General features: G+C 43.2%; 1 protein-coding gene across 1 annotated transcript; it reads right to left on the bottom strand.

The window, feature by feature from the left end:
- Nucleotides 1–17,266: 17,266 nt before the first annotated feature.
- metrn (meteorin, glial cell differentiation regulator) lies at nucleotides 17,267–66,971 on the bottom strand. The gene is made up of 4 exons (XM_060840913.1): nucleotides 66,636–66,971; nucleotides 63,124–63,563; nucleotides 35,443–35,502; nucleotides 17,267–20,005 (listed from the first exon to the last, which is right to left on the bottom strand). The coding sequence occupies exons 1-4, from the start codon at nucleotides 66,734–66,736 to the stop codon at nucleotides 19,689–19,691; spliced, it is 918 nt and encodes a 305-aa protein (XP_060696896.1). The 5' UTR covers nucleotides 66,737–66,971; the 3' UTR covers nucleotides 17,267–19,688.
- Nucleotides 66,972–72,089: the final 5,118 nt, after the last annotated feature.

The following is a 72,089-nucleotide window of genomic DNA, read 5'->3' as shown; positions in this document are numbered from 1 at the left end:
ATGGATAGAAGGAGACACGGCTAGCAGATTGGCAACTTCCAGCACATCAGCGGCTGAACGGTTGCAAGAGGAGCTACCTCCTTTGGGGGCTGACCTTTCTGCCATTGTAGCCAATCCCTGACACTAGGTTACATCCCTACTTTCAATCTCCCATCTCAAAAACTCCTCTCACTCACTCGCTGGGCCATCTGAGACCTGACCTCCATAAAAATCTCTGGACTTATCTGACATCCAGGATTCTTCAGGGAATGCCTGCATTGCCAGCAGTGGCTATTCCTCTGACTTGGTGCCACTGAGGCTACAGATGTGCCAACTAAACAGACCGGCCAATGCCCTCGAAGGCAGGAAATTGTTTGCAGGATAGGTGTCCATGTTACCCATTTCATTCAGGTGTATTGTCTCAGTGGGAAGGCAGATTTCTTGTCAATGTGATGTTGATAGGCTTTTCTTTCCAGGTTGGAATGAGAACCCTGCTATCTATAAAATCCACCTCCTAGATCAACGATTCCTCAAATGTCCCACCAAAGTAAGAGCTGGGCAATATCCAGGCTTGTACCATTGATGCCACACAAATGCCAGGCAATTACCATCTCAAAAATGACAGGATCCAACCATAGCTCCTTGACATTGTATGACATGATCATTGCTGAATCCTCCACTCTCACCATCCTAGGGGTTGGGAATGACATCAAGTCCTTCCTGACAAGGTAGCCTAATTGATTGACATCACATCCATAAACCTCCACTCATAGCTTCATAGAACCATGGAATCTTTACAGTGCACAAAGACGCCATTGGCCTTTTGAGTCTGCACTGGCCCTCTGAAGAGCATCCCATCCAGACCCATCACGCCACACCCCAAAGCCTCCACGGCTGAGATTAGCAGCACTGAGTACAATCTACAGGATGCAGAAATTCAGCAAAGCTCCTTAGATGGCAAAATGATTAAATATTTTGAAGGCAAAAGGAGATAGATTCATGATTACCAAGGGGATGGAAGGTTATCAGATGCATGCAAGAATGTAGAGTTGGCATGAAAATCAGATCAGCTTTGATTGCACTGAACGTCAGATGTAGTGGCTGTTCCGTGGTCAGCTAGGTAGTCCTAGCTGATAGAATACTCACAGAATATGTGTTCCCTGACTGGGGCTGTTAACCTGGTCCAATCAGGGAGCCCTGGCTGACAGATATAACCAGGAGTCTCAGAGAGTCTGGTCACTCTGACAGCTGGCTCTGAGGAAGCTGGAGCAGAGTCAAATACATTGCAAATGATGACTTGGTGCTGGCTTACCAGCCTCTATGGAGTTATTTCAGCAGAGGCTCACACTTGTTCCTTGTATGTTTTTTCATAAGGAAAGCATTTACCATGGCAAGAAAAGTGTTATACAGTAGTGTCATGCTGCATGGGGAAGCTCAATGATTTTCCTTCAACATTCTCCGAATCACACTCATCCCAACATTCAAGAGGTTGCCCAGTGGGATGAGCCAGCTCATTGTCTGGGAATTCCCAACGGACAGAAGTCAGAAATATGTACACCGCACATTACTGTAAAACATGATGGAATTGTGAGTTTGTCACATCTCAAAACTCTCAAATTGCGTCTGCTTTCATTTTGCTGGAGGATCCATCAAATATAATTCTTTTCTTTGTTACAGCAAGTTCACCAGTTTCAGGAACTAACTCCACAAAGGGAAGATTTCTATAAATCAGCAGCTGAGCTGACATTTTTTATTCTGCAACAGATTTGGACATTAGTGCTGCATAACCGGAATTTCACAGCCAGCCCATGCAGAGTCATAGTCGAGAAGAGTCAAAACATACAACTATTTTTTCCGATGCAGTACTCTTTTCAATTAAATCACTGCATTCGTTATGGTTCTCATGCTGTGTTACCAGGTGTTATATTTCAGCAACAGTAAGGCTTTCTAAAACTTATTGCCGTGCTGACACATTACTTTTGCTCCCTTTTGCTCTCTCACACACATGCACACACTCACACAAACACAGACACGCACACACATAAACACACAGAAACGCACACATGCATGCATGCAAGACACACAACGCACACACACACACACACACATGCATGCAGACATACATCCACACAGAGTTGCATGTGCACACTCACACTGACGCACACCTATGCACACACACAAAGATACACGCACACGCATACACATCAGAGACGTACATGCACACATACGCAGAGTCATGTGCAAACACACACTCACAGACAAACATACCAGAGACACACAAAAGAGATATGTACACACATACACAAGCACCCACACGCACATACATACGTGCACACATGCATAAACAGACATGCGTGTACATACACAAACACACATAAATGAACATGCATACCTAGAGAGCTCCAGTACCTTGAATTGAAAAGGACTTCAAGCAGTAGATGGGGAAAACAGAGGAGAAGAAAAGCCAGAAGAGAATCAGGGGTTGAGGAGGTGTAGGGAATAAAATTGAAGAAGATGGCTGGAGCAAATACTGGAATGGGAAGATCGAAAATAGGGGAGGGGAGGGGAAAGGGTAAGCAAATCTATTGACGAGGGCAGAGGATTGGTAGCACTGCACCAGGCGATTTTCTTTGCAGTCAATGAGGGTCAGAAAATGAGGATCAAAGCAAAATACTCCCACTGAAAGGGAGCTTGATTACTTTGCATTTAATAAAGGGGGCCAATTCTCTCTCGATCATGCTTTAATTTACATTCATTTTACATCTTATTTTTCTCCACCATTTAACAATCCCTTTGTTTTTCGCACTGGGCCTCCTCCTTTCAAAAGAATGAAGAAACGGTTTTCCAACACCTTTCAGTTCTGGAGAAGAGTCATACTGGACCCAAGGTATCAGTTCTATTTCTGTCTCCACAGATGCTGCCAGACTTGCTGAGTTTCTCCAGCACTTTCTGTGTTTGTATCAGAGAGTTAGGAAGTTGAAGGTTGACCTCTTGGTCTTAGTAAGGAAGGAGAAGAAGATCGAGGTGTTGTTCAACTAGGGCAAGCTGCAGAAAGTACCAAAACAGCCCCTTTGACACGGCAAGTTCAGAAGCAGAAATACTTGCAACTTAGAATAGCATCTCTACAATGTGGCTACTTGGCCCATCAAGTCCATACCAATCCTCCAAAGACCATCCCACCCAAACCCTTCACCTATAACCCTGCATTTCCAATGCCTAATTCACCTAGCCTGCACACCCCTGGACAATTTAGCATGGCCATTCCACTAATCCTGCCCATCCCACTAATTCTGCCCATCTTTGAACTGTGGAAGAAAACCGGAGCAAACCGGCACAGACGGGGGAGAATGTGCAAACTTCACACAGACAGTCTCCCAAGGCTGGAATCGAACCCATTTCCCTGGTGCTGTGAGGCAACAGTGCTAACCACCTGAGTCACCATGCTGCTTATCTGCAGAGGGATTAACATCATGTCACACTAGAGGGTAGGATTGTGCCATAGGGAGGTAAAATTCAACATAGATATGTGTGTGGGGGTGCGCAAATAGGCAAAAATGAATTATCTCTGTGTCACATTTGATTGGATGGTGCCCATCATCCCATGAGAAGGGGCATTGATTGATGTTTACCTTGACCTCATGGTTCAGGTCATGGGGATCTTACTCTACCAGTTCCATCATTCCGGTTTTAAATCACCTTACAGCGATCCCATTCCTCTCTGTAAGTTTGTGGTTCATCGGCCCTGACTCAGTCATTCCAGCAGTAATTCCGAATTATAACTTGCAGCCAGAGGTGAGTCATGCTCCAAAGCCATCAAAAACCACTCAGAGCAATGTACAGAAACAGGTGCGTGTCAAATTCAAACCCTTTCCGTGTTTGAACTCAAATTATTTTAAAACTGGAAAGTCTGCTTGGCAGGATTCAGACTCCAGCCTTTGACTGGAGTATTTTTACTGCACATAAAAGGCATTTTTGAGAGAGGTGGAAAATTGAAAGCCCCACTCTTGAAGTACAAAGTACTTCAGAATAAAATGCCGCAGCTTTAAGACTGAGGTAACAAGCATTTTTTCTCTCTCTCAGTGAGCTGTGAGTCTTTGGAACTCCTTGCCTCAGACATCTGTGGGGGCAGGGTGTACATTTAAGACTGAGAAAGAGAGATTCTTGATCAGTGAAGAAATCATGGAATATAGGGAAAAAGGCAGGGATGTGGACGTGAGGAATGTTGGGTCAGTCATGATCCTATTCGATCCTCGGCTCAAGGGGCTTAATGATCTACTCCTGTTCCTATCTCTGATGGCCTTACAGTGCAACATGGTCACACTGTAGCTCAGCGGATTTATCCAGCGGTAGACTATCCCTTCAATCTGTGCTGTGTTAGCTGCTCTAAGACAGAGGGCCATTGGAGCATTCCGAATGGTGTCATCACCTATCGCAACAGGCAGGAGAATACCAACATGACTTACTGCTTCCAAGGGTGAACAAATTAATCAGGAATAAAAAAACTAATTAAGAACTAATTAATCCCTGATCTGTCCAATGAGGGAGAGATGATGAGACAAATTTGGACAATCTCACATCACCCAGTGCAAGTTCCCTCTGATCCAGACAGCACACCAACTCTGTGGTGCCCTATCATGTCAATAGTAACCTTGGTGCTAGCTGGGTGCATTTATCAGCAGAAGATCTGAAATTGCTTTGTATCTCAGGCTGTAGGCAAAGTGAATATTCTGTCCCTCCTGGTACGATTAGCTGAGATCCTAAACGATGAAATATAGCTTATGGTGACACAAAATCGCTGTTAGAGAGGGGCCAGAGATTTCACATTGCCTCTCAATCTTGTCTATGATGTGATGCTAGTATTCTCTTTCCTCTTCTATGTCCTTTTCCTTTTTCCCTTCATTTAATCTTTCCTTCTCTCTTCTTTATCCCCATCCACTTGCCCCATCAATTCCATTCATTGTTGCTACTATTGTCCACCATGTATCTTTGACCTGACTCTGGTTGTTGATGGATTGACCAAAACCCTGTCTCTCGACTAGCAGGAGCTCCGGTTTTCAGAAGAGGTCGCTCTTATGTAGAGAGTGAAAAAGTGAGGACTGCAGATGCTGGAGATCAGCATCTTCCTGAAGAAGGGCCCGTGCCCGAAACGTCAATTCTCCTGCTCTTTGGATGCTGCCTGACCTGCTGCGCTTTTCCAGCAACACATTTTCAGCTTATGTAAAGAGTGTCAGGATACTCCAACCATAGCAGGGTCTCCATTGAGGAGAGCGGGACAATAAACTGGTCCCTTGGCAGTCAGATGTGGAGAGTCTTGTGTGTGGTAATATTTGTGTTAAAAGTTGATAAGGGATTGCATGGGGACAGGCTGCATTGAAGCACTATTATTTATTGAGCAACTGTCTCAAGGAAAGGCTTTGTACAAGACACCTTGATAGAAACAGTTCCTTGTAGTCATATGATCTTACGTCGCTGATGATCTAAACTAATCTAATTGCATATTTAACATACATTTACAGTCAGGGAGAAGGAAGGGCACAAAACAAAGGAGGGGTAGTGGCAATTCAAGTAACCCTAACAATTGGTTTGTCAGTAAATAAGCAGAATTTTATAATATGCTAATTAATCAACTGCATATTTGAGCAGTTAATTTAGAATTACCAAATAAATTAGACATCTGGAAATGTACACTTCCAGAAATATATTTATCAATGTGAGTAGATGTATGCGAGATATCCTATAAGTTTGCTCAGCTCAAATTGGTGACTGTTCTTATAGTCTGTGTTTACCAATGTGGCAGGGTCATGGATAATGTTGCTCTCTTGGTAAACAGACATAAACTGATGACATACTTGACTGATTTGGGCAAGAAGGCTCTCAGTTGAGAGTTAATCGTAAAACGTTGCCCCCACCCCGAGCTGATCAACATCCATTCTGTATGGCTGGATTTTGAATGTTTGGGCTATTCGCTGCCAAAGTTCCAAAATACACTTGCTTGAATTTGCAAAGTGGAAGAGGCACAGGAGAAAGTGAGCACTGCAGATGCTGGTGATCAGAGTCAAAGAGTGTGGTGCTGGAAAAGCAGCATCTGGGGAGCAGCATCTGAGGCAGCATCTGAGGAGCAGGCGAGTCGATCGTTCAGGCATGAGCTCTTCATCAGGAACAAGGGGGTGCCCGGGGGGCTGTGAGAGAAATGGGAGGGGAGTGGTGCTGGGAGGGAAGATAGCTTGGAATGTGATAGGTAAATGAAGGTGGGGGAGAAGATGATAGGTTGGAGAGGAGGTGAAGGAGATAGATGGGAAGAAGATAGACAGGTAGGGCAGTTTGAGAGGGCGGTGCCGAGTTGGAAGGTTGGATCTGGGATAAGGTGGGGGGATGGGAAATGAGGAAACTGGTGAAATCCACATTGATCCCATGTGGTTGGAGGGTCCCAAGGTGGAAGATGAGGCATTCTTCTTCCAGGCGTCAGGTGGCTAGAGTTTGATGGTGGAAGAGGCCCAGGACTGGCATGTCCTTGGCAAGTGGGAGGGGGAGTTAAAGTGTTTGGCCACAGGTCGGTGGGGTTATTTAGTGCATGTGTCCCAGAAATGTTCTCTGAAACGTTCTACGAGTTGGAGTCCTGTCTCCCCAATGTATAGGAGACCATATCAAGAACAACGGACACAGTGGATGACATGTGTGGAAGTATAGATTTGGATAAGGTTGAATTTTATCATCACTGGCAGAAGGCTCCCAAGATACAAGATTTGATCCACATTGTCCAGTGACTCCCCATGGGACAATATTGCAGGATGGGAGTGGATTGGTAGAGGACCATTACCTTCAGGATGTTTTGGTCTAAACTCTGTTCCTTCATAAATCCCTCCCCCTCATGCAAATTCATCAACAATAATTAAGAACTCAGCCTCCATGTGTGAGCACATTAATGTATCTTCCACTTACTACAGCTTGATGACAGATGTTAGGGTGATCTTGGTTCTGGACTGGAGGAGATGGAAATTGAACAGTTCTCCACTCACCCCATTCTCTTCAGCAGGAAGCTCCATGGAGATGAGGTGGAGTGTCGTGGCCTCTGCTATGGAGAAGTGCATATATGTGGTGATTCGACCTCGTTCAGCAGCTGACAGAAATTGCCTGGGAAACTCAGCAGGTCTGGCAGCATCTATGGAGAGAAAGCACACTGCTTTCAGGTGTTGTCAGACCAGTTAAGCTTCTCCAGCAATTCCTGTGTTTGTGTCAGATCTCCAGCATCCATGGTTCTGTTTTATTACATCTCTGTTTGACCCCAGTTTGTACACAAATAAACCATGACAAACTAACATTGAGTTAAAAACAAACATGGATATTGCAACTTAAGAAACACATGTTTTTGTCGATCAACAAATTAATGGTTAAGAGTAAACCTGTAGCAAAGTGTCTGAATTAACCAAGTAAAAGAGGAGAACAATGAAATTCATGGCTTTTGGAGCAGGATCAGAAAGGACTGATTTATCTGAGTGTGATTGGAATATGTGTGAATGTTAACACCTCAACTTGAGGGGGCATACAACCGAATCAAAGTAAGATGCAAAACTCGTTCCTCTCCCAATGTTAGATACGTGTGCTAAAAAAGAAACAGGAGCAGTTTATAATCGACTGTAAAATGGGCACCACTGTGATCCAACTGTTTGTACATTTCCCCTTCATGTCCCTTCTTCTGCTTCACAGTGTTAGGTCCTGGAAAGAACCGCAAATGTCAAACTTGAGAGAATGCCTCAGCGAAGACATCTGGGATTGGATGGGGAGACGGAGTTCAGGGGAAAGAGGTAAAATTAACGGTGACAATCCATTTTGTCAATGCCGATATTTGCTCAGTGTCTGAACAAACAGTGCTGTCAGTGCCATGACATTTACCAAGTCACAGCCGTTCTTTTTTAACAGAACAATATGGTAAATGTTACAAATGATACAAAACAGATACTTTGACAGAGTGAAAGTTTGGGCCAGCAATTCTGGAAAGCATTCCCCCTCTCTATCTACTGTGATTGAGAAGCTGTATTAATCAAGCAGCTACTGAAGAACAAATGCCAGCAGGCTCAATGGACTTCTGGCTGCTGCAATGTTGTTTTTGTAAATGTCACAATGAGGTAATACTGTGCCTGTATTTTCATTGGGATCAAACATAAAGGGCTGATTTATGGTGGATTCATGAAAACTCTGTACCTTATCCAAAATGGCAGTGGGATCCTGATTGGCAGTCCAAATCCCATTTCCAATAGACCCCATTATCACCAATTGGAGAAAGAGAGTGGAATATGACTCACACATGGGGAAATCTCAAATCTAGCAGAGCTATTGAACCGAGTATTTCTTACTGGAGAAATCACTATTCACCACATTATGCTTTTTAAAGATAGATGTGAATTTGAGTAGTAGGCAAGGCTTTGTGTTGAGAAAATATGGTGCTCACCATTGCTACAGCTGTTTGTTGACATACCCCTAAGTTGATAGTATTATTACTGCTTTAGCAGATAACATTAATAGCCAGTGCTTACCATTTCAATAGCTGTTTGTTGATGTGATCTGAAGCATTATTACTGTTTTCACAGTCTGTGATTACAACAGTGGGTGGAGGTGAGGAGAGGGAGGGGAAAGAGGTGAGGGTGAGACAGCTGTTAGTTCAGTTTGATTGCTAGCTTCAAGAGGTTATTAAAAGATTAGTTGTCTTTAATGTAAGCTTGCTAATAACTGTTTTTGATGAGCCAGCAACCCTGTGCCTCTTGCAAATCAACCTGATAAAGTCTGACTGAGTAACTGTGTTCTGGTCAGACAAGAACCATCTTAACAGATCCCATGAAGAGAGAACTGCTTTCCTGGCTTTCCCTCCATTCACTCTTACGTTTCCTCATGTGTACATGAGTGTGTGTGAGAAAGGATAGTTCATAACGGATTAAAATTGTAATAAATGGAGTTATATGCCAAGGGTTCATAATTTTCTACCTGCAGCTACAGTCCAATTAATTATAAGAGGAATTTTTGTTAAGTAATCTGATCCATGCCCTTCATCAGCTTGAAATTAAGAAGACAAGCAAGTTGAGGAATCCTGCGTACTTTTAAAAACCTTTAACTTTTACAGTGACTCCGGGAATAATGGGGTTTTAATTCTGGTGAGCTACCCCAGTGAGGTCACAGAGTCCTACAGCATGGAGACAGGCCCTTCAGCCCAAACTGGTCTATGCTGACCCAAATGTCCAGTCACGCTAACCCCATTTCCCTGCACTTGGCCCATATCCTTCTAAACCTTTCCTATCCATGTATTTTTCCAAATGTCTTTTAAATGTTAATTACCTGCCTCAACCACTTCAGCTGGCAGCTCATGCTATATGCCTACCACCCTCTGTGTAAAGAAGTTGCCCTTCAGGTTCCCTTTTATTCTTTCCACTACAACCTTAAACTGATGCCCTCTAGTTCTTGATTCCCTGAGAAAAAGATTGAGTGCATTCACCCTATCGTTGCCTCTCACCACCTTATACACTTCTATAAGATCCCCCCTCAGTTTTCTATGCCCTAAACAAAAGGTCCTAGCTTGTCCAGCCCCCCACTATAACTCAGAACCTTGACCCCTGACAACATCCTTATAAATCCCTACTGCACTCTTTCCAGTTTAATAACATCCTTCTTATCGCAAGATGACCAAAACTGAACACAATACTCCAAGTGTTGCCTCACCAACATCCTGTACAACTGCAACATAACTTTTCAACTTCTACACTCAATGCCCTGACTGATGAAGGCCAGTGTGCCAAAAGCCTTCTTCATTGTCCTGTATGACAAAGTTTGGGGGCTCTTGGCCAGGAGTGATAGAGTGAAAGAGGCAACAAGGGTTTGAGTAGAGTAGAGAGTAAATTTTTATTTGTCATTTCTACCATGTACAAGTGATATGGTAAAAAAAAAGAGACAGTGTTCTCCAGGATCAAGGTGCTACATGGACCTCACAAACTGGGTGGCATGGTGGCACAATGGTTAGCACTGCTACCTCACAGCGCCAGAGACCCTGGTTCAATTCCCAACTCAGGCGACTGACTGTGTGGAGTTTGCACATTCTCCCCGTGTCTGCGTGGGTTTCCTCTGGGTGCTCCGGTTTCCTCTCACAGTCCAAAGTTGTGCAGGTCAGGTGAATGGGTGGGTTGCGCTTTGGCGGGTCGGTGTGGACTTGTTGGGCCGAAGGGCCTGTTTCTACACTTGTAAGTAATCTAATCTAATCAAACTACACAATCATGCAAAGGGTGACATAAAGTGTATAAGAAGTGCAAAACATGTAAATTACAGTGGAATAGACATTATTCTAGCAGCAATTCAAAGTCGTGTAAAGAATATCAGGTGGAAAGAGTCTGATCAAACAGTGTTAAGGAGCCTGATGGCTTGGGGGAAGAAACTGTTGCACAGTCTGGCTGTGAGAGACCGAACACTCCAGTATCTTCTGCCAGATGGCAGGAGGGAGAAGAGTTTGAGTGAGGGGTGTGAGGGGTGTGTGGGTCTTCCACAATGCTTTTAACCTTTTGGATGCAGCGTGTGGTGTAAATGTCTGTAACGGAGGGAAAAGAGGCACCGATGATCCTCTCAGCTGTCCTCACTATCTATTGTATGGTCTTACGATCCAAGACAGTGCAATTCCCGAACCAGACAGTGATGCAGCAGCTCAGAGTACTCTCAATGAACCTCTGTAGGATGTGGTGAGGATGGGGGTGTGGGAGATGGGCTTTCCTCAGTCTGCACAGAAAGTAGTGATGCTACTGGGCTTTCTTGGCTATGGAATAAGTGTTGAGAGCCCAGGTGAGATCCTCCACCAGGTCGACACCAGGAAATTTGGTACTTTTCACAGTCTCCACGGGGGAGCCATCAATATCCAGCAGAGAGTAGTTGCTCCATGCCCTCCTGAAGTCAACGACCACCTTTTTCATTTTGTCCACGTTCAGAGACTTTTTTTAATTTCAAAAATATACTTTATTCATAAAATATTTTAATGATCTGTACAATTGATCATACCATACATACGTAAATATTCCATTTCTTTGCATACAGAGATCGAGTACACATTCAAATATACAGGCCTGTACGTTTACCATTCATATATTTATCTGTAGCATCAGCGGATCCCCCTTATTGCATTGGCCCCCTGTTCTTAGGCAGGCAGATGTTACACGGTGATCTTTCCCCACCACACCTTGGCGGCAGCTGCCCCAGGCTTCAACGCGTCCCTCAGCACGTAGTCCTGGACCTTGGAATGTGCCAGTCCACAACACTCAGTTGGGATCAGCTCCTTCAGCTGGAAGATCAACAGGTTTTGGACCACCCAGAGAGCATCTTTCATCGAGTTGATGATCCTCCAGGCACAGTTGATGTTCGTCTCAGTGTGCGTCCCGGGGAACAGACCATAGAGCAAGGAGTCATTCAGAGACAGGTTGTTGGCTCTGCACCAGCCCATTAGCCACTGCACCTCCTCTCTGTAGGCTGACTCATTGTTCCTGCTGATGAGACCTATTACTGTCGTATCATTAGCGAACTTGATGATGTGATAGAACCTGTGCATTGCTGCACAGTCGTGTGTCAGCAGGATGAACAGCAGTGGACTGAGCGCACAGCTCTGTGGGAGACCCCCATGCTCAGTGTGATAATGTTGGAGATGCTGTTCCCAATCCTCACTGACTGAGGTGTCCCAGTCAGGAAGTCCAGGATCCAGTTACAGAGGGAGGTGTTTAGGCCCAGCAGGCTCAGCTTTCCAATCAGGTGTTAAGGAATGATAGTGTTAAATGCTGAACTGAAGTCTATGAATAGCAATCTGACGTAGTAAGATCTGACGTAGTAAGTCCAGGTGGGTGAGGGCCGGATGGAGGGTGGTGGAAGTGTAATATTAATAAATAAAACAGATGAAGAAGAAGCACCAGGCCTTCTGCTGAGTTTTAGGGCATGACATGGAAAATGGTAAAGTATTTTCTTTGGGTGGTGGACTTGTCTCTGGCAGTCTTAAGAGAAACTTCAAAAGCTATGTTGATTGACTTGGCAGGTAAACTTTAAGTTATTTTAAGAACTCACATTGAGAGACAAAGGATTGCAACTTTTGGACAGACAACAATTAACAGCTGATGATTATGAGGTAATCCATAAACTTAGAAATCCATAAAATAAGATTAAAATTCCATCATCCTGAAAAATTCAAAAGGGATAGAAATTGGAGAGTGAAGGAAAGCAAGCAGCCAGGATAAGGAATGGCGAGCTGGGAATGCCCCAAGGTTACCTTCACAGATCAGGAGGGAACGTACTGAGGGTGGAAGTGAGAATTAGAAGCCGAGAGGTCTCCTTCACAATAAAATGGGACACAATCATTCCATATAAATACATAACGGGGTATTCCAACAATGGAGAAAGTAAGGACTGGGAATCAGAGTCGAGTGTGTGGTACTGGAAAAGAACAGCAGGTCAGGCAGCACCTGGGGAGCAGGAGAGTTGACATTTTGGACATTCCTGATGAAGAGCTTATGCCTGAAACGTCAATTCCTGTGGTCCTTAGATGCTGCCTGTCTACTGTGCTTTGCTAGTGCCACACTTTTCAATTCCAACAATGGTCCACTGAAAATATTTGCTAAAATGTGGGTCAACTTTGTTAATACAAAGTATAAGACTTTGGTACAAAGGCTGTTTTGGCACAAACCCACCCAAAATAACCATTAGAACAACACACTGGAACCAGTATTTCAAGGGAGGTTCCTTGAGCATTTTAGCACAAGAAATACAAACTGCTCTCTCCTTTTTCATTTCTCTGGAGAAGTTGGTCCTCAGTTTCCACAGAAAATGCAAGGATCTGAGAATCAAAATCACAGCAGTGTTTACTACAACTGACTGCACCTAAGAAACCAGCTAATCAACACTGGTCTCAGGTTAAAACCTTAAATGCCTTTTAAAATTCCTTTGTATTGGAGACTTCTCCCCCTGACATTTTACCACTGAGTGTGAGTATGTTCATGCAGGGGCTCCAGTGACTGTCAAAGGGGTATATACTTGATACTGCATTTTCAAATTCACACTCTCTGCTGTAAGCAGTAAGGATCCAATGGATAAAGTTTTCTTGAGTTATAAGCAGTTAACTGCATTCATAATGGAGAGAGGGATAGCCTTGCATAAAAACCAACTTCAAACATTGATGTAACCAGCTGAGAAGCTTGAACAGAGGGATCTAGCTCACCCCTTCTCAGTGTTTGTAACTGTATTTGTTAATTTCTATAACAATGGCACTTGAACCTTATTACTGCGGTTACCCTCTGCTGTTTGCCTAAGTGCTTCAACCACTTTGACCGTCATGCATTTCCTCTGTAATCAGTTCCCGTTTAGCATTACAAAACCACTGTTCCTGCTCTAATCAATGCCGGTCAGGCAGCATCCGAGGAGCAGGAGAGTCGACGGTTTGAGATAAGCTCTTCTTGATGCTTAGTTCAAACCGTTGACTCTCCTGCTCCTCAGATGCTGCCTGACCAGCTGTGCTTTTCCAGCACCACTGTCTTCAATTCTGATCTCCAGCATCTGCAGTCCTGATCTAATCAAGTCCCACTTTGCTTTAGCAATGCAAAACTGCTCCTCTTTGCGCTCTAAGTATCTACTAAGAATTCATCCCTGACTCATCAAGTCCAATTATGTTTTCCCTGATCCGATTAAGTCCAATTTAACTCTTTCTTGTTCTGTCAGTCATGAACTACTTCATAATTATTACTTCCTTATCTTATATCACAACATCCAGACCATCAAACCATTAACTAAGATGGCAGCAGTGGAGTAGGCAGCATCCAGGCTCTTGTCCATTCTGTGCTTTCCTTTTTTCTCTCTCTCCTTTTCTTGTTTTTCTTCTCTCTTTTAGATTATTACTTAACTTCTGGAGAGGGCTGGGTCACGAATGCAGCAGCAGCAACAGAGTGTATCTGTGGTATTCAGTGGAAACCGACAGAACAAGAAAGGGTTAAATTGGACTTAATCGGATCGGGAAAATGTAATAGGACTTGATGAGTCAGGGATGGATTCTCAGCCGATACTTAAGAGCGCAAAGAGTAGCAGTTTTGCATTGCTAAAACAAAGTGGGACTTGATTAAATCAGGACTGCAGATGCTGGAGATTAGAATTGAAGACAGTGGTGCTGGAAAAGCACAGCTGGCCAGGCAGCATCTGAGGAGCAGGAGAGTCAACGGTTTGAACTAAGCATCAAGAAGAGCTTATCTCAAACTGTCGACTCTCCTGCTCCTCGGATGCTGCCTGACCGGCATTGATTAGAGCAGGAACAGTGGTTTTGTAATGCTAAACAGGGAACTGATTACAGAAGAAATGCATGACAGTCAAAGTGGTTGAAGCACTTAGGCAAACAGCAGAGGGTAACCGCAGTAATAAGGTTCAAGTGCCATTGTTATAGAAATTAACAAATACAGTTACACCCTAAACTAGAAAACATACGGGCATAAGAATGTGAGCTGTGATCGGAGAGGGAGAACTGCCTTTTAACATTTGTGCAGCTAACACCTAAAAACAAAGGCGGCCTTTGTGTGGAGCCATAGAAAATGGGGGAGATACTAAATGAATATTTTGCATCAGTATTTACTGTGGAAAAGGATATGGAAGATATAGACTGTAGGGAAATTGATGGTGACATCTTGCAAAATGTCCAGATTACAGAGGAGGAAGTGCTGGATGTCTTGAAACAGTTGAAGATTGATAAATTCCCAGGACGTGATCAGGTGTGCCTGAGAACTCTGTGGGAAGCTAGAAAAATGATTGCTGGGCCTCTTGCTGAGATATTTGTATCATCGATAGTCACAGGTGAGGTGCCGGAAGACTGGAGTTTGGCAAACGTGGTGCCGCTGTTTAAGAAGGGTGGTAAGGACAAGCCAGGGAACTATAGACCAGTGAGCCTGACCTCGGTGGTGGGCAAGTTGTTGGAGGAAATCCTGAGGGTCAGGATGTACATGTATTTGGAAAGACAAGGTTTGATTCGGGATAGTCAACATGGCTTTGTGCGTGGGAAATCATGTCTCACAAACTTGATTGAGTTTTCTGAAGAAGTAACAAAGAATATTGATGAGGACAGAGTAGTAGATGTGATCTATATGGACTTCAGTAAGGCGTTCGCAAGGTTCCCCATGGGAGACTGATTAGCAAGGTTAGATCTCATGGAATACAGGGAGAACTAGCCATTTGGATACAGAACTGGCCCAAAGGTAGAAGACAGAGGTTGGTGGTGGAGGGTTGTTTTTCAGACTGGAGGCCTGTGACCAGTGGAGTGTCACAAGGATCAGTGCTGGGCCCTCTACTTTTTGTCATTTACATAAATGATTTGGATGTGAGCAGAAGAGGTACAGTTAGTAAGTTTGCAGATGACACCAAAATTGGAGGTGTAGTGGACAGCGAAGAGGATGACCTCAGATTACAACAGGATCTGGACCAGATGGGCCAGTGGCCTGAGAATTGGCAGATGGAGTTTAATTCAGATAAATGCGAGGTGCTGCATTTTGGGAAAGCAAATCTTAGCAGGACTTATGCACTTAATGGTGAGGTCCTAGGGAGAGTTGCTAAACAAAGAGACCTTGGAGTGCAGGTCCATAGCACCTTGAAAGTGGAGTCGCAGGTAGATAGGATAGTGAAGAAGGCGTTTGGTATGCTTTCCTTTATTGGTCGGAGTATTGAGTACAGGAGTTGGGAGGTCATGTTGTGGCTGTACAGGACATTGGTTAGGCCACTGTTGGAATATTGCATGTAATTCTGGTCTCCTTCCTATCAGAAAGATGTTGTGAAACTTGAAAGGGTTCAGAAAAGATTTACAAGGATGTTGCCAGGGTTGGAGGATTTGAGCTATAGGGAGAGGCTGAACAGGTTAGGGCTGTTTTCCCTGGAGCGTCAGAGGCTGAGGGGTGACCTTATAGAGGTTAACAAAATTATGAGGTGCATGGATAGGATAAATAGACAAGGTTTTTTTCCCTGGGGTCGGGGAGTCCTGAAATAGAGGGCTAGGTTTAGGGTGAAAGGGGAAAAATATAAAAGAGACTTAAGGGGCAACATTTTCACGCAGAGGGTGGTACATGTATGGAATGAGCTGCCAGAGGATGGGGTGGAGGCTGGTACAATTGCAACATTTAAGAGGCATTTGGATGGGTATATGAATAGGAAGGGTTTGGAGGGATATGGGCCAAGTGCTGGCAGGTGGGACTAGATTGGGAAGGGATATCTGGTAGGCATGGACAGGTTGGACCAAAGGGTCTGTTTCCATGCTTCTACCATCTATGAAGCTGTCATATCTTTGCAGAAGTTGTGCCATCTATGTGCCTGCCACACTTCTGCAATAAAGACATGGGTGGGACCCAGCCAGTGTAGGGGGAGCACGAGCCCTGGTGGGGAAAGCCCAGAATGGAGCGACTGCAGGCCTAAGGCTTAAGAAAAGAGTGTCATGAGCACACCAACCACCCCCTCCCCCCCAAAATATATTAAGGGGATAGCCCTGACCTTAACTTGTTATTTGATTTAAAGGCAAATGCAAGTTATTCCAGCTGTGATTCGATTGGCCCACACTGGGTTTTAAGCAAAACACACTGACAGACACAGAGATGTACAGTGAGGAAAAAGACCCTTCAGTCCAACTCGTCCATGCTGACTAGATATCCGTAATTAGTCCAGTCCCATTTGCCAACACTTGGCCCATATTCCTCTAAAGGAGAAAGTGAGGACTGCAGATTCTGGAGATTAGGGTCTAAGAGTGTGGTGCTGGAAAAGCACAGCCGGTCAGGCAGCATCCGAGGAGCAGGAGAGTCAGGAATGAAGAGCTTACGCTTGAAACGTGAATTCTCCTTCTCCTCGGATGCTGCTTGACCAGTTGTGCTTTACCAGCACCTCACTCTTTGACCCATAGCCCCCCAAATCCTTCCTGTTCATATACCCATCCAGATGCCTTTTAAATGTTGTAATTGTACCAGCCTTCACCACTCCCTCTGGCAGCTCATTCCATACACGCACCACCCTCTGTGTGAAGAAATTGCTCGTTAGGTCCCTTTTAAACTTCATTGTTTTATTTTTTGACTTTATACTAAGAAGAACTGTAGTGGTGGACTTTTTAAGACCTACTTCTTTATTTTTCTATTTTTACGCCTACGATTTTGTACTTTTGAACTGAATGGTGACATTGCACAATTTTCACTGTCCATGTGACAGTCAAACCGAAATCTAAATGAAGCACAGGAAGCGATCAGTCTACTGTGATATGATATAATATAAACAATTCACTTGGACATTATTGTGAATGGCAACTTGTTTCAGGTTTAATAAACTTTTCAAATGTGAAAACATTTTTTTAAAAAAACAGGAGGTACATTCTTAAAGAACAAAACTATAGCCGTATTTTTACATGGAGACTCAGAAGGCCTCAATTGTTCCATCCACTGAATTTAGGATTGTTTTTAAGCATAAATATTTACACCACGTACACCCTAGTTAGCTGCAGACACACAAACACAATGAAGAACATAGAAAATAACATTACTGTAAATATTTTACAGGAATATGCAGTTGACAGCACCATGTTGCTTCAGTACAATGTTTGGAAAGTCTAAGAAAATTCTAATCTTTAACAAATGCGCAGTAAAGGTGTCAGTCAATTTTAATCAGTTGTTCCAGGTTTAATTCAGGATTGGATAAACGTACAACTTGAAGTCCCTTTAAATTAAACTGTTCAATTTTAAGAGTTGCTAAAGTCTTTGAATATCGCGGATTGGTTTTCTGTTCAGTGGTAGGCGTTTTGTAAACTTCAGATATTCACTAGTCTGTGCCACATTTTCCACTTCAAATCAGAATACAGGTACTAGTCAGAGTTAAACAGCACGGAAACAGACCCTTTGGTTTAAACTAGTCCACGTCGACCGTGTTCTCAAACTAAACTAGTGCCACCAGCCTGCGTTAGCCCGTATCTCTCCAAACCTTTCTTATTCATGTACTTGTCCAAAATGTCTTTTAAATGTTGCAACTATATCTGCATCCACCACTTCTTGCAGTTCATTCCATACATGAAACACTACATAAAAATCTTGCCCCTCGTGTTCTTTTTAAATCTTTCTCCTCTCACCTTAAAACCATGTCCCCCAATTTTGAACTCCCTCACCCTAGGGCAAAGACTCTTGCTATTTACCCTATCTAGGCCTCATGATTGTATAAATCTCTAAGGTCACCCCTCAACCCCCAACGCTCTAATGAAAGAAATCCAAGCTTATGCAGCTTCTATTCATAACTCAAACTCTTCACCTCTGGCAGCATTGTGGTAAATGTCTTCTGAACCCTCTCCAATTTATTCATATTCTTTCTTTAACAGAGCAACCAGAACTCTACACAGTATTCCAGAAGAGGCCTCATCAATATCCTGTACAACCTCAACATGTCACAACTCCTATACTCAAAGGTCTGAGCAACGAAGGCAGGTATGCTAAAAGCCTGATCAACCACCATATCCATATGTGATACAAACATCAAAGAACTATGTACTTGAACCCCTAGGTCTCTCTGTTCTACAATATTATCCAGAGCCCTACCATTAATTGTATAAGTCCTGCCCTTAGCCTTTCCCTGCTCCCAACCCATTCCAAATTCCCAAATCCCAAACACTCCTAGTTCTTCAGGTTTACTGAGAACATGAATTTGTCAATGTTGTAAGTGTTTGGTGCAATATTTACTACTTTATTCACAAAAGAGAATGTGAGGACAAGAGCTCAGCTTTCTGTTAGGGATCATAAAAAAAAGGCAATAAACTCCACAGCCTTGAATGAGATGAATGGGGATCCTATAGTTTGAGAGGCAGGATCATGTGGTGCAAAGGGAATGCGTGAATAGATGTCAGGGATCCATAAAAACATTAACTGGAAGAGATAAAACTATCGATATTGCAGAACTCAATTTCTTGTTACCAGTATTGATGTGTTCAGTATTTGACCTGTTATATCTGACATAGCGTTTCCAATTTTGTCGATTGCAGTTTTCGCCTGTTAACTCTGCATCAAATAAAAATTATAAATATAACAAAAATATACAAAGTAAACATTCTCTTCTTGAATCAGGGAAGGTTTGCTCAGGCTGTCCTTCAGGCACACAATTAGAAATGCACTGGCCACATGCAAAAACTGCCGTCATTGACAGGTCAACATTGTCTGTGTTACTGGCTAATTCGTTTAGGTTAAAGGATCTTTATTATGCAACTACAGGATCATGCAGCCTGTATACTTTATACATGGAAAGTTCTATCAGGATGCAAAACCGTTTGTTTTCAAGCCATGGAGTGTCCCACAAGTGTGTTTGAACATGAAAGTATTTTACAACTTTAATCTTCGACCAGAATCGACTCCCTCACAAAGCCTGGCTGATTGCACATTTTCAACTGTTTGCCTTGGACAACGAATCATCTCTTCCATCCTCTCCGAGGGACATTCGGGGTTGGGCTGTGCAATAACAATTGTTCCCATCGGGCAATAAATCAACCCCACAGTGTCCTTTGCACAGTGAGAGGTTACCAGCACAGTCACAGTCACTCTCGCTGAACAATGAAGCAACCGTCTCCAAAGCCTTCTCTTCAGGGATTCTCTTCACAGTGCGATTCTCAATGGACCATGGTGGCATATGTTTTACACCCCTTTCCTGCCGGTTTAAAATTCAGCATCATTATCTAAGCAGCATCAGTCTGACTCAATCTCGCACTGATTCTCATGTGCTTCTTTGGCCACTTTGGAGATCCTCTTGAAGTCTTTGTAGCGAGGTGCACACCCAAGCCATGCTTCCCCAAAGTGGACATGACCTGTGAAAATGAAGGTCCCGACTCCTTGCTTCACCCCACACTTCAAAAATGTCCTGACTTCTCCAAACGATTTTCCATATTTTCCTATCGGGTGAAAGAGGGTATACTTCTGTCTATAAATTTTGGTGGTGCTCACGCTAACGATAGACTCCTGTCGCTCTGCATCATGGAACACCGATCGAATGTGACCCCGCACCACTGGGAAAGAAAACAGAGAGAAAAGATCTTAGCGTCTTGCGAGTACTGCATGATAATATCTTAAAGACACCAGCAAAACCATTTCTTTGATCCAGCAAAGTGGATCTTTGACTTTGAGAGAATGCATACCCAGCAAACGAGTCAGTGGCCTGTTCAATGTTTCATAGAATCATAGAATCCCGACAGTGTGGAAGCAGCCCATTGAGTCCCCCAACCATATTGGCAATTTAGCATGGCCAATCCACCTAATCTGCACACCTTTGGATTGTGGGAGGAAACTGGAGCACCCAGAGGAAACCCACACAGACCTAGGGAGAATGTGCAAACTGTGCACAGACATTCGCCCGAGGGTGGAATCTAATCAGGGACTTTGGCACTGTGAGGCAGCAGTGCCAACCACTGAGCCACCATGACACCTTTAATTCCATTAGTCAATGGAAATAAAAATAGTTTTATTCTGTCTCACTACGTCAAGATCCACACTGTCCCAGTATCATCCTGGTAAAGCTTTTCTGCACACTCTCCAATTAAAGGAAGATCCTTCCTACAGCAAGGGGACCAGAACTGTACAAAATACTCCAAAGGTGACCAAACCAACATCTTGTACAACCTCTAATTCCAACTCCTGTACTCAATAGTCTGAGCAATGAAGGCAAGCTGCTAAAGGCCTTCTTAACCACCCTGTCTACCTGTGACGCAACTTTTAAGGAACTCTGCATCTGAATGTCCAAGTCTTTGTTTGACAAGACTCCACTGTACCTTACCATTAAATTGTGTATAGTGAGAAATTAACTGGTTAAAAATAATGGCAATGGCTACTACCATTGCTGCTAACTGCACTTTTATTGCTCACTGGCTGGCTATCTGGAAGTAAATATTGTTCTGAATGTTAATAAGGAGAGACCTCCGTGCTGGCCCCTACTTTCCAAGGCCAGCACGTATTAAGATTTGTGACTGAAGGAAACTTCATACAAATTTCAAGTATTAAGTGACAGTCTAATATGTTACAACAGTACCAGTCTTTTCAAATTATAATTGTGTTGTTTGGTGAAAGTTACATCTGCAAGTTAAACTGTCAAAGTTGTGTCTGTAATGAGAGTACAGATTACAGAAAACTACACAAGATGCACCATTAAAATTCAAAAATTTTCATCCCAATTGTGATAAGTGATTTTATCTTGCGATGGTCTTATTCTGTACAGTGTAGTGGACATCATTCCATCTAATTTCCAAATATGGAACACATCTGCATAATGTAGAACAGGATCGGTGAGCCTGTCCCGATCAATAGCAGGAAGAGACCTCAAAATATGCTGGCCCTTGAAGTGAGTCCTCATTATAACTCATTGGAAAACCACCAGAATAGTCCAAAATTTGGCATACTGGCTACCTGGCCCCAAGTGGGAGTCTCCAGTCATTTTTTGCAGTTTGGCAGACAAAGCTTTGCCCCCACCTCCTCCCCATCCCAACCAAGTGGGTCATTATGGAGAGGGTACATCCTCAACTCATTGAGGACCTTCTGTACAGTTAATGATCAGTATCAGACAAGATACAGCAGGTTTGAACAGGAGAACAAATGGGGCGTTAGCAAGAGGGTAGAGGTTGCCAATGAGGTTCCCAAACCATACAGTAAAACCACTTTCCCATCATTTCAGTCGACTCCTGACACACGGGACAGCTTTGGCTGTGGTCTCCCATTTGCTGACAAAGTCCAGGCAAGTCCCTGGGTTCCATCCTGTACCCAAGCCGGAGCACAGTGCAGCAAAACAGAAAGTGGCTGTTCAGAAACAGGAAATGTTTGCATGCCGGATTTTTAAAATTGGGTTGAAATCCTGGAATTTCCTCCCTGATGGCATTGTGGGTCAAGCCACAGCAGCAGCAACCCACAGCACATGGACTGCAGCGGTTGATAAAAGGCAGCTGACCACCATCTTCTAAAGGGGCAACTAGGAACGGGCAATAAATGCTGGCCCAGTCAGCGATGCCCACAATAAATGCTGGCCCAGTCAGCTATGCCCACATCACACAAATGAATAAGTGAGAAAAGAATTACACTCCTGTGTGGGATTGCAGGCTTGTGGAGATAGGGCTGGAGACTGGGACTAGCTGGGTAGCTCTTTCAGGAGCTGGTACAGACACAATGGGTTGAACTGCCTCCTTCTGTGCTATAAAATTCAATGATTCTTAAGCACGAGCGATCGTAAAGTGGATGCTTGTGAAAATCGGGGACCATCTATACTTCACAAGGGTTTCCTATTTTGCAGTTGAAAATGTGTTGCTGGAAAAGCGCAGCAGGTCAGGCAGCATCCAAGGAACAGGAGAGATTCGATGTTTCAGGCATAAGCCCTTCTTCAGGAATCTTTCTGAAGAAGGGCTTATGCCCGAAACATCGAATCTCCTGTTCCTTGGATGCTGCCTGACCTGCTGCGCTTTTCCAGCAACACATTTTCAGCTCTGATCTCCAGCTTCTGCAGATCTCACTTTCTCCTTTCCTATTTTGCATCCACATATCTATGACATTTCTCTGCTGCTTGCGTGGTTATGTCCCAGTACCACCAAAAAAGTGCTTCACTACATCAGGACACAGCAGTTTTGACAGGGTCACCAGTGAAAACAATATTCCAGTTTCGTAGATTTTAAAAATCAGTACTTCATGCAATTAAGATTAAAAACTAAAAAAAAAAGAAATTTTAAAAATGAAATTGCATTAAAAGTGTATATAAGGCAACAATGATATCTGGCTCAGAGTTTCTCTAACCTCCCCCAATGTAAAAAGTCACATTTACTCCCCTCTTCATCACTCAGTTGAAACTTACAGTACGTTATATTAGAGATTGCACTCAAGTATGAAATTAATCAACTCCTAAAAGTATTAACATGTGGCATCATATAATTCCACATTTACTTTTAGTCCATTGACTGACAAATGCTTTAAATTGTAGACTTGTAAACCAAGATTTTTGGAAATGGAATTCAATTATCCCAAACTGCAGAGGACCCAAATCCTTGCAAACATTGGAAACCAGGAATTTCAGTCATTTTGTATGTGCCTGTTGACATGGATGAGGCAATTAACCATTGACATTTTTGAAAGCTGCTTGAAAAAAAATCACATTAAATAAGAATACAAAAGAAAAAAAATGATAAGAAGTGCCAGTAAACTGACAAAGGCGGTCTTGAATTGATTTTGTGAGCATGGACAAGATTAAAATTATGGTTTATGCGGAGTCTTTTGCCCCACTTTTATCTGTCAGGTTAACCCTAGACCACACAACCTCTGATTAATGATAATCCTCTGCAATGCTAATGCATTTAAACAGGATATTTATTCTAGATAAAGACCGTTGTGTGCTCATGCCTCCAATAAAAGCTAAATAAATCATTACTCATTACGCAAGCTACAATAATCTGTACTGCAAAATGGTGTTAAAATGAATGGAAATTCATTCATTCTGTAGGGGATCTTACCATTGTACAGCCAACATTCGATGGAATTTCAAACTCAGATTCCTCGGTGTTTCAGTTATCTCCCCCAACTCCCCACAGATCATCAGCCCCCAATTTCCTACTTCATTCTTCTCCTTTTCCAATGTAAGAGTGGCTATTATATTTGTTACATTGGCACCAATGACTCGTTGTGTCTATCTCATTAAAGGCGAGAATCGAGTCAGTGTACATGAATTTGGTCACTTATGATATCACAGTAAAACACAAACTTGTTCAAACCACACACACGCACATATATTTTCTCAACTTAATCATTCGCAGGAACCTTGACTAATTTCCTCCCTTGCTGTCTAGCCTCAGATGCTATCATACTCCTCATTACCATCATCTAGCAGAACAGGAATTAAGTTTGGGGTCTCCGAATTGCGCAGCTTAGTTAGATATTATCGGGTCCATGAACTCACTGAATAGTGAGAAAAAGCCACATTACTTTATTAATTTAAAATAAAAAGGAAGTACTAACAGAATTTACTGATAGATTTCAAAAATCTTTCTTCAATCAAATGGGACAATTGTCAGAGAAATGTTCACATTACAATGTGATCAATAAATGGAGCAGGACACAATATAGATGGAAGATAAGGGCTGAAGGCACCTTTTCACATGTAAAAACATTTTATGTTTTCAACAAATCAAATGTTGATCCATATTTTTCAGCAAATCTGCAGACATATCATAACTGGTGCATATATAACTATATAAATGAGACAAAATAGTTCATCTTATGAACCTGATAAAGTAAAAATACAGGTCCTCCTGCTACAACACGCGTTTTGTCAATGTGAATTCACTGTAACTCAATTGACGAATTGGGGGAAATGTTGTTTCCACAGTATGAACATTTAAAAAGTGTGTTGGCTGTAATGTGATTACATCGCCAACACTTTAAGCACCATTTCTTAAGCGTGATTTTTCTATAACATGGGTTGTACAAGAACGCAACCATCGTGTTATATAAGAACCGACGTTACGTGCCAATTTATAAAACATTAATAGCCATGTGCTTCCATCAATATATTTATAATATGTCACTGTAAATATGCCAACAAAATTGAGTTTTGATGTCTTTAAGGTTCATGAAGTAGATGATTTACAGATTAGATCTTTGATAGAATTCAGACTAATTGACAAGTCATCCAAAATCCCAACTATTAACAAAGGTGAAGCGAGCCAATTAACCAATCCAAATGTCATCTCACGAAACTCTAAAGTAGCATTTTCCCATTAAATCCATAGCCCCTGCCAATGATTGTCTTTGCAGCCATCACTGCCGCCTTCAATCAGTGGAACATACCCCAGGAGGAGGCTGAGCTAAACTCTAGGCCAGGGCTAGGCTCGGGGAGAATAGATTTTAAAATCTGGACTTTTTCCTTTCCTTAGGGTAAGGATTTTAAGATCTGGAAAATTTTCTTTTACTTTTGGCTCCGTTTCTTTAATTTCTTGGTTTTTTTTTAAACCCAGTTTTGTCTTTTATACAATGGAGAATAGCGACTTTGTACACTTTTCACTGTACTCCTGTTCCTGAGTCCATGTGACAAGAAAATCTAATACAAAGGAGAATCCAACTTTCCTCACGGATTACTTACAGGATTAATCAGTTTCCAAATCAATATCTTCACAACAAACGGAGATGCTTTAAGACTGGGTGGAGAAACCATGGCAATGAGCCCCCTTATTGTATTTATTTGGAAGACCATAGGCTACTGCTCATGAACGGGAAGTGCATCAGCAATTTTTTTTTTAAAAGTTCATCTCTCTGCAAAGAGTTGGCATCTATTTTCTAACATGCTTAGCAAAATTGCAGCTAATCTATTGTCAAGATGATGTGATGCAATTTTGTTACTTGTTTGACGGTTTCAGGAACTGGCAAACTACCACATTTGCGCAGAGAGTTTAGAGAGAGGGAAGGTGAATCAGAGAGGCTGGGAGAGGTGGGGACAGTGGGACAGTGTGGGGTTTGTTAGCAGGGTGTGGTCGACAAGTCCCCTTTAACCTGACATATATTTAAACTCGCAAATCAGGGCTTTATTCGACCCAGGCAGGATAAATTACTCATTGGCCATTTACTTTCAGTAGACCGTAAGAGCTTAAGGCAGAGCAGCAGAGGTTTGAGATCACTAATTATAGTTGGTGCTCCCAGTGTGTGTGCAACCTATCATTAACCCATCCACTGCCAGCAGCCTATTTTCAGTTACACCCCAATGCTGTGCAAATGTGAGAAACAAATTTGGAAATAGCACAAGTTTATTTTTCATCCTTATTTATTTCCTGGGACATGGGCAGTATTGGCTGGGCCAGCATTTATTGCCTGTCCCTAGTTGCCCTTGGGAAAGTGGTGATGAGCTGCTTTCTTGAACCACTGCAGTCTGCATGCTGTGGGTAGACCCACAATACAGTTAGAGGGAATTCTAGGATTTTGTCCCAGTGAAGGACTGGTGATACATTTCCAAATCAGGACGATTGGAGGGGAACTTGCAGGTGGTGGCCCCAGGTATTTACTGCTCTCGTTTTTCTGGATGGAAGTGGTTGTGGGGGTTCAGAAGGAGCTGTTGGAGGAGCCTTGGTGAGTACATCTTGTACATGATACACATTGCGGCTCTTGAGTATTGGCAATAGAGGGAGTGAATGGTGAAGGTGGTGCCAATCAAGTGGGTTGTTTTGTCCTGAATAGTGTTAGTTTCTTGCACGCCGTTTGAACTATAGCCTCCTGATAAGTTTGGAGCATTCCTGACATGAGGTCCTAAGAGAAAGCGAGGGCTGCAGATATTGGAGAATCGGAGTTGAAAAGCATGGTGCTGGAAAAGCACAGCATGTCAGGCAGCATCCAAGGAGCAGAAGAATTGACGTTACAGGCATAAGCCCTTCATCAGGAATGTTGGGGGGGGGGGGGGGGGGGGGGCGGGGGGGGTGGAGAAACAGAGATAAATTTGGGGATGGGGATGGGGTGGACCTGAGGGGAAGGTAGCTGGGAAGGCAATAGATGGATGTAGGTGGGGGATAATTGTGATAGGTTGGTGGGGAGGTGCAGAAGATAGGTGGGAAAGAAGGTGGACAGGTGGCACAGGTTAAAAGAGTAGTGCCAAGTTGGTAGATTGAATCTGGGATGAGGTGGGGGTGGGGTGGAGGTGGGGGTGGAGGAAGGAAAATTTGGAAACTGGTGAAGTCGATGTTGATGCCATGTGGCTGTAGCGTCCTGAGGCAGAAGATGAGGTGTTCTTCCTCCAGTTGGTGGATGGTTTTGATTGGGCAGTGGAGGAGACCCAGGACCTGCATATCCTTGGGGGAGTGCGAAGGGGAGTTAAAGTAGTTGGCCATAGAGTGGTGAGATTGTTTGACGAGTGCCTCCCAGAGATGTTCGTGAAACGCTCTGCAAGTTGGCGTCCAGTCTCCCCAATGTAGAGGAGACCACATTGAGAGCAATGGACACAGTAGATGAGGTAGGTGGATGTGCAGAAAAACCTCTGCAGGATTTGAAATGATTAGATTAAATTAAATTGCTTACAGTGTGGAAACAGGCCCTTTGGCCCAACAAGTCCACACTGATCCTCCGAAGAGCAACCCACCCAGACCCATTCTTCTACATTTACCCCTTCACCTAACACTACGGGCAATTTAGCATGGCCAATTTACCTTGCCTGCACATTTTTGTACTGTGGGAGGAAACCGGAGCACCCGGAGGAAACCCACGCGGACAGTCGCCAGAGGCAGGAATTGAACCTAGGTCTCTGGTGCTGTGAGGCAGCAGTGCTAACCACTGTGCCACCGTGCTGCCCATTAGGGTCTTGGACGGAGGTGAAGGTGGCAGGGGAGGTGTGAGCTGATGTGATTAACCAATGCTGCATTTTCTTGGACATCAGATGCTGTTAATGGATACTGGATGCCTTAGAATGTGGACATGGAATGTGGAAGTGCCTCTGACACTGCAGCACTCTCGCAGCAGCACACAGTATCCTTACATACAGATAAGGAAGGATTCCACTTCAACTGGGACAATACATCCATCTTAGGAAAGGAGACCACGAAAACTCCTAGAAGCATGGCATTCCAACCAGAACCAAGTCACACTGACTTGGATCCCATTTATCACCCCCGATAAAAAGAATGGGAAATGACGTCGCCACAGGAAATGACATCACCCACCCAAGGAAACCAAACACAAATAGAAAGCGGGCCATGCCAGCAGTGCTTCATCTGGAGGCTCAATGATGTTATCTAGTATGATGACGATACGTCTGAAAATGAACCTTTCAGCTCAGCGAGCAAACCTACATCCAGAACCTCAACCTGAGCAACAAATCTTCACAAATTCGCTAACTGAATAGTATTCTGAGAAGATGCCCTCTGCAAAAATAAGCCAACTGAGAGCTAAACTACTCGACACACAGCTGACTACACCTGTTACTGGGCCTGGGCTAATGAGTTAAGGTCACAACACTCAACCAAAATCTCCGTGCCATGAGATGGTCGGCAAAGATCCAGAAGATAGCTCACCTTCGGATCCCTTGAAGGAGAGGCGAGAAGCTGTGCCAATGGCCTGCTCATCAACATTGCCTCATCGATGAACGTAGCTGTTAGTAACAGAATGTGGTGTGAAAGGGAATTTCATGTAGTTCATGTCATCGGAAGCAGTTGTTGACACTAACAAGTTGTTAAAGTTTTCTGTAAAATTGTGTCCAGATTAAAATCCAGCTCCAATAAAGTCACTGAGAAGACACGTTGTTAATGTTCTACTTTCTTTCCACCACTACTTCATAGAGACACAGTTACACAGAAAATAAGAGAAATTGGCTGGAGAGTGTGGAGATTGTATGGAATTAGCTGCCAGAGGAAGTGGTGGAGGCTGGTACAATTACGGCATTTAAAAGGCATCGGGATAGGTATATGAATAGGAAGGATTTAGAAGGATATGGGCCAGGTGCTGGCAAATATGACTAGGTCAGATTGGGAAGTCTGATTGGCATGGACAAGTTGGACCAAAGGGCTTGTTTCCATCCCGTGTGATTCTAAGACCCCTCAAACTCACTTCGCCATTCAATACGATCATGGTTGATCCCACTCTTCTCCATATCCCATGATCCCTTTAGACACAACAGCTCCATTTATTTCCTTCTTAAAAACACGTTTTGACCTTGACCATGTTCTGTGGTGGTGAACTCCACAGGTTCATCACTCTCAGGGTGAAGAAATTTCTCCTAATCTCAGTGCTAAAAGGTTTATTCCTTATCCTTAAGGAATGACTCCTGGTTCTGTACTCCTCACCATTGGGAACATCTTTCCCTCATTCCTGATGAAGGGCTCTGGCCCGAAACGTCGAATTTCCTGTTCCTTGGATGCTGCCTGACCTGCTGTGCTTTAACCAGCAACACATTTTCAACATCTTTCCTGCATCTAACCTGTGTAGTTCTGTTACAACTTTCTAGGTTTTCTATAAGAAACCCCTCATTCTTCTCATATCCAGTGATTATAATCCTAATCGACTCAATCTCTCCTCACATATCAGTACGGCTATCACAGGAATCATTGGAATTCCTCCTCAAGGCACTGGTTGCTTCCCAGCATCACCTTCAGGGACACTGGAAGTCCTTTGGGCCTCATCTATATCTCCCTGCATGAGAATCGACAGAGAATGGTGCCAACCTATTCCATGTGTTGGTCGCCACCATGACCAGTTAACTGCTAGATTCACCCAATTTCCAGCCTCTAATTTCCACGCAGGGTCATTCAATCACAGTCAAAAGATGAGAGCATTAAACACTGCTCTCCTCTGTCATTGAGAGGTAATGTGACCAATGGTATAACTGTCAGAAACCAGCCAAGTGGAGAATTTGACCAAGGAACAATTGAATCATCATGGGGTGTAGTTTGGTTTCTTTAGGTGCAGCGCTTTTTAAACAGTTTCTTTGCATGAATATGTAGCCAACTCAACCAATCTATGCCAGTATTCATGACTCAAACAAGTCACCTTGCTTCATCACACACTATTAATACACCCTTTCATTCTCTCTACTGGAGATATCCAGCTCCCTCTCAACTGCACCTCATGCTATTTGGTGAGGCTAAGACCTGGAGACATCCGAACAGGTTCAATGGATTGGCCATGCTAAATTGCTCATTGAGTTCAGGGATGTGTAGGTTAGCCACCAGAAATGCAGGGTTACAGGGATAGAGTGAGGGGGGGTGGTGGGTTTGGGTGGGTACTCTGAGGGTCAGTGTAGACTTGTTGGCTGAATGGCTTTTTTCCACACTGGGGATTCTATGATACTGCCAACATTCCTAACTCCTAATGAATGGAAGTCCTGACTGGCTCCTACTACAGCTGCCCAGGAGCTCCTTGCGGTGGTTGTTATGTGTCACCCTGGCTGGAACTTCAGATTTGGGCGGCACGGTGGTACAGTGGTTAGCACTGCTGCCTCACAGCGCCAGGGACCTGGGTTCAATTCCCACCTCAGGCGACTGACTGTGTGGAGTTTGCACGTTCTCCCCGTGTCTGCGTGGGTTTCCTCCGGGTGCTCCGGTTTCCTCCAACAGTCCAAAGATGTGCAGGTCAGGTGAATTGGCCATGCTAAATTGCCCGTAGTGTTAGGTAAGGGGTAAATGTAGGGGTATGGGTGGGTTGCGCTTCGGTGGGTCGGTGTGGACTTGTTGGGCCGAAGGGCCTGTTTCCACACTGTAAGTAATCTAATCTAATCTCACAGATTAACACCTCCTCATTCATTACCTTGTCTAACACCACTCACCTCAATGAGGCACATCCCAGATTTTGATTGAACCAAAATTCATCTTGTGAAGTTAGACATGACTAGCAGAAAACCTTACTAAATTTTCTCCATCACAGCCTTACAATTGACTTTGTACAAGCCGGTGTGACAAAAAAAAAGGTGCCTTTGCTGAAGGGTATGATGGACTGAATGACCTCGGAAAGTTGAAATCTGGCTGAGCTAAAGTTGTTAACAGGAACTAAATTTCAAGGTTTGTTTGAAACAAGTCTAATTAAGTACAGGTTTCTCCTTTATCTAAAATCAACATCTCTTTCAAATCTCGGACATTTCAGCCAATACCCAGCCTTGCAGAAGACCTTCTCCGCCCCAGCCAGTCAGGAGCCAACAGTGTACTGACCGGCAGTGCCAATGGGAAGGCAGCGTCTGGTTGGGGTAAGCTTGTAGGGAGAGTACGGGGGCACAGAGTGATGGGCAAGTGACATCGGCAGGAGGTGCAGAGGCTGGGTCCTGATGCCAGGTCCCTCTCCATGGCAGTGGGTTCTTCAGGTGAAGGCACCCATCCACAATGCCCTAGGTAACTGCAGGGAATCCCTCCAGGATTGTGCTCCCTGCATCATGAGGACCTCCCAGCTCTGCCGACCAACCACTGGGTTAATCTAAAATATAAATGGTGGGAGGAGGCCACAATTGCCCTGGCTCCATGGGCAGAATGGCCTCTTTCCACACTAAGGATTCTATGAATTTTCTGGCCTTCCTTCAAAGTTGGAGACGAGAAGGTGGGGAAGGGGGTCCCTCCACACTAGCCTCCTTTCCTGATTAAATTCCCTCTCTGCCAACAACCTCACTGCCAGGGAGAACGTTAAATTCCACCCATAGTCTCAGTATTTGAGCTGCTGCTTTAGATGACAGTGTCGCTGGTTCATAGCTTTTTTCTCCCCCCTCTTGGGTCCTCCCCCACTACTTGGCCAGTTGGCAGTTCATTTATGGGAGTACAATGAAGACATGGGGTTGGCGTTACCAGGACAGGAGCAGCAAGAGGAGCCGACTTACATCAATCATAGCCTGGAAATCCGGAGTGCCTGTACTGGCTGCTTCCATCTTCAGGTCACTGGTCCAGCTAACACCATCTCCATCAGTACAGGGACTTACCACTGATTAGCCCCTTGGCATCTATAATTACTTGTTTAAAATTTGTTAATGGAGTGGGGGTTTTGCCAACTTGTGCAAGCATTTATTGTCCATCAAGAAGGTGATGGTGAGCTGCCTTCTTGAATCACTTGTGCTGTACAAGAGATAGGAAGGTGTGCCAATGGGGGTGATGCTATTTGGTTAGGGGCTATGCTGGTCATACTGGAGTACCTCAGTACATGTGAGAGATATGGGGTAGGGTGGGGGAGGGGTCAGAGGCTTAAAACAGGAGGGGTACAGAGAAGCTCTGAATTTGAGGTACTATTTGAGATTGTTACTGGGTAATTGATGGGGTCGATGGGCAGTGAATTGAACTGTTTCCCAGTCTTTGATCACGAGACATTTGTTATGGACCAGACCAAACCCCCCCTCAAAATAAATTAAGGAGAAAGCAGAAATCTTAACTTTTTATTTAATTTGGAAGGCAAATGTAAGGCACTGTGTTCCAGGTGATTCGATTAGTTCACCTCATGGCTTTAAGCAAAACATGCTTTATTAGCCATATTATGGAGCTGTACAGCACCGAAAAAGACCCTTCGGTCCAAATTGTCCTCGCCAATCAGATATACAACAATAATCTAGTCCCATTTTCCAGTATTTGGCCTGCATCCCTCCAAACCCTTGCTATTCATACAAACATCCAGATGCCTTTTGAAGATTTACAAGGATGTTGTGAGGGTTAGAGGGTTTGACCTGTAGAGAGAGGCTGAATAGGCTGGGGCTGTTTTCCCTGGAGTGTCAGAGGCTGAGGAGTGACCTTAGAGGTTTATAAAATCATGAGGGGCATGGATAGGATAAAGTATTTTCCCTGGGGTGGGTGAGTTCAGAACGAGAGGGCATAGGTTTAGGGTGAGAGGAGAAAGATATAAAAGAGACTTAAGGGGCAACCTTTCACACAGAGGGTGGTGAGTGTATGGAACGAGCTGCCAGAGGAATGGTGGAGGCTAGTACAATTGCAACATTTAAAATGCATCTGGATAGATATATGAATAGAAAGGGATATGGGCTGAGTGCTTGCAAATGGGACTAGATTGGGTTGGGATATCCTGTAGGCATGGACGAGTTGAATCAAAGGGGTCTGTTTCCATGCTGTACATCTCTATGACCCTACAAATGTCATAATTGTACCGGCCTCCACACCTCCATACATGCATCACCCTCTGTGTGAAAACATTATACCCTTATGTCCCTTTTAAATCTTTCCCCCCTCACCTTAAAAGTATGCCCTCTAGTTCTGGACTCCCCCACTCCAGGGAAAAGATCTTGTCCGTTTATCCTACTCATGCCCCTCATGATTTTATAAACCTCTAAGGTCACCCCTCAGCCTCTGATGCTCCAGGGAAACAGCCCCAGCCTATTCAGCCTCTCCCAATAGCTCAAACCATCATCCTTGGTATCATCCTTAGATCTTTTCTGAACCTTTTCAAATTTCACATCATCTTTCCTAAAGCAGGGAGATCAGAATTTAATGCAGTATTCCACAAGTGGCCTAACTAGTGTGCTGGACAGCCATAACATGATCTTCCAACTCCTATACTCAATGCAGTTACCAATATTCTTACAACATGGTCAAAATACAAACAAAAAAAATAAGAATTGGCATAACTTTAACTCAATTGAATACCCAATAAAAAAAATTAATGTTATTTAACTACTAATCATTAACCGTTTCAAGCAGCAGCATCCTGTAAATGCACCATTAGCAAAGGCAAATTCAGGTTTCCCTCATGTGCGATCTCCTCCAGTTCAGGAGAGAGGAACACTGAAAGAAACGTTCGAGCAGCAGAGAGAGAACTCTGGCTTTTTGCTGCAGCAGGGACAGAGAGAGAGCTGTATCCAGCAGTTTCAACACCAACTCAATACCCCAACCCCGAGCAAAACTAAAACCCTGCCTCGCTGGGAATCTGACTCCACCCACTCATGCTTCTTTTGTCTAACTTTAAAAAAAAACACTGAGGGAGCTCCAAGTTATTTACCCACTGGTTCTGAAGCAGACATTGCGATGCCACCGTGGCAGCACCTCTCTGCAACAGAAATAGCACAGAATAAATCCCTCTTAAAGGCTAAGTACCATCACAACATCTTGTACTGTACCCAGGTCCTTGAATATTAAGTATAGAGCTGTCTACCAGGGTGCCTATGCAAAATCTATCAGGAGAGTATCCAGTTCTTGTGGATATATAACACTCATTTTTAAACCGCTTCCATTTAAGGTGCCAAATGCAGCATCAGAACCCCCAGAAAAACACTCATCCCTCCAGTACAATAATGTACTCCAGATCTGTTTCTGTAAGCATTGCAGGTTACTTTTAACAGGAACTAGCCTTGTATAAATCTGGGTAAAAACAATGACTGCAGATGCTGGAAACCAGAGTTTAGATTAGAGTGGTGCTAGAAAAGCACAGCAGTTCAGGCAACATCCGCAGAGCAGCAAAAATCAACATTTCGGGCAAAAGCCTTTCATCAGGAATACAGGCAGAGAACCTGCAGGGTGGAGAGATAAATGAGAGGAGGGTAGGGATGGGGAGAAAGTAGCATAGAGTACAATAGGTGAGTGGGGGAGGGGATGAAGGTGATAGGTCGGGGGCGGGGGGAGGGTGGAGTGGATAGGTGGAAAGGAAGATAGGCCGGTAGGACAGGTCATGGGAACAGTGCTGAGTTGGAAGTTTGGAACTGGGGTGAGGCAGGGGAAGATGAAATGAGGAAACTGGTGAAGTCCACATTAATGCCCTGGGGTTGAAGTGTTCCGAGGCAGAAAATGAGGCATTCTTCCTCCAGGCGTTGGGTGTTGAGGGAGCAGCAGTGAAGGAGGCCCAGGACCTCCATGTCCTCAGCAGAGTGGGAGGGGGAGTTGAAATGTTTGGCCACAGGGCGGTGTGGTTGATTGGCGCGGGTGTCCTAAATCTGGGAGCACTGAGGAGGGAGCCCCTCAATAGTCACCATATGCTAAAATCTCGCAAATTGGAATCAGGGCAAAGTTACTGTTCTGCTTTGGAACCAATGTGCCTGAGATAATCATCCATTTGGTCCAGTTTCCATGCGGTTTCACTGTATGGCTTTATACCTGCACCTTTACTCAGTGGCTGCTGAGCGTTGTAAGTAGATTATTACAAAATGCAATCCTCAATGATCCAGAACACTACCGGGGAGGAAAGAAAGATTGCATTTACATAGCACCTCTCACAGTCTAAGTGCAAGACAGTTGTTTTGAAATGCAGTCAGTGTCATAATGCTGGAAGGGCAGCAGCTGATGTGAGCATAGCAAGATCCCACATACAGCATATAGACAAATGACTATACAACCTATGTTGATGGTATTAACTGACAAATAGATGTTGAAATGACAAGTTTTTGCTTAAATGACAAAGAGGTGGAATTCCTACACAGCATGGAAATAGGCCATTCAGCCTATCCAGTCCACACCAACCCTCTGAAAGGCATCTCACCCAGACCCAATCTTCTATCTCAGCAACTCCCCTGGCTAATCCACCTAGCTTACACATCCCTGGATACTATGAGCAATTTAGCAATCCACCTAACCTGCACATCTTTGTACTTTGGGTGGAAACTGAACACCCAGTGGGAATCCATGCTGTCACAGGGAAAGAGTGTACAAACTCCACACAGCTACCTGCGTGTGGAGTCGAACCCAGGTCCCTAGCGTTGTGAGGCAGCAGTGCTAACCACTGAGCCACTGTGTTGCCTCAGCAGCTTAGATGTTGACAGATGTCAAAAATGCTTTAATGGCAAATTGATGAATATATTTATTAATACCTATCATTGAAGAAATTCTCTCTCATTCAAGATAGAGCAATGATTATTAGAAAGCAGAATTTATGAATTAATTTCCCTTTTGTTTGCTATAACCAGCTCATCTCCCAGCATCCCAGATGGACAGTCAACATAGCTTTAGACCTGGACACTATTTTTGAGAGTTTTATCAGTTAAAGGTGAAGAAAAATAAAATTTGTGAAAATAGAAGCGAACAATGCAGGAACACTGAGAACAATTAAAAGCACTTACCAAAATCACTTGTGCACACAGCCATAAGGACCTCTGTGTCATTGCATGGTCTACATGCTCCTGCAGCCAAAACAAACAAATAGATTCAATGTTTCTGGCAGCCTTCAATTATCACAGAAACAACTTATCTGCTAAGAAGGTGAAGCAAACTACGTCATAATTTAACAAGAAATCAATTGGATGTCAGCAAAATTGCCAGAGGTCCTCTGATTAGATTACTTAGTGTGGAAACAGGCCCTTCAGCCCAACAAGTCCACACCGACCCGCCGAAGCACAACCCACCTTTAACCCTACATTTACCCCTTACCTAACACTAGGGGCAATTTAGCATGGCCAATTCACCTGGACTGTGGGAGGAAACCGGAGCACCCGGATGAAACCCATGCAGACACGGGGAGAATGTGCAAACTTCACACAGAGTTGCCCGAAGCGGGAAATGAACCCGGTCTCTGGCGCTGTGAGGCAGCAGTGCTAACCACTGTGCCACTGTGCTGCCCACAAATGGGAATGTGAAAGTGCAAAATGACTGTAGATTAGAAACCGCTTGCCTCATTTCTGAATTATATTGTGGATTGTCTAGCGGCCACTTGCTTTCCCTTTCTTACTTAAAGGTGCAGATTATTACTTGGTTCCATATGCATTTTAACAAGTTGGCCAGTCTCTATTTTTAATCGTAGTTGGTGAAAATTAGAAGGCTACTCAGTGGAACAACGGCCTGCGCCATTCAGATACTGGTTTGATACATCAGACCTATCCAAGTTGCACTTTTCCCTGAACTGGAGGTGCTGGCAAAACTAGGAACCTGTAGTTTCCAGAAATTACAGAGTGAGACATTTTAAATAATACTGAAGAGCAATCTGACCAGGAAAGGTGGGGTTAGGAGTTCTGTGAGGTTCGAGGTGCTGTGAGTAGAGGGTTTCACTGAAAGAAAATTGACAAGCAGCAAAAGGCCAAAACTTCCTAGAGATTGATTGATTCTTGGTAAGCAAAGGCATGAAGTAGGCAGGATGTACTAAATACTTAGTAAGAGCCTATGGTGTTGGAGCTAGTGTATTAAGATAGATAGAGGTTTGGTCCACTAATAGAAGACAAACTTGGGGAAATGGGGGTGCTTTAGGATGGTTCAGGTGCACCACAAGGGTCATAGAATCTCAGAGCCCCTACAGTGTGGAAGCAGGCCATTCTGCCCATCAGGTCGATACCCTTGGGGTGGCACAGTGACTCAGTGGTTAGCACTGCTGCCTCACAGTACCAGGGAGGCCCAGGTTCGATTCCAAATGGGTTACTGTCTGTGCGGAGTTTGCACGCTCTCCCTGTGTCTGCATGGGATTTCTCCAGGTGCTCCGGTTTCCTCTCACAGTCCAACGATGTGCAGCTTAGGTGGATTGGCCATGCAAAATAGTCTGTAGTGTTCAGGGTGTATTAGTCAGGGGAAATGTAGGGTAATGGGTCTGGGTGGGATACTCTTTAAAGAGGTGTTGTGGACTTGTTAGGCCAAAAGGGCCTGTTTGCACACTGTAGGAATTCTAGTTCTAATTCAAATCAGTTTTGGATCCAGAATTATTTTCAATATCTATTCATAACCTGGCTGAGGGAAGTGATGAGGATGACACAGAATTGCCAAAGGGTTATGCACTGGTGAAGTGAATGAGCACTGGTTAAGTTATACAGCACAGAAACAGACTCTTTGGTCCAACTCTTATGCACCGACCAAGTTCCTGAAACTAAACTAGTCTCATTTGCTCATGTTTGGCTCCTATCCCTCTACACCTTTCCTATTCATGTACCTGTCCAAATATCTTTTAAATGTTGTGACAGTACCTGCATCTACCATTTCCTCTGGCAGTTCATTCCAAATTGATAATCAAAGATCCCTCCCACCCCAGTTATACTCTCTTCCACCCTCTTCTGTCAGGCAGAAGGTAAAAAAGTTTGTATACATGCACAAATAGAGTCAAGAATAGCTTCTTTCTGGCTGTTATCAGCCTTTGAGCAGACCTCCCAAATGTTAGTTCTGATCTCTCTCACCTTGCACCATCTCTTGCACTCTGTCCTGCTACTCTGATGTATAATCTGCCTGTACAGCACGCAAAACAACACTTTTCACTGCACCTCGGCACATGTGACAACAATAAAATAAACAACATGCAAACAAACCTTTGAGAGAAAAAGTTGCCTCTCAGGTCCCTTTTAAACGTTCTCTTCTCACTTTATAAACAGTTTTGAAATTCCCCACCCTGGGGAAAAGATCTTTGCTATTCACCTTATCTCTGCCCCTCATGATTTTATAAACCTTTAAAAAGGTTAACCTCAACCTCCTCTGCTCCAGTGAAAAAAAAAGAGCCCCAGCTTGGCTTGCTTCTCTTTAAAACTCAAATCCTTCAGTCCTGGCAAATCTTTTCTGAACTCTCTCTAATTTAATCATCATAGAATTCCTACAGTGTGGAATCAGGCCCTTCGGCCCAACAGGTCCACACTGACCCTCTGAAAAGTAACTCACCCAGACTCATTCCCCCACTATCCTAGATTTTACCCCTTGACCAAGGCACCTAACCTACAATATCCCGGAACACCATGGGCAATTTAACACAGCCAATTCCTCTAAACTGCATATCTTTGGACTGTGGGAGGAAACCAGAGCACCCAGATGCATCTACGCAGATAGAGAAAATGTACAAACTCCCCACAGAGTTTGAGGCTGGAATTGAATCCGGGTCCCTAGTACTGAGGCAGAAGTGGTAACCACTGAGCCACCGTGCTGCCCCTTATTATATCCTTCCTATAGCAGGCCAACCAGAACTGTACACAATACTCCAAAAGTGGCCTCACCAACATCCGGTACAACTTCAACATGACATTCCAATTCCTATACTCAATGGCCTGAGCAATAAAGGCAAGCATGCTAAACACCTGAACCACTCTGTTCACCTGTGACATCGTTCAAAGAATTATGTACCTGAACCTCTAAATCTCTGTTCGACACCACTACCCAGGGCTATACCATTAATTGTGTAAGGCTTGTCCTTGTTTGTATCATCGAAATGTAACACACTGTATTTATCCAAATTAAACCCTGTCTGCCACTCCTGAGCCCATTGGCCCAATTGATCTATATCTCATTATAATCTCAGATAATCTTCTTCACTGTCAACTATACATCAATTTTGGTGTCATCTACAAACTTACTAACCATGTCTCCTAAATTCTCTTCAAATTGTTGGCACAAGTTAAAAACAACATTGAACTCAGCACCAATCCCTGCGGAACACCATAGGTCACAGACCTCCAATCTGAAAAACAACCCTCCACCATCACCCTCGGACTCCAACTATCAAGTCAATTTTGTATTCAATTAGCAAGCCCTCGTGAATCCCACGTGATCCAATTTTACTAATCAGTCTGCATTCAGTAGAACATTGTCAAAGGTTTTACTAAAGTCCAAGTAGATAATGTCTACCCCTCAGCCCTCAACCTTTTTGGTTATATCCTCAAAAAACTCAATCAAGTTTGTGAGATGTTATATATACTTTGGCAAGAAGAATAGAGAAGCTGAGTATTATTTTAAAGGAAAAAGACCAAAGAAAACTACAGAAGTGGGATTTGGGAGCCCTTGTCATTAATCACAAAAAGTTAGCATCCAAATTTAATTGGTAATAGGGGAGGCAAATGGGAATTTCAAAGGAATGGAGTGTAAATGCAGTACTGAAGAATCACAACAGACTTGGAATATTAACTCAATTGCTCTCCACAGATGCTGCTACACCTGATGTGTTTTTCCAGCAATCTCTTGTGTTTGTTTGATAAAAAAAAAATCGGAAACCAAAATTGCTAGAATTATACATGGCAATAGTCAGGGCATAGCTGGTATTTTGTAAACTGTTTGGACCCTTTATCAAAAGAAAGATTTACTGGAAGCAGTCCTGAGAAGGTTCATTAGGCTGGTAGCAGGTATGGAGGGACTGTCTTGTGAGGAGACATTGGGTAGGTTGGGCTTGTACTACGTTATTACGGGATGACTTTATTAAGAACATCCAAGATTCTTAGGGGACTTAACAGGCTTGTTTCCCTTTGTGGGATCATCTGTGACCCCGGAATAAGGGGTCACTCACTTAAGTCAGAGATGAGGAGGAAGTTCTTCTCTCAGAGGAAAGTGAATCATTGAAATTCTTTACTGCAGAGGGCTGTCGAGAATGAGTCATTCAAAGCTGAGACAGACAAGAGTTTTAATCAGGGAAGAGAAAGTGGGGACTGCAGATGCTGGAGATCAGAGCTGAAAATGTGTTGCTGGAAAAGCGCAGGTCAGGCAGCATCCAAGGAGCAGGAGAATCGACGTTTCGGGCATTCCTGAAGAAGGGCTCGTGCCGGAAACGTCGATTCTCCTGTTCCTTGGATGCTGCCTGACCTGCTGCACATTTCCAGCAAGAGTTTTAATCAATCAAGGAATCAAGGGTTATGGGGCAAAATGGTCTATTTTTGCTCAACATAATGGTCTTTGCTTCTGGAAACCAAATTTCCACTAGACAGGGGCTTAGGAAATAATTATAATTTTAAAATGTCATCGACTACAAAGCAGGAGAGTTTTGAACATTTGGATTTCAGGAGTCAGGTGTCAATTCAACATCACCTACTTTTCACCCAATAATCGGCAAATATTCAATTAGGTTTTGTGAAACTGAAGTATTTAAAAAGTTTTAATTCGTCACATTTTTGGTTTGTGGAAAGTATTTTATTGAAAACATGTAATCTTCTTGTCAACTTAACGGGCTTGTTTAATCATTTTTGGAGCAAAAGATCACAGTTCCACAAAGGCCTATTCAAAAACCACAATTATTTCAACATGCGTGCTTATGCCAAATGGTACTTTTCTTCAATAAAGCCTCCCTTATTCTCAAATCAGTAAGCTGCAGCCAGAAGTTGTTCAATAACTGGAGTGTCTGTACGAAGCTTCTTGCAAAAATAGTTCTTACCCTTTTCGATTACACTGAGCTACGTTGTTGCATAACCACTAACACAAGAGCTAAGCCGAACAAGGGAATATTGCAGGGTAAACCCAGAATGTTGAAATACACTATAATAAGCAAACCGCATCATCCCCAAGTGACTGGTAATGTCAAATCAAGGTCATATTGGAGTATGCTTTGCGATCAGACAGCGTGTATCCCCTATTTATAGTATCAGGTTTCTGAGAAACTAGGACATATGAAGATTTTAAAAAAATAAAAACCAAAAGAACTGCGGATTCTGTAAATCAGAAACAAAATCAGAAGTTGCTAAGTTGCTGGTAAAGCTCCACAGGTCCAGCCATATCTGTGAAGAGAAATCAGTGTTAACATTTCAGGGCCAGTGGCCATACCCTAGAAATCAGATCTGCTGAACTTTTCCAGCAACTTCTGTTTTTTGTTAAAAAAAACGCGATGGCTTTAGTGTGTTGAATCTTCACAGAATTTTGTCCACTTGACACTATCACACACACATGTACCAGGGAGTAGCAGCATGGCAGCTCAGTGGTTAGCTATGTTGCCTCACAGCACCAGGGACCCAGGTTCAATTCCAGCCTCGGGTGACTGCGTGGAGTCGGCACATTCTCCCCATACCTGCGTGGGTTCCCTCTGGGCACTCTGGTTTCCTCCCACAACCCAAGGATGTGCAGATCAGGTGAATTGATCCACAGTGTTGAGGGATATGTAGTTTAGGTGCATTAGTCGGGGTAATTGTAGGGTAATAGGGAATGGGTCTGGGTAGGGTACTCTTCAGAGGGTCAGTATGGACTTGTAGGGCCAAATCGCCTGGTTTCCATACTGTAGGGATTCTAAGATGAGTCTGCTAGGAAGAGATAAGAGAATATCCATGTTTAACCACTCATGTAATTTAAATTCCAAATATTTCTGGCTGGAAGATAACATTTTCTGTCCCAAGAATTTCATAGTGACCTTCAGACTCTTGCTTACATCCAGATGGAGCTGAGTAACACTGGATTTAGGACTGGTGACTCTCTAGTACAATCAACTTTATTCAATTCATTCATGGGAGTTGGGTATCACTGACTGGGCCTAGCTCTAGTTGCTCTTGAGAAAGTGGTGATGAGCTTCCTTCTTGAACCATTGCAGTCCATGTGCTGTAGGTTGGCCCACAATGCCCTGAGGGCAGGGATTCCAGAATTTAGACCCAGCAACAGTGAAGGAATGGTGATATATTTCCACGCCACTGAAGGAACAGTAATCTATTTCCCAGTCAGGATGGCGAGCGGCTTGCAGAGGAACTTGCAGGTGGTGTTTCCATGTATCTGCTGCGTGTTAGTCTCGATGGAAGTGGTCGTGGGTTTGGGAGGTGCTGTCTAAAGATCTTTGGTAAATTTATGTGTGCGCTTATATATGTGCTAATGGAAAGGTTTGCTCCATTAGCAACAGTATAAGTTGTAGACATGATGTTCTCCACAATCCGCACTCCCAGGACAGACTTTCTGTAAAATGACACAATGTCCCTAAGGTGTAACCACAGCCATTTAATACATCCATTTTCCAGACTCTACCCACATCAAATTCGGATTTTAGTAAAGTCATATTCACCTTAATTTAATTTAGAATTTAAGTTGCACAGTTACAGGGGCCAAGGACTGCCTGTAAGCCGGATTATTTCCACTGTTTCGTACATTAATAACAAGGGGTACTGATTTTGACAAGATCAGAAACATAAGAATGAATTTCTCTCACCCAGAAATTACATGCTGGAAGAGCAGCTGTTAGGTCATAGGGGCATTTGAACCTGCCACAATGTCATGGCTGCCCTTTTACATCAATGAAGACAGTAGGAACAGGAGTAGGTTATTCAGCCCATTGCCTCAATATTCTCCATCTGGCTGATTAGCTCCTTCACTCCATTTTGCGCCACCACCTCCCTGTCCCTTTAGGTGACTAATTTCCATAAATCAATGTATTTGTGTCTTGAACCTTCGATGACAGAGCTTCCATCGTCCTTTGGAGGTGATGGATGATTCTGTTCCCTCATTCACGAGACACCAGCCAAGAGAAACAGTCCAACTAGAATCACCTTATCACACCCTGTCAGAATTGAGAGAGTTTCAATGTATCGCCTCTCTTTCTAGAATTTTCCTATCCTCGAATGTTCAAAGACCAAGCAATCAAATGCTGGAATAAACTGACTGGAAAACTAACTGGCAGAGCACTTCTAGCTCTGTGGGTTAGGGAATTGTTAATTCCCTATGAGACAAAATATTTCTCCTCATCTCAGTCCCAAATAGGAGATCCCTGATCCCAAGACTGTCGCTCTTATTTCCTGACTCCCCATTCAGGGAAACATGCTCTCAGCATCAATCCTACCAAATTTCCAAAACAGTGTCATTTTTTCAACTAGTCTCCTAAACACCAAAGAACAAAAAACCCATTCCAACCAATCCATCTTCCTAAAACTGCCTGTTTATCACAGTACTCACTCTCGCGGCACCTCCTTTCTCGCAGGTGTACCCTTCCTGAGGAGAGCTATTGTGGTACACAGAGATATTGACCCTGCCTGGAGACCAAAAGACCTGGATTCAAATCCCACCTGGTTTGAAGGTGATGGACTTAAAAAAAAGGAAGACAATTATTATTGTCGTTAGACTATTAATTCAGAGACTTAGGTTTGAATCATGCCATGGTAGAATCATAGAATCCCTGCAGTGTGGAATCAGGCCATTCACTCCATTAGGTCCACACTGACCCTCCAAAGAGCACTCCACCCATGCCTACAACCATTAAACTTACATCACCCATTGCTAATCCACCTAGACTGTGTATCTCTGGACACCATGGGCAATTTAGCATGGCCAATCCTCCTAACCTGCACATCATTGGACAGGATTGGTGGCAGAATAACAGAAATATCTGGAATTGACAGTCTAATGCTGATCATGAAACCATTGTCAATTCTCAGGAAAAACCCATCTGATTCTTTTAGGGAAGGAAACTGCCATCTTTACTTGGCCCGGCCTATATGTAACTCCAGACCCAGTGCAGTAGAGTTGACTCTTAACTGCCCTCTGGGCAATTAGTGATAGTAATATATACAAGCCTGGGGCAGTAATGCCACCATCCCAAGAATGATTGAAAAAAAAGCTTAAATAGAGTAATTGAAATATCAAATCAAACTGACAGCTGTGTCAGGGGAACAATATATGACCAAAAAAGGTGGTGGCTTTAAGGTAATACCTCTGGATTGCTAATCCAGTGCTAAAGTCTAATGTTTGTGGGGCACTGGTTCTAATCCCACCATAACAGTTGGGAAAATTTAGATTCAGTTCATAAATATGGAATTGTAAGTTAGTCTCAGTGATGGGTGACCATAAAATATCAAAATGCAGCTGGTGCACTAACATTCTTTCAGGAAGGAAATCTGTTGTCCTCGCCTGGTCAGGCCTACAGGTGACCCGTGATAGTGTGTTTGATTCCTAACTGCCCTCTGAAAAAGGCCAGCGAGCCTTTCAGTTCAAACAAACATGTGCACTCCATCTCTACCCCACCAGTTCTAACGGTGGTCTGATTGTGGTGACGATGAATGAACAAAAATACAACATAGGTACTGTTGCTGTGTGACCCAGCCAGTGAGAGTAGTTTCTATCTCATAACAGCAGGAAAGAGACGAAAGATAAAGATAGATAGTGGCATCAACCTTCATACTCAGAGGCTGGACTACTGACAATGAAATCACACTAATCAGGGTCACCACATCACTGAGGGATTGCTGCATAGTTGGAGATACTAAAACAACAAAAACTTAAATTTTCTTCTGATGAAACGGTATAGAAAATGCTAATGATTGGTGCTTCAGCATGAGGAGGTACTGGGAAAAGAAAATCAGGTTCATGAAGAGGAAGTAGATTTTTTTTTAAAATGAGAGTTTTTGAAAGTCAACTTGGATTTAGACAATTCCAATTAAAACTGGATTGTCCAGTCCAGAACCAGATGGGTAACAAAACTGGGTGCAGTTATGCTTCAAAAGATAACTCACATGAGGAGAAAGCCAAAAAAGAATTAAGTCAATGAGAAGTATGCTCTTTTGGTTCAGTTGATTTGTCTTTTTTTTTTAAGAATTAGAATTAGATTTTGCTGTCATGTGCACTCAAGTACAGGAATACAGGAGTACAGTGGAAAGTGTGCAAGGTCACCAATTCTGGTGCCATCTTAGGTATAAAGATATCTCGTACAAAGTAGAAAAATAAAGAAAGAAATTAAAAAGTTCAATATTACAGCCCTTCCTAGCATAGAGCAGAAAAAAAGGTTACATGTTTTTCTGTCAGAAATCTGATATAAACACTTTTACACTGTGGGACATTTGGTACCAATTTACTACTGTTCAGAATATCTTTCTCATTCCTGTGGTAGAGTTGGAGATGATTAAATAAAACAGTTAGTGATTCTACTGTAAGGAAATGGAAAGTTATTACATTGTGGTGTGAATGCAGTAACACGGTTCTGTCCAAACCTAAACTAAACAAATGCAAATTAAAAAGCGAGGTGAGAAGCAAACTTAAATGAGTGTCGCACAATTTAAGGGCTTCCTTCAAATCATCTTTGGTATCTTTGTTAACACTTAACAAATGTAATGCAGAGAGAAATTCCAGCCGCTAAACAAAATTACTCTGTCACTCTTTCACTTTAGAATTAAACAAAGATTCTGCTCTCTGCAGCTTAACAGCCTCACAAACATGGAGGGAAGTGTAAACAGTTTCAGGAGGCAGACACCTCCAGCTGGAGTTTATGACCTCAACTCAACTCTTTTCAACCTGCTGTTTGATGGATGGCTTTAGTCAGGCTGTATAGAGCTGAATGAATTGGTCTGAACCTTCAGGGGTCACTTAACCTTCAGTCTGGGTATGTCTTTACAGTGTTATTCTTTCCCAAATTCCAGCACATGAACATTAAAAGGTGTCAAGCTGCAGGTATTCACCTTACAAACTCTGATAAGGTATCAAGTAACCTTGCAAAAGTTATAGATGCCTTGGTTCGGACTAGAATTCCTTATTAAATCAGATTTAAACTATTCATAATTCTGACCTCAAAATCAAAGAGAAAAGTTGAATTAAATCTCTAGCTTTTACATGAAGAAGTTAAGAAGGCAACTTTCTTAGCGGGAGTGTCGATACAACGAATTCTAAATGACAACGTTCACCGGAGGGGTTCAAATTTCCAGTTACGATTGAATGTAATAAATGTTTAAATGTTTAAGTTTGGGGAGTGCTTTCACCCTCATTAAAATGTAATTGATTTCTGAACTAGCTTTCGATGATCTTGCCACAAGTTTGCATGTTTAAATATTTTTCTTTAAGAAAATATTGCAATGGGTATTAAAATATAAACTATGTGAAGAAATACGAACCGGACATGTTCTTTAAATGTTACAACCACTATAAAAGTATTTATACCAGAATTGATGACAGATTAAAAAAAGACTGAACCGAAAGCATGTACCTCTTATTGATTTGATTTTTTGCTGCCTTTCTCATATTCTTTCCCATGGCTAACCCACCAAACCTGCACATCCCTGAATACTACAGGACAATTTCAAATGGCCAATCCACTTAACCTACACATTTTGGACTGTGGGAGGAAACTAGAGCACCCAGTGGAAATCCATGTAGACATGGGGAGAATGTGCAACCTCCACATAGGCAGTCACCTGAGGGGGGAATCGAACCCAGGTCCCTGGCACTGTGACAGCAGTGCTGGGACTGACATGGGACTTGAACCCAGGTCTCCTAGCTCAAAAACACCACCACAAGAGCCCTTAACAAATGTGATCCAATGCCCTATTTGAATTCTGATGCTCAAAAGTTATCCCATTACTGTACTAAATATCTTTCATTTGATTATTGGATAAGTTATTAAATAGCCGGCTGCCCAATATTTGTATTCACAAATCTTTGGTCTAGGATCCAATCTTAATTGTGTAAGTGAATAGGTCTTGTGTGAGAGTACAAATCTCACTCTTACACTTTAAAGGCATGGACCAAAGCATGATACATTTATAATAGGTTACATTTGGGCTGCTTAAATGGGTTTGAGTGTAACACCTGCATTGGTTAAACAAGTGGGTTAGTGTGCAATTAACAGATTAGCAGAACGGCAAGAATTGGGAGGTGGCCAAACTGTTGTCATTACAAAACTTAAAGAATACTTTTGCAGAAGCAACTCAAGACATTGTAATTCTTATTCATTTAACAGAAGTTCACAGTGCTGTATTAGCAAGAGGAGAACACACTAGAGTCCTAAGCAATTCCCGTCAGAGTGAATATTTTATTAAATTAAAAACTTTACATTCCCCAGTTAGAGTGGTGTGTCAATAAACCAAGTGTTAACTCAGCCCTTAGGAGAGGTTTGCTTTATATTCCGGTAATGCCTTGGCCGAGAATGACCCCAATCCCATTACGCTGATAATTACACTGTCAATCATGCCCATGGGGACTTAAGCTCCAATGCAAGCTCAGCACCTATGCCTGGATGTAAAAAGCCAGTGAAGAACAACTGAAGATGCTGCAGCATTAATCATAACGTCACTGTAAACACTGTATGCTATCTGCCTTACAGACCTTTTCCTCTGTTACTTTACTATCATTACTGCTATTTGGAATAGAGCTAACTTTTCAGGAAAGCCATTTCAGCAACACATTCATTCATTACACCTGCCCAAGAGCAGAAAGGTATCTGAAGCTGGATTGCAGTTCTGTCTTACAAGATATTTTTAAAATCAGACATATTTCATATCAAAGCCCATAAGTCTCAAGTTCTGCAGGATTGTGCTGCTAAGCATTTGTATTTAGTGTTCGTGCATGACCTCTGCACTATACCAAAGGCAATATTTGTGCTTTGATTGTTAGTATTTCAGAAGAGCTAGCTTCACTCCACTAGTGTGTCACATTGCCTCCGTTTTAATTGCAACTGACTCTGTGCCAACATGTTCAACTTTACACTTCTCACCAACCATTCTGCAGCCTTCTTCCTATCATTACAAATGTGGTCATGGAATTCCACTTACACATACACGCTGCAACTAAGCATCAACTGTTTTCTGAAAAGCTTTGCATATTTAGGATAGTATTTCTGGTGCATTACATATCAATATATCATATGCATATATTAGATCTGATTTTTCTCTACATCTCCTCTGTAGCTGTGACACTATATTGTGTATTCTGTTCTATTACCTTGATGTAAGGTATCATTTGCCTGGATAGCACTCAAAACAATACCTCTTACAGTATCTCAGTACATGTAACAATAATAAACCAAATCAAGTCATTTAATTTCTTTCAGTCTTTAAGCAACAATGAGGTATAAAGAGATCAAGCTGAGTGTTTGAATGTTCTCCAACCTTTATTTTTGACTCCATAAATTCAAATCAGCAAACCTTGCCCAGTATATGGATCACTATCACCTCCAGGGAGTGTCTGGTACTTCTGGCCAGACAAGTTAGTGAAAAGAAACATTCGTGCAGTATCTCAATAATTTGCAAAGTCCCTTATCTCCTCACCAATCTACACACTCCATGTGTTGTTAATTTTTGCAGTGTTCCACATACTCTGCATGTGACATGGGTCATATATTGAGGATGGTTTCCAGCTGCACTGAAACTCAACTCCGCCAAGTAACACAATATGCAGGTGGTTCAGAGTTTAACCCTTTTGTCCTGTGCGTCGATGCCATTTATTTCCAAATGTACACCTCAGCTTCACAAACCCAATGCAGCACTGTCTTTACAAAGATCCACAGGAGGTGCCCTTTCCTCACTGAACATTAAGCCCTTAACTAACACTACAAAGAAAATACAATGAACAATTTGTTAACCTTAAGAGTTTTGTGAACTGAATTTGGCAATCACATATTTCCAAAGTAAGCTCTGAGTAAAAAAAAATGCATCAACACTTCCAAATGTTATCTGGCTTTAGTCATCTCCCAAATGTGTTGAAACCACCATGGACTGTATGGTGGGTTTAAGTAAAAGCAAACGTTGGCTTCATTTGACTTGTTCTAGCATTTGAAACTCAGACTGTACCATATTGACTGGTAAGAAGTCTATTCTTGTGATAACAAATTGTGGCAAGTTAAATGTTTATCTCCAAACTGGGTTTGCACTCCTCAAAGAGAGTGGCATCTATAAATCTGTACATCAGATCCTTCAGAAACAAGGCAAGTCGTTGCAGCTTGATTATTGTGTGAACACAGGCTGCACCGTAGTCCTTCTGCAGTTTAACATTTTCAGTAATTGGCAATGTCCTCAGAAATTATTCTTCTCCTTTTTACATTGAACAAGAATTTGTAACATTTCCAGTATTAATGCAGCTCAGCTGTTGGGGATTTTTTTTTAAACAAGAGGAATTTGACGTGGGAATATATACATACATAAAGATAAATGTACCAGGCACAAAAGGTTAACCATGGCCCCACCACTCTAGCAAAATGGAGTTATTCAGGTCGTTCTGTTAAAATGCGCGTTTCATCAGCGCAAATTCGCTATAATGCGATTGATGAACTGTGGACGTTGTTCGGAGAACGCAAACTTTCGACTGAACGGGTATGGTGATTTTCTATTAGCGACCTTCTACAGCATGACTTCCAATTGCGGTTTTCCACAGTGCAATTTTCTATAGCACGAGCTTACAGAAGAACACAACTGTGTGTTATAGCAGAATGACCCATACACAAAAGGGTGGAGATACCTACTGAGATCCATGATCCAGAAAGCAGAAGTTTTGAATGCAAACTACTTTTGAGAAAATGAGGGAAAATCAATTGCAAGAACATAATGTTAAAGCTTCATCATTTGAACGTAACTACAATTTCTTGAAGGCTTTTCTTCTTTAGGGGGCCAACTGCCACCAATTCCTAATTGCCCTTAACCTGATTGGCTTGCTGAGCCATTTCAGAGGGCAGTTAAGAGTCAACCATTGTTGTGGGTCAGGAGTCACATGTCAGCCAGAGGATTTCCTTCACTAAAGGGTATAGATGAACCAGATGGGTTTCCTAACAACTGATAACAGTTTCATCCTCATCATTAGATTAATTATTCATTCGAATTTAAATTTCACCAGATATTATGGTTGGATTTGAACTCTTGGCCCTCTACCCCTCCATCTGCCATGACCAGGGCCTCCAACCTCCGCTTCTTCCTCTCCTGACGTTCCCCAACAGTACCCTTCCACCGACACTCTCATTCGTTTGGCTGAACTGGTCCTCACCCCTAACTATTTCTCCTTCGAATCCTCCCACTTCCTCCAGGCCAAAGGGATAGCCATGGGCACCCATATGGGCCCCAGCTATGCCTGTCTCTTTGTTGGCTATGTAGAACAGTCCATCTTCCGTAATTACACCAGCACCACTCCACATCTCTTCCTCCACTACACTGATGACTGCATTAGTGCCACCTCGTGCGCCCGAGAGAAGGTTGAGCAATTCATCAACTTCACCAACACATTCCATCCTGACATTAAATTTACCTGGACCATCTCTGACACCTCCCTCCCCTTCCTGGACCTCTCCATCTCCATTAATGACCGACTTGACACTGACATTTTTTTACAAACCCACCGACTCCCATAGCTACCTGGATTCCCACCCTACCCCTGCAAAAATGCCATCCCGTATTCCCAATTCCTCCACCTCCACCGTATCTGCTCCCAGGAGGACCAGTTCCACCACAGAACACACCAGATGGCCTCCTTCTTTAGAGACCGCAATTTCCCTTCCCACATGGTTAAAGATGCCCTCCAACACATCTCGTCCACATCCCACACCTCTGCCCTCAGACCCCACCCCTCCAACCGTAACAAGGACAGAACGCCCCTGGTGCTCACCTTCCACCCTACCAACCTTCGTATAAACCAAATAATCCGCTGACATTTCCGCCACCTCCAAACGGACCACCAGGGATATATTTCCCTCCCCACCCCTTTCCGCCTTCCGCAAAGACTGTTCCCTCTGTGACTATCTGGTCAGGTCCATGCCCCCTACAACCCACCCTCCCATCCTGGCACCTTCCCCTGCCACTGCAGGAATTGCAAAACCTGCGCCCACACCTCCTCCCTCACCTTCATCCAAGGCCCTAAAGGAGCCTTCCACATCCATCAAAGTTTTACATGCACATCCACCAATATCATTTATTGTATCCATTGATCCTGATGCGGTCTCCTCTACATTGGGGAGACTGGACACCCCAAAGCACAGCGCTTTAGGGAGCCTCTCTGGGGCACCCGCACCAATCAACCACGCCGCCCTGTGGCCCAACATTTCAACTCCCCCTCCCACTCTGCCGAGGACATGCAGGTCCTGGCCCTCCTTCACTGCCGCTCCCTCACCACCAGACGCCTGGAGGAAGAACGCCTCATCTTCTGCTTCAGAACACTTCAACCCCAGGGCACCAATGTGGACTTCAATAGTTTCCTCATTTCCCCTTCCCCCACCTCACCCTAGTTCCAAACTTCCAGTTCAGCACTGTCCCCATGACTTGTCCTGCCTACCTTCTTTTCCATTAATCCACTCCACCCTCCTCCCTGACTTATCACCTTCATCCCCTCCCCCACTCACCTATTGTACTCTATGCTACTTTCTCCCCACCCCCACTCTCCTCTCATTTATCCCTCCACCCTTCAGGCTCACTGCCTGTATTCCTGATGAAGAGCTTTTGCCCAAAACATCGATTTTGCTGCTCCTCAGATGCTGCCTGAACTGCTGTGTTTTTCCAGCACCACTCTAATCTAGCCTATGGTTTCCAGCATCTGCAGTCATCGTTTTTAACCACAGAATTCAGTCTGAGCCTCTGTATTACTAGTTTACTGATGAAGGGCTTATGCCCAAAGCATTGACTCTCCTACTCCTTGGATCCTGCCTGACCTGCCGTGCTTTTCCAGTGCCACACTTTTCGACTCTGATCTCCAGCATTTGCATTCCTCACTTTCTCCTAGTCTACTGACATTACCAATATCTACTCCTTTCGTGCTGTCACTGGAATCCGCTCTCATTCCATTTCACAAATATCAGTTCTCCAAAGGAGAGAGTGCCACCATAACTGGAATCAATTTACTTCTATCCTACTTGGAGGAGATTGGCACCAGTTCAAATCGACAGAGTGGTTTGGGAACCTATGTTTCTGACAACTGCCAATTACTGATGCGTGTGTTTCTTTCACAAGGGTAATGTCCACTTTCATTGGCAAGAGACATGAATATAGGGAAATTGCCAAAATGAAATAAATGCTTCCTTAAATTTTGCTTACCCACAAATATAAACCAGGATTGTAATAAAATGTAAGTGCCAGAGTTCCATTTTTATATGCAGATAGAAAGATTTGCCAAAGCCTTTTTTTTAAAATAAAAAAGGCCCTTACGATATTGAACACATATGCTGTGAAAATATTAAGCACTACGTTGGAGTCCCTGGTCTGTGTGGATATCCTAAGGGTCCATCTGATTTCAACCTATTGATCATCAGATGATTAAATTTGTCCCTAAGTGTTAACCATCAGTGGCCAATTTGTTTTAGCCTGTATTAATTAACAAGACAACAAAATATTGTCTATAATGCTGGAACCATTTTTCTTTGGGTTCCTGGCAATCTTTGGGCCATTAGTACCGTGATCCTACATGTGTGTCAATAATTGTCAAGGCTTCCATCACTGGAAAGGTTAAATAACAGCTCAACAATGCTAAACAGCTTCAGAAATGAGCATGCAAACTCAGAGCTGGAGCAGGCCAATCAACTCCTCCCCTTGAGCCTGCGCTGGCATTCATTAAGATAATGGCTAATTTGCAGCCTGCACCAAGGCCCAGGTCAAGGGGGTCTTTCAACCAGGGATCAAAGACACCTACTGTACTCAGGTTGAGGATTGGGGTTCTGGGTCAGGAGTATTACTAGGAACCATGATCTCAATCCCTGCCCTCAATTCCACTCTCCTGCTCTCCCCTCCGACACTCAGATTCCTGTTATTCATTCTACTACAGCCCTCAGACATGCTCAAAAAAAACTTAACATATCATTGCTGAAACCTAAGAGTAAAAATAGCAGAATTGGCCTGGTAACAATTACTGTTGCCTGTGTTGGCTTTCAATTGTGACAAATGACAATTAGTTAAAATTAATTGAGTTCATGCATTGAAGATACAGTGGTTTTGGGGCAGTTATTTTATTTTATGAAGTTTAATAATTCACTGTTTCACAGTGGACAGGATTATGTTCAAATCAGATGACAATAGGCTTCATGGTGTATGAAGCCAGTCATCCAGCTTTATCACAACATAGATAGAAAAAGAAGGGCTGAAGTGTGATAATGAAGAGAGTTTATGTTGTCTTTGATGACAGGTCTCTTCTGTTTCATTTACTGACCAGACATGACCTGACAATGTGAACTGATGGGTAACACCGAGTCAAGTCAGATAATCTCCTGCCTACATCAGAATGTTGTATTTAAGTAATATTCACCTCAGCACAGGTATGTGGAAAACAGAAACCAAATCAAATGTTTCTCGACCAACAAACTAGTTGCACACAAAAATCTCTTGTCAAATGGTTTTAAGGTGCAGGGCTTACCACAACGTTCTTTCATTTCTGCTGCTGGTTTCAATTCAGTGCAAAGTAACAACATAAACATCTCTTTTCTGTGCTGTCTATGCAGTGGGATTACACAAAACATGGCACTTACAGGATGTGCTAAAGACTGGTTTGTGGATGAACTCCACAAACTCCATTAACAGACACATGGACCTGGACCCCATATACAAACCACTACAGCTGAAACTGACACCCAGAAGCGGCAAGAACATCCATCAACAGACACATCGACCTGGACCCCACATACAAACTACTACAGCTGAAACTGACACCCGGAAGCGGCAAGAACAAACCACTATAAATACCGGAAGAAACATCAAAGCAGCGCTTCACAGGAGGCTCCAATAGCACTGATGATGTTCCCTAGCCAGGGAACGAAACGTTTGCAGCAAAAACCTCCAGCTCGGCGAACAGAACCACAACAACTTAACATTCATATCTGTGTACAGGCTATTTATAAACATATATACACAGTCACACTTAGAGTTGTTCCAGAACAGAAGAAACCATTTGGTCCATCAACTTAAAGCTACCATGTAGCAACTAACTATTTCACCCTGATGTTATTTTCATCCACTACGATTCTATAAAGTTTTTATTAAGTGGTGGATGTGGACACAATCAAAACATTGAAAACACATTCGGATAAGTACATGAATAGAAAAGGTTTGGAGGGCAATGGGCCAGGAGCAGGCAGATGGGGCTAGTTTAGTTTGGGATTATGTTCGGCATGGACTGGTGGGACCAAAGAACCTGTTTCCGTGCTGTATGACTATGATTGTTGTTATGCCAAAGCCAGTGTTGCTATTAAATAATTCTTATTGTAGAGCTTTCCCTTGTATTAACATTAAAGCACCATTACAAATAACATTCTTGCTCAAAAGAATTCATAAACATCAGGAGAGGACACCTACTGTACCAGAGTGGCATTCCTGTTTCCTGAACCAGCCAAGCACCCATTTGCATTTATGTAGTGTCTTCAACACAGCAAAATGTTGCAGAATGCTTCACAGGAAAAGGAATGAACACCAAGGTACACAAGGAAATGTCAGCCCAAGGTGACCAAATGCTTGGTCAAAAAGATAGGATTAAAGATGACTCATAAAATGAGTGGGTGAGCAAGGCAGGGAAGTCATTTCAGATCTTAGGGCCTATAAAGCTGAGGGAAAAACCACCAACAATGGAATTGTCAAGCAGCCAGGATTGATGGAGGGGAGAATTGCAGAGCTACAGGAGATTAGACAGAGGGAGGGCTGAGGCCATTGAGGGATATGAAAACTAAGGCTGAGAATTTCTTTGAAAAAAAAATTGCACAACTACAAACTAACATAGATCAGTCAGCCCAAGACAGGTGGGTAAGATGGTGAAAGTGAGGACTTGCAGATGCTGAAGATTAGAGTCCAAGTGTGGTGCTGGAAAAGCGCAGCAGTTCAGGCAGCATCTGAGAAGCAGGAGAATCGATGTTTCGGGCATAAACTCTTTATCAGGTGGGCAAGGTACAAATTAGATCACAGAGAGCACAGCGTCGAATGGCATTGAGTCAGTGAAAGATACAACATGGGAAGCTGGTCAGGTATATGTTAGAATAATTAAGTTTAGCAGTACGCCAAGAAAAGACATGGATTCAGTTTCAGCAGCAAAGAAGATGAAAGCAGGCCAGAGTATTTGGTCACGTTCCTCATGGTGTTGGACACCTTGATCAAATCTCCTTCAACTTTCTGCTCTAAGGAAGACAGTCCCAATTTTTCTAATGCAAGATGGCACAGATTTAGCCTAAGAAAGGAAAGCAATGAAGTCTAAATTAAGGTTACTGTGTAAGTATGTGACTGATTTACTGCTTTACTTTAGCATCTTAACTAAACAAAAGTGTTTGGCAGGAGCTGAACTTCAAAATGAACAGGGGAGCACCTGGCAAACCACAATTATAGTTCAGGAAAAGCTAGGTCATCATTTTATTGTTGTATTTCTGGTGATTGCACTTGCCTTAATGGTGGTTACTGAACCAGAGCAAACTTGTCAAATGGTATTGGTCAAATGCTATTGATTGATATAACACAGGATAGTAGCAAATGGAACTACATTCCTACTGTCATGAAAATCAATTGCAAGATGAAACAGCAGAGCAATGTGGCTCATTTAAATATTTAATTACATCTACAGCCAAGAAATGTTCAGAGATTAAGCATTTTCTTCTTGGGAGATTAGAAGACTCAGAGGCCTTCTAGTCTAATTAGGTTTTATGCTGTTAGTTTTTCAATGTACGATAAAGAAAACGAAATCCACATGTGGCTAACGACCAGTTATATCTGCAACGTAACCAGCCAAGTTAATTCCAGAGCTCTGTGCAGAGGTTTAAATGAGGCCTGAAAGATATGCTTTACAAGGATAACTTAGGCAAGATCCTTTTCCAAATTGTGCATCCCAGATGTGCAGGGTCACCATAACGTTGGAGATTGGAGCTAAAATGGATATCTATTCATGATACTAAAGTGTCTGAAACTGGCGCAGTCTTCCAAAATCCTCATGTTTAAACCCTAGACACCAGAAATAAAAGTATAAGGGGCCTATCAGTCTCAGGTTCGTCTGCTGTAGAAATTGCCTGGCATTTTTGATCAGGAAGAGAAAAGATTGCACCTAGCGTTTTTCCCATCAGAACCCATTTTCCAGTTATTACTGGTTGTGATTGTTTCACAAGCCTTTGGGAGTAATTCCATGTCAGGATTGGAAGCTCATTGAAGCCAGAAGTGCAACACAGTGGCCAGTGTGGGCTAATATTTGGCAATAGAGAGATAATTCCTAAGTGGTGGTCGCACACTGTTTTTATTTTAGAAACTGCCATGGACCAAAGCCCAATACATTTAATCGAGACAAAAATTTACTTGGATAGCTTGTCTCACTCTGACTGACTTCTTACTGACTGGAAAAGCTGCTGGAACAAATCAGTGGAATCTGCTTCAAGCTGGAGTTTTGCAGTGTCTGAGAGATTGCACCATTGCACAGTGAACAACAGATGTGGCCTAACATAACAAAAACAGAAACTAGGAGCAGGAGTAGGCCATTCGGCCCTGCTCCACCATTCAATATGATCATGACTGATCATCCAACTCAGTAACCTGTTTGCACTTTCTCCCCATACCCTTTGATCTTTTTAACCATAAGAACTGTATCTAATTCCTTCTTGAAAACATTCAATGTTTCGTCCTCAAACACTTTCCATGGTAGAGAATTCCATAGACTTCCCACTGCTGAAAATGTGCTGCTGGAAAAGCGCAGCAGGTCAGGCAGCATCCAAAGAGCAGGAGAATCGACATTTCGGGCATGAGCCCTTTTTCAGGAATAGACTCCCCACTGTCTGGGTGAAGAAATCTCTTCTCATTTCAGTCCTAAATGGCCTACCCCATATCCTTAGATAGTCACCGTTGGTTCTAGCCTCCCCAGTCATTAGGAATATCCAACCTGTGTTTACCTCATTAGAATTTTACAGGTTTCTATGGGATTCCTCCTCATTCTTCTCTACTCCACTGAATATAGTCCCATCTATTTCAGTCTGTTTTTGTACATCAGCACTGCCACCTCAGCAATCAGTCTGGTAACACCGCCAATCGTAGTGTTTGTTAGACCATTATAAGGATAGGTTGGCCATGGGGTGTGCAGCATAGATTCACTAGACATATACAAGATTTGAGAATTAAGCTACGAGGAGAGATTACACAAAATAGGCCTGAATGTCGGAAATATAGACGGTTAAAGTGCCACTTGACCAAAGTAAACAAAATATGAAGGGAAACATTATTTTTACTGGTTCAGGAATCTAGGATTCGAGGGCATATCCTAAGGTGATTTCCCCCAAAGTTTTCCTCACTGTGATCCCATTTTGAGGTTTGAAAATTGTCATGACTGCTCAGTGATAACCAAGAGGGTGGAAAGGAAAATTTATGAGAACAGGAGATGGTGGAGAGAATGCCTGTGAAAGAGAACAACAATGAGAATGACCACAGCTACCATGGAACTCATATCTCCTGGAACTGGAGAGAGAGACCTCGCAGGCATTTGACAGGGAAACACAAATGTAGAAGTTTGGGATCTTTGCTACGAATAGCAACAGATGTCAGACCAACTGCTAATTGGAAAATTGAAATTTTGCTCACCAACTGTGCTAAAAACCATAGGGCAAAGGCAGATGCAAGCTATAGGGGAGGTGGCGGCTTAGTGGTATTATCACTGGACTGTTGATCCAGAGACTCAGGAAAAATGTTCTGGGTACCCAGGTTCAAATCCTGCTGCTGCAGATGGTGGAATTTGAATTCAATAAAAATATGGAATTAAGAGTCTAATCATGACCATTGTTAGGAAAAGCCCATCTGGTTCACTAATGTTCTTTAGGGGAAAAAACTGCTGTCCTTACCTGGTCTGGCCTACATATGACTCCTGACCCACAGCAATGTGGTTGACTCTTGGTAAGCAATATGGTTACCCTCTGGGCAATTAGGGATGGGCAATAAATGCTGACCAAACCAGTGATACCCTGATCCCATGAATGAATTTTAAAAAGGCTGGTGATCAACCATGATCACTGTGAATGGGATAACAGCATATAGGAATTAAATGGCCTCCTCCTGTTCTTATGTCTCCCAAATGCAGTTAGTTCGGAATGGACAGGTATGGTGCAATGGCAGGATTAAAGCAATTCGGGGAAACATGGGACAAAAGATGCCCCTGAACGCACATGGCCTCAAATCAAGCACATGTGCACACTGGAGTACAGTCTATTTTTATACACTGACACTAGTTCTAGCTCAAAGCCTTCTCAATCAACTACTGCAGCATTTAAGAAATAGAAATTCTTAGTTGCTGAAGGGGGAACAGACAATGAAAAGGTCAATGATCAGTACAGTGCGCCCACTATAGAATTCACCAATTATTTTATAAAGAATTAATAACCATTACTTTCAGTGTGGATATCAGAAACAGAGGTTGACAAAAGGTTAAAAACAACCATTTATACACAGTACAAGTAGAGCACCCTGCTTGTGTATCAAGGAGAATGATATTCCGATTCTCTGAATTTCAATTATTATTCATTTGGGGAATTAAAAATATGAGTTGTGTTTTTCCTGGTTCTTTGACTATTGACTTTTATTTCAATTCTCCAATAAACTGGGAGATCATGGGGATGATAAGAGTCATTAGTTAAGGAAAGTTGTTTGTGTAAAATTGTCAAGGTAGATTCAGCAAGACATCAAGCATTGATTGAGTAATATTGGAGAATGATTTCCTTGGTACATTACGTATAATAAATGTGCTGTGGGCACCTCAGAGAAAAAAAATCCCATTTGGTTTATAAACTTCAACTGTTGTTTGCTGTGCCATTAAAAAAGGGAAATCTTATTCAATATATTTTAAATACAATCTGTCACACAGAAATTACATTTACCTCAAATTGATAGTGTTACTTCAAGGTCCAAGGCAAACAGAAATTGCAGTTATGCTGAATGAATATATCTGAGAACATTAAACTATTAGAGGAGAGTTTCCAATAGAAATGTTCCTTAAATTTTAATTCTACCTCTGACCAAAAAATCCAAAGGCATACTAATTGCACACCAAAAAAAAACATGAAATACTTTACAATCACCATGACAACTATACTAATCCTTAATCTTTCATGCAACCGAATAAAAGGCAGAGTTTTGTCTTGGGTCCTACACACTGGGCTTTTGTTGTTTCCACCACAAGGGTGCTATTGGGGTTACAAAGAGCATTCCTGACCCTCATACTGCACTTATTCTCAGACAGAACTTTCCTCCCTTTGCCTATGATCCATGGGAAGTAAACCTGGAGTGGGATTAAAGCTTTCAAATGACCCATTGAGGTCCAGACACACCTGGCTCAACTAAGCACGTTTCTGTGAATGAATTGTGGAAGGCTTTCACTGCGCTTCTGAATTGTGCACCAAAGTGGAAATTGGGAAGAACTGCTGACTGTGCAAAAATCTCTGCACAAACTAGCATTTCATGGCTCAGCCAGCTCACTAAAATAATTTTACATCCAAAACTGCATTAAAACCTCTACGCTTGAAAACTATAAATATTTTTCTGTAGTGCCACATTCAAAACAGACAACAGAGCTACAAACATTTGCCATTCTCCTCTATAATAGGAGGAAGTAGATTAACTTCTGAAGTGTTCCTAATGACCACAGCTTGGCAACTAGTTCCAGAAGTCACTGTCCATTTGGGATTTGAAGTTTATCTTCCTACTTCGACAACTTGACAATCGCATAAAGAGTTAGAATCATTCCCTCAGTCTATCATCGCTCAGGAACCTTCTACAATTGTCAGACAGCACGTAATGAAAGAATTTCAGTTTTGAATTGAAAGTCATGAGCAGAACACCCTTAAACTTTGGAAGGACTTGAAATAATTCAAAAACAAAACTGTAGAATTATTGTACTTAATGAATTGTGACCAAATGAATTTCTATTGAATTCACAATGTTATTTGCTCTGTGGTCTTTGTTTTCACTGAGAACAATAATTAGAATTTAGCTTGTTGACTACAGAAAGCTTCAGCATAAACAGATGTGAGAGCCCTTATCCACAAATCACAAAATACTAGAACCAAAGTCAGCAGGTAATAGGGAAGGCAAATGGAGCATTGGCTTTTATTTCAAAGGGTAAAAATAGGGTGCTCTTGCTAAAACTATACAAGGCACTCGATAGACCACACTGGAAATACTGTGAACAGTTTTGGGCCCCTTAGCCAAGAAAAGGTGTACTGGAATTGGAGGCAGTCCATGGAAGGTTCACTCAGCTGACACCCCACATATAGAGGGATTGTCTTAGGAGGAGAGGTTGAGTCTGTACTCATTGAAATTTAGAAAAATTGGAGGTGGCCTTATTGAAATACAAGGTTCTTAGGGAACTTGACAGGATAGATGTGGAAAGGATATCTCCCCTTGTGGGAAAGTCTAGGACCAGAGGGCATTCTCTCAAATTAAAGGAATCGCACTTTTAAGCCTGAGATTCTCTCAGAGGGTAGTGAATCTGCAGAATTCTTTACCACAGAGGCCTGTCAAGATTAGATCCTTAAGCTGAGATAGGCAGATTTCTAATCAGAAAGGGAATCAAGGGATCTGGATCAAAGGTTGGAAAATGGAACTGAGGATGATCAAATCAGCCATGATCATATTGAATGGCACAGCAGGCTCAATGGGCTGAATGGCCTCTTCCTTTTCCAATATCTCATTGTTTACGGTGATATTTCCAAATTTTGAGAATTACAAAGTGATCTTCCAAACATGTGCTGGTACTGGTATAATCTTTGACCACAATCAATGTTAATTTCACGTAATAATTTGGCTTTGTCGGTCTCAGAAAGTCAGGTCACGACAATCTGAAGTATTGTCCTTCTGGATTTTACTTTGCCAGAATGGCTTACAGAAAGAGACATCCAGTTATTTGTATTTTATTGCCAAGAAAGAATGCTTTTATTTCCCCCATTTGTTGTTCCTTTTGTCGAGGTAAACTGACTGACTTGTGTGGTACCTGCCATTGGGAAATTTCACCCAATAGGTCATCAGGTTCATAAAAAACCTTAATGAACTCCAGATAACTTTAAAAAGAATCCAGGTGAAAGGTGAAATCAAACTAACTTCACTGATTAATCCCACCTGGTGGGGCAAAGTCTGGGGAGGTGTCCGAACTGGTGTTTCCTCTTAGCGCAGGTAGCTGTATGGAATGTCACAAGCACCTTCCTTTTTAAAAGGTGGTTTGCTTTACAATAGAGTCAAGAGTGTGGTGCTGGAAAAGCACAGCAGGTCAGGCAGCATCCAAGATGCTGGGAAAAAAAAAAATCAACATTTCAGGCAAAAGCCCTTCTTCATTTGCTTTACATAGTCATACATTCAGCAAATATTAGGATAGGTATCATTAAAATTGCAAACTTTCCCCTGTGGAACCATTGAGTTTTGAAACTAAATGCAACAACTTCTGGATAGGGCAGAGGGTGATTGGGATGGTAAATTTGCCTTTGGTCAAGTTATTGTGACTCCGAATATATCCAATCAGTTTAGAGTTGGTACATTTAGAGTAACTAGTCTACATATTCAGAGGTTACATTGAGGATATTGAGAAGTCCTTTCCTTCTGCTCTACAGAGGCAATTGTAAAAAGAGTTTGGTGGTGGTGGTGGTGGTGGTGGGGGGGGTGTTGGTGGAGTGAAGAGCAGCAGTGGATAAGTGCCGCAGGCCAAAAGAGCCACTCATTATTTGTCAAGTGTTGGCTAACGTAAGGACGTCACATTTGCTCAGGGACAGCTCCATCTACAGGACAGAGTGATAATGGGAGCATAGTCCCAAGAGTGAACTCCTGCTCTTGCTGAGCAAGTTGTTCGTACTCAGATTTTGGAAGCGTTCTTGTTAAAAATGCAAACACATCAAGTGTTGTATATTTCTGATCTAGTCTTTTATTTTTACATCTTACTCTAATGAGTGTTCCTTATTTATTGGGTGTATCTTTCTTTCTGCAGCGAATTGCAAGCAGCATCTTTCGTGCCTGTATTTTAATCCTCCTCCTACTTTCCATAATGTTTGTGCAGTTTTTAAAACAAAACCTTCACACCTAATGTTTTGACTGGACATTTGTCAAGGCATCTCAAAATCTGATTTGCACACAGTCACACAAGCGCATACACACCCACACAATTCCAGCTCGCCCCTGAAGTCAAACTGGAAAAATAGCCAGTGTGGACCACGAAACTGGCATTTCCTCTGGAGCCAGTACAGCCAATAATATCAGCAGTGTGACAATCATTTCCTCTGGGATATGACTGGAGGAATTGTCAGTCTTTCTAGTACTTCTGACCAGCACCAGTGCAGTACAGTTCTTCAATTCCCAGTTCAGGTTTGGATGCAAAGTCCCAGTTTTAATGAATCCCTGGATTGTGGTCTTTATCCTCATTGATAGATCCATTACAGCAGAGACTGCATTTCAAAATGAGTTTTATTCACCTTCTGAATTCATGTATGGTGCTATCTGAACACAAGTCTCTGTTTTCCATTATGTTAAAGACTAAGGGGCCCAGCAATTCTATTAATGAAAGTGAATTAATAAGCAACCTTCCTTTCAAGGGTTGAAAAGGAGCTCAGTCTAGAAAACACTAGAGACATCTCATTCAATTCGAGAGACAATTGGTTATATGTAGCTTATGGGTAACCACTTGGGATAAGAGAGTCATACAGCAAGGAAACAGGCCGTTCAGTCCAACTCATCCACCAACCAGATATCCTAAACTGATCTAGACCATTTACCAACATATGGCCCCCATCTCTCTAAACCCTTTAGATTCATGTATTTATTCAGATGCCTTTTCAACAGCCTCCACCCACCAACTCAAAATTCATTCCATACATGCACCACCCTCTGCAAGGAAACTTTGCCTCTCAGGTTGCCCCCTCACCTTATACCTATGCCCTACTCTGGGCTATTCACTCTCCATTTTCATAAGCCTCCACAACCCAGCAGCATTCTATGCTCCAGGGAAAATAGCCCTAGCCTGTTCAGCCTCTCTTTGTAACTCAAATCCTCCAATCCCAATAATATCCATGTATATCTTTTCTGAACCCCTTCCAAGTTTAACATTTATCCAATAACAGGAAGACCAAAATTGAACACAGTATTCCAAAAGTGGCCCAACCCAATGTATTGTACAGCAGCAACATGACCTGCCAACTCAGAGGGCATGAACCACCACCACCAGTTACAGGGATTGATCCAATATTTTTGGCTTTACTCTGCACACACTGATCAACTCAGGAAACCGATCCATCTAGAAGGCATCATGTCCATTCTCCCCAACGCCTCCTAACAAATAGGATGTCTGCATCAATGCCTGTATTATATTGACAAGTCTTGAGATCACCTCCAGAGACCGATACATTGGATTTGCTCATTCCCTGTGATTGAGCAGTTGGAGGAGGTTGCTAATTTGGTGTGGTCCGCGGGCTCTAGTTAATAAGTCAGCATTAGCACGAACTGTAAGCAGGGGTGGAGGGGGAGCAGTATGAGATATCTACTTTATTGATGGCTCCTTACTTTCAATCTGCTGAGGGAGCAGCACTCCCGAGCCCCAGTCTCCCCGGAGTTCATACTTAAAAGCAGCAATCCTGCGGCTGATGTCTCGGTGCAGGGTGGACTGGATGAACAGCGCCACCTTCTCACCGGCCGAGCGGCTGAAACAATGGACTTTGGCCTCGATCGCCCCATCTTCCTCCTCCTGTTGATCCCGCACCAGCAGCTGCAGCTCGCCGTCCCGCTCCAGGTAGATCTGAGCCCCCCGGAAGCTCTCCGCTGGCTTGATGCAGGCCGTCACGCGGGCCCCCCTGCTCCCCGGGGTGGCCGGGCTAGCTGGCCAGGGAGGCAGCCGGGGAGACAGGCTGAGGTGCAGCGCTCCCACCGGGTACAGCCACTCCACGTCCCCCTCGGCACAGTGCAGGAAGATCTGCTCCACGCTCCCAGGCTCCTGGGACAAGCCACTGGGGAAAAGGAGCACAAGAAATTATTATATATATTATTTGGAGCGGCGCTCCGAAAGCTAGTGTGCTTCAAAATGAACCTGTTGGACTATAAACTGGTGTGGTGCGATTTTTATCATTATATATACGCTGCACATGGACTCCCTTTGAACACGGAGACTGTGTCCCCCTAACCCTCACCCCAAAAACATCTGCTTGAATCAACCTGTGAGCTCCACTCACGAGAAATATTTTGGTTTGAAGAACATGCAGTCAATACAAAATAGGGGGCACAATTTGAAAACAATTTGAGCAGGTTGTAAGGGGAGCATAGATCATTGGAAGTGACTGGACAACTGGAGAATGCAGTTGAAGCAACTGACTATCCCTGGTTTTATGAACAGGGGCAGAGTGTATAAGAGCAGGGAGGTTATGGTGAATTTGTGCAAGGTACTGGTGTCAGCTGGAGTTTTGTGCATAGTTGTGGCACCCACCTTATGGGGAGAGAGTGAATGCATTGGAAATTGCAGGAATGATCTGAAAGTACCAGAAATGCAGAAAGTACAAGAACTGTTTCAGGAGACTCGTGATAGGAGAGGTTGGAACAGTTTTCCATGGAGAAGACAGCTAAGAGTTCAGAATGTAAAACCATGAAGAGGCCAGATAAAATTGAAAGAAACTCTTCTTGCTCATAATCAGATCGAGAACCAAAAGGCACAGATTTACAGGTGAGTAAAACAGGTTTACACCACAACTATAGAATGGAAGAGTGGTGGACGTAAGTTCAACTCAGGCATTTCAGAGGGCATTGGATGGTTATTTCAGTTAAAATCAGTGTGTACAGGCATGGTGCAAAGGCAGAGGAATAGCATTTTTATTTTTTCATGGGATATGGATCTTAGTCTAACATTTATGAATCATCCCTCATAATCGGGGGGGGGGGGGGGGGGAGGAGAGTCAGTTAGAAGTTAACTGCTTTGCTGTGGGTCTGCAGTCATACACAAGCCAGACTGGGTCAGGATGACAGCTTCCAAGACATATAGTAGATGTCATCATTAGCTGAGCCAGTTTTCAACTCCAGACAGTGCTAATTCAACAGGGGCATTTAGTTCAAAGGCAATTCAGGATGGTTGTCATGGTGGGATTTGAAGCTGTAGTCTCAGAGCAAGAGCCTCTGTGTCTGAATGGTTAAGCTAGTGACTTTACCACTGAACCCCCAGCAGCTCCCCCTTATTAATGGAAACATAAAATCACACCAGACAGACATCAACTTATACACACGCACTCTCCATTTGCACCATCGATCAGGCAATAGGGTAGTAGCACAGTATTAGTAATTCAGAATCCCAGGCCACAATATTTTAGGGACATGAGCTGGAATCCCATGGCAGATACTAAAATGTCAATTCAGTACAGAAATGGTTTAATGACAACCATGGACCACACACTGTTGGTTGTTGTAAAAACCCATTAGTTTCCTAATGTTCTTTAGGGAAGAAATCTGCCACTCTTATCTGGTCTACATGTGACTCCAGATCCATGATGTCTCAGAAATAAATGACACTCACATTCCATGAACTTAAGAAAAACTGCTCTTTTCTCACTTTCACCTCTACCACTCTTTCCAACCGGTTTAGCATGGTGAGCACGTGCATTAAATTTCCCTGAACCTTGCCTGATCTAAGAGGAGAGTCTGATCCTAAGTTCCACCTTATAGAAACTTAAATGCCCAAACATGTCCTGAAAGCAGGAAGTAATGATAGCAGATCCACCTGTTTGGAATTGTTCAGAAAAGGCAGTTTGTTTTTTTTTCTCTCCTCATTAAAAAATTGCCCGAAGCTACTGTTGCCCATGAAGGAGACATGTATGACCAAGTGGACTGAATTTCAGGGCCTTATAATGAACACTGATCATGATAACAGCTTCAGATTTCCGCCTGTCAAATGATGTCTGAGCATCCTCTAAATGACCAGATCACACTTAAAACCACTGAAACTGAATAAGCAGCAACAGAACTCCGCAGAAAGTGCCTTACCAGCATCTAAACTTCTCTCACCCCAGTTAAAGTGCAAGGGTGTGTGTCCCACCACCCGCATGATTAGAAGAAAAAGGCTACTTTCTCAGCAAATAGGAGCTCTGCAGCGAATGAAGTGAGGGCTCAGTCCCACGCTCAGAGGGGATGCGACAGATTGCCTGGGGTCCCGCTGGTGTCAAGCGCATCGCTGCACTTTAAGGGGCAGACTACTGGAACAATAGGAATGCGCGCCAAATATAACAAAGGACTCGCATTTTAATAAAATGCTGGATCCGAGGCCGCAATTATGAAAGCAAACCTCCCAGCCTGCAAACAATAAGGGGAAAGTGGCAAGCCTTGAAAGTTAAAAACAAAAATGACCTCCAGTTTACAAGGCACCCTATCCTGGCTGCAGCAATCCAGTAATGTACAAGATAGGACTCAAAATAACCTTAATCACGGTCAGAAATACACATGTGGGAATTTCATAGAATTGTCTAAATGGATGTTCAAATATCCTTCATAACAAATGCTAGCTGTGATCATTTAATCTTTTTTGTGATGTTTTCCTGTGCAATTTGTGAGAATTAAACATTTTTGGGGGAAAATACAATACAATGATGGAACCCAAACATACTCGTATTGCTCGACGTGGGATGCTAATCTAGATTTCATCCGGTTAATTTTACCCTGAAAACAAATCTCCAAAAGATTTATATTAAGCTGAGTGAAGAATGCAAACCCGGTCGCTTATTTTTTGGAATGCCACCAGGTTTAACAAAGTGGGTTCAAGGAAGGATTCTCTCGTTTCTTGCCACATAACACCTTCCAAAGTCCCCCTAGCATCTGTACAGATATAAGGCTTGTTAATCATTTCTCCCGATAACAAAAAGCAAGTTTCTGAAAAACTTTCTGGAAAGTAAGCTTCGACCAGAAGTGGCCAGGGGGCGCTGCTATCAGGGATCCTCAGTCCCTGTCCTGATGGGAGCAGAGATCACCAAACAGGACAATAAAGTCAAGGATTTGAACTCGCGCCTGCTCTGGCATTCACACACACATAATAAAGCTGCCCTTCCTACCTTCCTTTCCAACTGCACAGGTCTACAGAGTAATTACAGCACACCGTCCTCAGCAGGGAAAGCAGACAAGGCCACAGTACAACGGGAGTCAGCAGAAGCATCTTCAAGCGCACAGACACGATCCAGATTTAATCAAGCGGAGGTTTCCAATCAGAAGTGACATCCACAGAGAGACGGGGCTTCAGGCGCGGTCATATTGGTCAGTTCGGAGGACAGAGTGACACCGCCCCCTAACCCTTTCACTACTGCCCTTTCATCGCTCACAGTCAGCTCCAGCCTCTGACATACCGAGACTGACCAAAGAGCTCCTGTTCCTAAATATTTGTTACCCAGTCCGGAGCTTGCAGACCAATCAATAGGCGCTTCGCCGAGAGCCAATCATGAGGAACAGCAAAGCCTGGGCGGAGACACGCCTTTCAATATTTTTAAAAGGGCAACAGTGTCCCCACAACGCTACACTCCAGTCCATCTCCATCCCACAGTTTATCCCCGTTTAAAATTAATGTAACTATTTCCTTCGCTGGACAAAACTGAGTATAAGGTGATCGAGTGGTGCCAAATGTACAATATTGAAGGAAAATTGACTTCCCCATTTGTGAAACCCCTCCAAGTATTCGCTTTTGATAGCCACTGTCCGGGTCCCACATATCCCCCAAAAGGTAGAGTCATAGTCATAGAGATGTACAGCATGGAAACAGACCCTTCGGTCCAACCTGTCCTGCCCCTTATATCTTTCCCCTCTCACCCTAAACCTATGCCCTCTAGTTCTGGACTCCCCGACCCCAGGAAAGAGACTTCACCTATTTATCCTACCCATGCCCCTCATAATTTTGTAAACCTCTATAAGGTCACCCTTGCTGGAAATCAGAAACAAGAAAAGAAATTGCTGGCGGGGAGGGGTAGAAAAATCAGCATCCGTGCGGAGAACTCAGGAACGACCCGAAATGTTAACACTGATTTCTCTCCAGGGGTGCTGCCAGACCTGCTGAGTTTTTTCCAGCAATTTCTGTTGTTGTTCTTCAAGCGGGATGTTTGCTTTCGAACAACAAGCGCGGTGTTTACTGTTCATCGGGAAAATAAATGTTAGATCTCGAGCAAGAATGAAACATTTATCTTCAAGAAGAAGTTCATACATTTGTGAAAGTACTTTCCAAAATATTTCAGAGTGAAATTTACAGTTAAGTGCAATAGAATTGAACCTTTCCCATGTTCTACTCTGTAGTGTCTCAACAGGATCGTGGCACTCTAAATATTTACAATATATACTCCATGTCAGGGAAGGCAATGTAATTCAATATGAAAATGACTGAAAATGCGATCAAATTTGAGTGTGCCCGTTATAGCGTGTTGCACCCCGAGGTGTCTCAATGTCATCTCATCCTTCTTGATATGCACAATTTCCATTCCGTGTCAGATCATTTGATTGCCATTTTATCATCAGATTCTCACCTTCGATTACCAGGAAATACCACCGGATTCCGGTGGATGCATTAAGATAAAACATTTCGGTCTAAAGACCGATATTTACTTCCCCCCTCTGTATATCCTATTAACAAGACAGGAGCTGAGTTTTACAACACTCTGTAGCTGACCAGTTTTGATGCAGAGCTTAAGAAAATGGTTAATACGCCACTCTCACAAATCGGATGTTTTCAGATTAGGGATTCCCTTCATTACTGGGTCACTGTTTAGTGAGATTTTCAATAGTTTTTTTTGAGAAATCTGTTTCGTGACTATTTCCATTAATGCAGAAATCACCGAGGGCCATCAGAAACTCTTAGTGTCAAACCCAATTCGGAATATGATTTACAGGATCAAATACAGAACGCAGTCGTTAGGAGGGAAACAAAGTACTTTTACTGATAGCTGAATTAATGCAGAACACAAGACTATCTGCATTTCCCCTCCAAGCCACTTTCCACCCTGACTTGGAAACACCTTGCCGTTCCATCACTGTCGATGGGTCGAAATCCTAGAATCCCTCGCTCAGGTGGGCTGCAGCGGTACAAGAAGGCAGCTCACCACCACCTTCTCAAGGGGCAACTAGGGATGGCCAATAAATGTTGGTCCAGCCAGTGATGCCCACGTCCCATGAACAAATAAGAAAAAAAATGCCGGTTTTTAATAAGCGGAGAAAACACTCCGTGTTTATGTTTCTAGGCTCCCTTGGATCCTACAGCGATCAAGATCACATATTTCCTCCAGGTGGCCTGGTTTCCTCCCACAGTCCAAAGATGTTCCAGTTAGATGCTAAATTGTTCCACAGTGTCCAGGGATGTGCTGGCTATGTGGGTTAGCCAGGGGAAAAGCAGGATTACAGGGATAGTTTAGGGAGGGTTAATTTGGGTGGGATGCTCGGTATGGACTAGACGGGCCGAATGGCTTGCTTCCACAGTGTAATACTCTATGCCAGCACAATGTATAAATGTGAGATACAAGTATTAAGCTCCTCCGTTAAACCAAATCGTAACACTCGCCTTAACTTAAAGATTAGGTAAAACGAATGACTGCAGATGCTGGAAACCAGATTCTAGATGATGGTGGTGCTGGAAGAGCACAGCAGTTCAGGCAGCATCCGAGAAGCAGGAAAATCGATGTTTCGGGCAAAAGCCCTTCATTCCTGATGAAACGTCGATTTCGCTGCTCCTTGGATGCTGCCTGAACTGCTGTGCTCTTCCAGCACCACTAATCCAGAATTACCTTAAAGACTGTATTGTGGTTGAACTGATTATCGAAGCGAACCCGGGTCAGTTCTGCGTTTGGTACACTCTGATTGCGACAGGAAGGTGCAGCTGCATTATTATCGGTGAGAGAAATTCCTCCACCCCATACATTTTATTTCCGAAACTGCAAAAGTGCAGCACAAAACATTTCGAAATGAAAGTGGAACTAACTGCAATAACTTGCAATGCGCCTCCACACACTACGCTGTGTTGTCTGAACAGGGCTGTCACAGTTTTGACTGTACACTGTACATTCTCGAAAGAATTAAAGAACAGTACCCATAGCGTCAGGTTGCAAGTCGCTGCATATATTTTTCCCCTGGCCTTTTAGAGTTGCTTTTGTTATCTAAACGACTGTCAGAGCCAGTATTATCATCAATTCGTGTATACATTACGGTTTGAAAGGAAACGCTTTTTGAAAGGACATTTCCAACCCCCCCTCTCTCCCTCTCTAAATTGTCGTATCGCCCGCCAAAATTTCGAATAAAGAGCAAGGGCGCTCCAGTGACAATGGGGGCTGAGATAGACAGACGGAGTCCTATGCAAATTGCTGACTGAGTTAGAGAGCAGAAGGTGGCCAGAGACAGAGGCATCCCCAGCAGTGACACAGTCACCCTGGAAACCACTCTGGATTCTTCCACTTGAGTCTGCTGCGGGAGCTTTAGCGATTTCTGCACGCACTTCTAATCTGATGCCTGGAGAGAAAGGGGGTGGGGGGGGGTAGGGGGGAGAACGAAATGCCCTGGGTAACCCACTGCCCAAAGAATCCCACCAAGTGTAATAAAACCACCGAGTCTTCATTTACTCAACAAAACGCAAACAATTGTCTGCAGCTTGACGATGAGGTGTTGTTCACTTCTGCCCCAACCTGTTCAAGACTTCAAAACTTTTCAGAAACTTATTTTTGGTAATAGAAATGATTTAAAAGTCTGAAACGTGCGAACAGAAAAATAACTAATTAATGGGGACTGGGTTATGTGATGAGATTGGTATCTTAGTGAACCTTTATAGAATCCCGACAGTGTGGGTAGAGGCTATTCGACCCTCAGAACAGCATCCCGACCAGACCCAGCCTCCTACCCAATCCCTGTACCCCTACATTTCCCATGGCTAATCCACCCAACCTGCAAATCCCTGGACACTATGGGTAATTTAGCACGACCAATCCACCCTAACCTGCACATCCCTGGAAACGATGGGTAATTTTGCATGGCCAATCCACCCTAATCTACACATCCCTCGATACTATGGGTAATTAACATGGCCAGTCCACCCTAACATACACATCCCTGGACACGATGGGTAATTTTGCATGGCCAATCCACCCTAATCTACACATCCCTCGATACTATGGGTAATTAACATGGCCAATCCACCCTAACATACACATCCCTGGACACTATGGGTAACTTTGCATGGCCAATCCACCTACTCTGCACATCCCTGGACACTAACAAAGAAATTAGATTGCAAACAGGCGGAACAATTGTTACAAATTGGGAGAAATAAAACCAGTATGTGTGTGCATATGTGTTAATTTTAGATATAGATAAAGAAGCAAAATGTTAACAGTTGGTTATATCCGTTATTTCTGCGTTCTCTAAGCGGACACATTCCTTCTCGCTTCTATCCCTGTTAATAGGTGCACCAGCAAATCAGCACATATTGAACCTGCAGCACGGAATGACCGTGGCTACACAGGCTATCAGAGGAGATGGAGAGTATCTGCGGAGAGCTGGGGGCAGGGAGTGGGGTGGGGGCTTTCACCTCACCGCCTCCAGCTTCAGTCAGGCGCCAGTCGTCATGTCCCGACCCTTCTGAACATATCCCGCCAAAATGAGCGCTATTCATAGATTTGAATGGTCATTAAATCATAACGGGAGCAGCCTTTGTTTAAGCGACATATCAGATGGTTTATTCATTTTATATACATGTGGAAACATTCCGAGATAAAGGAAATGGCTTTTTTTCCCCCTTATCTGATTGGATTCACAATGCACACAGCAATCATTTAGTTTCTTGTCTTGCAGACGCGTGGTATGCAGTACCCTCACACAGGACTCCAGCACCACGAGCATTATTCTCTCCAGACATGAAGTGCGTTAGTACAGCCTGGACCAAGTGCAGCAAGGTTAAAAAGCCTTGACCGAGTTGTGAACAGGCACCAATGCCACCCAACAAAAAACGCGTTTTCGGTGTCACGGCATCTCAGGGAAATCAAGGCTCATCACAGCCTCTTTGTTTAACACGTGGGTCAAGGTAAACATATTGTAGTCATCAACCAGATCAAGACAGCAGCACTGATTATCGAGATGTCCCTTCAGCCCATTGGAGTCTGCCTGTCAAAAGCAACCACCTAACTATTCTCTTCCCATTTTCCAGCACTTGGCCCACAGACCTGTATAGTTTGGCATCACAAATGCATATTGAAATACTTCTTCAATGTTATAAGGGTTTCTGCCTCTACCATCCTCACAGGTGATGAGTCCCAGATTCCCACCATTCTCAGGGTGAAATTTTTATTCCCTACATCTCCTCTAAATGTTTTGGCCTTTACCTTCAACCTATGCCCCTTGGTCATTGACTTTCGATTAAAGGGAAAAGCTTTTTTTCCTTTCTACTCTATCTATGCCCTTTATAGATTCGTAGAGATGTATAGCATACAAACAGACCCTTTGATTCAATCCGTTCACGCCGGCCAGATATCCCAACCCAATCTAGTCCCACCTGC

Source organism: Hemiscyllium ocellatum, chromosome 20 (assembly GCF_020745735.1).
Source record: "Hemiscyllium ocellatum isolate sHemOce1 chromosome 20, sHemOce1.pat.X.cur, whole genome shotgun sequence".
NCBI classification, from domain to species: domain Eukaryota; kingdom Metazoa; phylum Chordata; class Chondrichthyes; order Orectolobiformes; family Hemiscylliidae; genus Hemiscyllium; species Hemiscyllium ocellatum.
This window is presented reverse-complemented; position numbering and strand designations above follow the sequence as displayed.

What these genes read in the sequence shown, in the direction of transcription:
- metrn (XM_060840913.1), bottom strand. Translation starts at nt 66,736, where the DNA reads ATGCTTCTGCTGACTCCCGTTGTACTGTGGCCTTGTCTGCTTTCCCTG. An exon ending in CTGTGCAGTTGGAAAGGAAG is followed by an intron (nt 63,564 to 66,635) that starts GTAGGAAGGGCA and finishes CCTTTTCCCCAG; the next exon opens with TGGCTTGTCCCAGGAGCCTG. An exon ending in GCTCCCTCAGCAGATTGAAA is followed by an intron (nt 35,503 to 63,123) that starts GTAAGGAGCCAT and finishes TTTTGGCTGCAG; the next exon opens with GAGCATGTAGACCATGCAAT.